This window comes from Chelon labrosus, assembly GCF_963514085.1.
Source record: "Chelon labrosus genome assembly, chromosome: 7".
Classification (NCBI taxonomy): domain Eukaryota; kingdom Metazoa; phylum Chordata; class Actinopteri; order Mugiliformes; family Mugilidae; genus Chelon; species Chelon labrosus.
In genome coordinates, this window is record NC_140343.1 from 21,120,372 (window position 1) to 21,182,205 (window position 61,834).

General features: G+C 40.9%; 3 protein-coding genes across 5 annotated transcripts; 2 read left to right on the forward strand and 1 right to left on the reverse strand.

Moving 5' to 3' along the window:
- Positions 1-1,895: 1,895 nt before the first annotated feature.
- On the forward strand, positions 1,896-35,470 carry atp10a (ATPase phospholipid transporting 10A). Its single transcript, XM_084547866.1, has 21 exons — positions 1,896-2,387; positions 5,749-5,953; positions 7,060-7,145; positions 9,861-9,967; positions 10,048-10,179; positions 10,323-10,453; positions 13,320-13,572; positions 13,670-13,887; positions 13,965-14,159; positions 16,075-16,636; positions 21,060-21,163; positions 21,584-21,710; positions 21,826-22,010; positions 23,289-23,652; positions 28,526-28,602; positions 29,752-29,877; positions 29,997-30,197; positions 31,579-31,659; positions 31,785-31,889; positions 34,346-34,533; positions 34,782-35,470. Exons 1-21 carry the CDS (start codon positions 1,963-1,965, stop codon positions 35,422-35,424), a joined length of 4,515 nt encoding a protein of 1,504 aa, XP_084403992.1. The 5' UTR covers positions 1,896-1,962; the 3' UTR covers positions 35,425-35,470.
- Positions 35,471-46,819: 11,349 nt separating this feature from the next.
- ube3a (ubiquitin protein ligase E3A) lies at positions 46,820-55,692 on the forward strand. 3 transcript variants are annotated; one of them, XM_084548937.1, is made up of 11 exons: positions 46,820-47,173; positions 48,373-48,419; positions 48,697-48,974; positions 49,062-50,260; positions 50,367-50,511; positions 50,991-51,196; positions 51,405-51,569; positions 52,663-52,818; positions 52,905-52,978; positions 53,067-53,210; positions 53,391-55,691. In XM_084548937.1, coding segments are annotated over exons 2-11 (2,490 nt in total). In that variant the 5' UTR covers positions 46,820-47,173; positions 48,373-48,417; the 3' UTR covers positions 53,512-55,691. The 3 variants fall into 3 exon arrangements, with proteins under 3 accessions (XP_084405063.1, XP_084405061.1, XP_084405062.1); XM_084548935.1 differs by having other exon boundaries at positions 48,373-48,974; positions 53,391-55,692; XM_084548936.1 differs by lacking the exon at positions 46,820-47,173 and having other exon boundaries at positions 48,356-48,974; positions 53,391-55,692.
- A 45-nt stretch (positions 55,693-55,737) lies between these two features.
- cnga3a (cyclic nucleotide gated channel subunit alpha 3a) lies at positions 55,738-60,549 on the reverse strand. The gene is made up of 6 exons (XM_084548938.1): positions 59,915-60,549; positions 59,684-59,761; positions 58,938-59,111; positions 57,425-57,526; positions 57,240-57,346; positions 55,738-57,140 (listed from the first exon to the last, which is right to left on the reverse strand). The coding sequence occupies exons 1-6, from the start codon at positions 60,013-60,015 to the stop codon at positions 55,744-55,746; spliced, it is 1,959 nt and encodes a 652-aa protein (XP_084405064.1). The 5' UTR covers positions 60,016-60,549; the 3' UTR covers positions 55,738-55,743.
- Positions 60,550-61,834: the final 1,285 nt, after the last annotated feature.

Here is a 61,834-nt window from a genome sequence, read left to right on the forward strand (position 1 = left end):
ATCCTGTGAAAACAGTGTGTGCACAAAACCTTATTCTCCAAAAAATAAACAAAAGTATGATATGATTGGAAGACAAATCAGATTTTTTCCCTTCTTGTTTTTTTTTTTTTTTTTTTTTTAATAGTTTCTTCTGAGCAATAGCTTTGTTTTTGAGGCCGCAGTCGGCCTGGTGTCTCCGATCCACCTCACTGCGGCCATTCATCATGTGGAAATTGAATTGTTCCTCATGCCAAGATGCCACAAAGTACATTCAGGCATTAGTTTGTAGCCCAACAGTTGAATGCTCCTGCAGCAAATTGCTGTAGACTGCCATGAAATTAGACTTTTGATTTATAACCTCTTGGGAAGGTTTTGACTAAGAGGGTCAGCCTCTGGGGGTTGTAATGTTTCAGAGTCTTCAGTCTTATGTCCACTCAGTGTATTACTGGGGTCATGAGTCTAGTAGTGTACATTGAGTTTTACTGGACCTTTTAACTCCCAGCATTAGTCTTAAGGCTCTTGTGTGTTGATTTTTTGCATGAGAACTTTTGAGACTCCCAGTGGTTCACTGTAAAAACGCATGGCATGCTAGTGGTCAAAAGTGTATGAAAACCTGGAAATGATTGGAAATTAAGCAAGAAAATTGATCATTTTTCGGAACGTAGCAATGTTACCTCCACTGAGTCAAAGACATTGTGACTTAAAGCTTATTTACAGTCACATGTCATTTCTACAGCATAGTCACGGTGTAGCTCCGGCCCCTTCGCCACAAGCTGACGTGCAAGTGACTGTTGATTCACATTTATTACCTTCAACTCCAAGTACAGCGTGCTGCAGTCGCTGCCTAGTGTTTTAGTGGCGTAAATACAGAACAATGCAGAGAAACCAGCGCACAGGTTTCACATAGAGCAGTTACGGGGGCATAAACCAAGCTTTAAAGCTGCATTAGTCCTTGTTTGGCCACCAGAGGGCAAAAAACAGACTAAACAAACTAACAGTGTCCACATGTCACAGAGTTACATTGTTTTTAGTGACACTGATTTATTTCAGTTTTATCTCTGAAACATAAGGATGAAAAATGATGAGTGATTTTTAAAAACTGGATAGCAAATAACAAATAGATTTGCTCTAAATAATAAGAATAAGATTTACATTAAGCTGTAAAATATGGGGCAAGGCCTCCAGAATATTGGAAATGTTTTTTTTAGTATTATTGTCATGCATCGACACTATACATAAATTCATAAATCAATAAATATATAGTTTAATTCAATTTAAAATTCTATTGACAATTTAATTATTTGTAATTAATGTTATATTTTGTTGTTGGCATGGAATTGTGTAAGTACATTCACTATAAAAGTACTAATACTCCAATTGGCTTTTTAAAGCGGAACAACTCATTTATTCTCTCTGGAACAACTTTCTTGCATAAAAATCTACTTATACTTTGCATATTTGTCTGTTTCCTGTGGGCCTGAGTAAACTCAATAATACCGCGTGGCACTTAGAGACAAAAAAAACCCAGGTTGGATCGAGGAGGGGCCTCCGGGTCAGATTTCCAGAGGAGTGCGACCCCTCAGCTGCTGACGAACGTCCTGTTTGTGCGCAGCAGGCGCGCATCCGCAGATCTGGACGCAGCTCAGCAGCAGCTTACCAGCGCTAGAGGCCCATCCTCATGATTTACAGATCGACCGCCGAGCTGCGGTAAGTCCCAAGTTGTGCCTCCCTACTATCTCAGCATCCTTCCCAGCAGCAGGGGGAAAAAAGGAGAAGCTAAACAAGCAAAAGTTTTCCTCCGACTCGCGAAAAGAGCAGTCGACATGGATGAAAATGAGCTGTTTGTGTGACTGGACGAAAAAGACTGACGAAAACATTCTCCACACGGTGAAAGTATGATAACATAGCCAGCACTTTGAGTGGCGTTTTGTCTGAGAAGACGCGAAAACCTGAACTGTGGGAAAGTTTGAAGCGGGGCTGGCTATGGCGCGGGGGAGCGAAGACGCCGGGATGGACAAAGCTCCAAAAGTCAAAAGACAACGAAAGAAGAAAACCAAGGAGAACAAAACCAGGACTGTCCACGCAAACATACTCTATGACTACGCCAAAGGGGAGGAAAACCCAAACCGACACTATGCAAACAACAAGATTAAGACGACCAAATACACTGTGCTGTCATTCCTGCCAAAGAACCTCTTTGAACAGTTCCATAGGTTTGCTAATGTTTACTTTGTTTTCATCGCTCTGCTCAATTTTGTTCCGGTTGTCAACGCGTTTCAGCCAGAACTTGCTCTGGCTCCGGTGGTTTTCATCCTGTCCGTCACTGCCATCAAAGACTTGTGGGAGGACTACAGGAGGCACAGGTCGGATAAAGAAATCAATCACATGGATTGTCTGGTCTACAGCAGGTAAGCCGGGCCTAAACTCCAGCAAGCAGCCAGCTGTGTCCAGCTGTTGCTTGAAAGTTGCGTCCTGCCTGATTTTCCCCACAGTGGTTTTAGTACAATGTGTCCTCCTCCAGTGCATCTCACACACACTGGGATCAGCTGACGAAGATAGACTAGGAAAAAAGAAAAAGCAACTACCAGGCCACATTGGCTCTAGTTTGTCCTCTGACCATGCAAACTGGCCTTCATGCATGAGTCCAGCTGTCACCCTCCTCTCAGTGGATCAGAGGAAAGCATTTCATTTAGGCCCCAGAGTTGAACTTGGCTGAGGAAAATGTGGAGTCCAGAAAGCTGGAAAACACCAACATTCCCGTCCACCTGTGTGTCAGAAAGACAGTTGTTGTTTTTTTTTCCTGATGGGACCGGTCCTGCTTTAGTGCTTTCACTTTTAATCACAAGTGAAAACACACGCCGATGACCTGTTTCTGACTATTTTTCAGAAGCCCGTGAGCCCAGGCTGTGTTTTGCTAATGAAAAGCAGCACTGTTGTCCACGTACAGAGCATAATTCACGGTCATCAAAAGGCTCAGTGTTTAGTGGCTCCGCAGTTTTGGCGAAGTCTTGACCCAGGTTGTTCTGTCAAGGTTGGGCGTAATTAAGTTTTCTTCTGCTGTGGCAGTATTGTGTAAAGCATCGCCTTTCTCAGCCTGGCAAGCGGCTGACTCGACTGAACCCACATTTCATTTCCCTCAAGGTTTAACAGTGTCGCTCAAACTATCAGTCGCTTCCATTTCTGGGGAGCTTGTAGCTGCTGTTGAAGCACTATCTAGATGCAGATGGAGCTATAGGAAACTCTTTTTTTTTCTTCTTTTTTCAAATACTTGGACTATTAACAAACCTGACACAGCTGCCATTAACCCATAATGATTCCACATTTGTGGTAATTAATTCAGGTTCTTGGAATGTAAATAGTTTGCACTTAATCCGATTAGAGGTTGCTAACAACATCTCAAAACAAGCTGCACTCCAGGTCACTGAACGTCCAGCCTGACCACTTGTGTTATCTGTGCAAGCGGCTATAGTCTTTCGTAACTGGATAATTAATTTGTGATCTCTGTGTGTGCAGAGCCAGTGATTTCATCAGAAAAATAGGATTTAAATTTAACATTCAAGCAAAGGACAGATATGTGATTTCCCGTAGGCTACTACTTCTTTTACTTAGATGAAGTTTAAGTGTATATATACTTCAAGCAAAGTTACAATAATCCGATGTATAGAAATTCCCAATTGAGAGGAAGAGCTCTGCAGTTCAACAGTGTTACGAGTGTTAGCGGTGTGGAGACCTTTAAAGCAAACATTCCCAGTTAAAAGGCTGCTCACGGGTACGTCCAACAGACATAGCATTCATAGATACACTGTCTTTTTATGCTATGGTTACAGAAGGCTTTAAGATGCCAACTGTGTTCATCAGATTAACACACATGTGTAATATAAGTTCACATTTCCTCTAACACATCTAACACATCTTAAATTGTGTTTTTGTTCTTTAAGATCACTACATTTAAAAATAAGAAAATGTCCCATAATAAGATTATTAGAGACAGTTATAGACATGTTTATTAGGGCTGAGTGTCACTAGTGGCTTTCTGAATTGATTCAATTCGATATCAGTTTATTTATGGGTTATTTTTTAGAGAGTTTGTGGTATTTCCACACTATTTTACTTCTGGTTTCACATCTTGCACATGGCTTTGCTTTGGTCCAGCTCTTCTCTGTCGTCATACTTTTTCAGGTCTGATAGTGGTCTTCCTTCACGTTTTGACAGATCAAGCATGGAGTCATCTCGTTGCATGGTCTCACGAGATTTGTTTGCAGAATCAGTCTCATGAGACCATAGGGAGATTTCTAACTGGCATATACTTAAAAATGTGTCCATGGATTTTATGTTTCCATATTATCAATATCTTTCAAATGAAGGTCGTTTCAAATTGGATATATACGTGGATCTAAACGTCGTCCGAATGACTCCAAATGACGCCAAAGTTATATGGGTGATTAAACAATCGTATTTTATGCCAGAAATAAGGTCCAGGTTTTAAAAAACGGTAGTTCCCCTTTAAGTGTAGTTTGTAAAATGTCACATTAAAAGTCTTCACTTGTGAGCCGATGTAAACATTTTCAAGAAACAGAAAGGACCTGATTCCCAGAACCTTTCTCTGATGTGCTGCTCCTCTGCGTACTGATCTCCCTCTCTCCAAACTAAAAGCACATGTAGTAAATAGAGCTGCCGATTGGTTTCTCAATCAATTGATTTATCACTTTACCCAAAAAAATACTGAAACATTACCATCACAGTGTCCCACAGCCAAAAGTGAATTGCTCAATTGTCTTTTCTGAGCCTGCCAGCGGACTGAAATGCAGTAAATGCAGTATATTTAGTTTGCTGTAGTTTACAGAAGCTCAAGAATGATCTCTGATTTTTAATTCAATTGACTCATGTCTTCAGCTCTAAGAATTGGACTATCACTGAAAGTCTTTGAGCTCAATTTGAGCTGCTACCTTGATGCTTTGGGCTGCAGCTAACAGTTACTATAATTTTTGGTTAATATACATATTATTTTCTTGAATTATCCTTAAGATGCCCGTTGAAGTTAAGTATTCTCATTGCTTGGACCTAAATTTCTCACACCTTAGAGTTACCAGATCTGGATCACCTACTTAGAAAATCTGGGCTATAACCTTTCTAAAGTTTATTTATTGTTCACATTAATCCATTTTATGCAATTTAAAGGTTCACTGCCATCATATTGTATTTCTGTTTACCATTTGTCACTTCTTAAATACAAAGTGCATGGTTAAATACACTTCAGTGTCCACTTTCAAGGAAAGGGACATTTTTATGCTTCACTTTGATGTGAGTCATTAATGATTTGGGGTTTGTTATGAGTAAATAATTTAGTGTTTTTTTACTTTCTTGTTTATAGCTATAAGATATGCATTATTTATTGTATTTGCGACCAGACTCGAGCACCATTAGGACCGTTTCAGAGAGTTAATATCAACCCCTGTTTGTTTCTGAACATCAACGATTAGAAGCTGCCAGCTCTGCTCATCACGTGCCGCATGTTGTGTAGTTTGATGGATATGCTGAGGAAGAAGTTGCGTTGAATATGTTCCGCTTGGAGGAATGTGGGAGTTGGTTGTACTAGATTTAGCGTCAACAAACAGGCTGACCTCTTTTGTGCGTAACATATTTGCTGTCCCATGCAGATTTATGGAAGCGGGGCTGATGTTTCTGCTTTTAGAAGCACCAATTGTTGAAAACAGTAGCTCCGCATCTTTCATCCCACTCCAGCCGTTTGCCCTGTCATTGTTCTTGCAGAGCGGAGAGACGCTATGTGGAGAATTACTGGAAAGAGGTGAGGGTGGGAGACTTCATCAGGCTGCGGTGTAACGAGATCCTCCCTGCTGATGTCCTGCTGCTGAGCTCCAGCGACCCCGACCGCCTGTGCCACATCGAGACCGCCACACTGGACGGAGAGACCAACCTCAAGCAGAGGCAGGTCGTCCGCAGCTTCTTTGACCTGGTGAGACTGATGCTCCCTGCTGCCAAACACACATTTCTAAGGAGCTAAAGGTTCATTTTTCATCATGCACAGAACAATGACAGCTTTACTTTAAGGTAGCCCTGTTACTTAGACATGTACCACCCACCTAGACCAGACCAGGCATTCCCACCCCATAGCAATGACACTCCTTGAGGGCAGTAGCAACCGCCTCAGCAGGATGCCGCCTGACAAAGACGTACACAGTTCAGGAACAACTCAAAAAAACATGAAAAACGGCACAAGGTGTTGACCTGGCCTCCAAACTCATTAGATCCCAAACTGATCAAGTATCTGTGGGATGATCCACAGAGGCCCCTCCCCTCAACACATAGGACCCAAAAGCCCCCCACTAACAACATTGTGTTGCCAGACACCACAGGACACCCTCAGAAGGCCCATGTCCATTCTCTGATGACTCAGAAACACTTTGGAGGCACAAGGGAGACCTACACAATATTAGGAAGGTGGTCATATTGTTAGGTCTGATAGGTGTACTACTCCCAGAGCAGGGACACATTGCTGAGTACAACCACCTCCCTGGCACTTCATCAAGACCGTGGTTCCCGTGAATCAAGGTTGATTTCCTCTTATGTAGATTATTCTCCGGGGAAAGTTCCTGCAGCATAAATGCAGCATTAAAAAAGTCATTAGCGGAGACGTTAAGTCGCTTCAGCGCACAATCTCCATACAACTGGAAAATAGCATTAATAGCCAAGATAAGTATCCTAAAAATAAAGATAATATCCAGTTGATTGTTTTAGTTTTTTAGTTATGTGTGGAATGTATTATATTATTATTATAGCCATTACTCTTTACCAAATCTAAGTATTATTTTTTCCTCCTCCAGTGAGAATACAGTCTTATGATTAGTGCTGAAGTGATTTGTTTGAACAGCAAAGTTTGAAAATGTGGGTTTATTGTGTAAAAATTATGAGCTAATTAGACATTGTCAGTAGTCATTTGTGATATTAAGTAGTGTTTTGTCCTCCGCAGCTTTTTCAGTGAGGTAGATGCATTAGGGTTAGTTAGGGTAAATCAGGGTGTCATCCATTTTTACTTTAAAGCTTTTTGTTTTCACTTTGCAGGACTGCGACTTTGACCCATTAAAGTACAACAGCGTAATTGAATGTGAAAGGCCCAACAACGACCTGAACAGATTCAGAGGCTACATGTGAGTACTGCACTCTGCATGGGCCCCCCCGTGTCGTCATTCATTTTAAAACAACCATTTCAAACCAAGAATGCTGAAGTTTCTTACTTATCAATTCGCATCAAGGATCTAAGGTTTCATTTTCATTACACTGTAAATTAATGCCGTGGTGTGTTCAGTAATGCTGGGCTTCAGACTGGAAATAATGTGAAACTGTGGTTTGTTGACAAGCCAAGAGTTCCCAACTCATAATTACGACTTAAACAGTTTTTCCAAGTCAAGATTGCGATTTCCCTTCTTGGGATGTGGTTGAAGATGTATGACCTGAATAAACCAAACAGTTGCTCTTTGCTGTGCGTGACCTGTACGTGAGCTGGTTATCTTGTGTGCTCACTATTACTCTTACTTCCGTTTTGTGTGCAGTAGAAATATTTTCCCAATATGTAGTTGTTGGGTCCAGTAGCTGTATTGACAGACATGATAAAGACAGGGAGGAGGTTTCAAACCATGACTCATCTCCTCCGTTTATACTTACTAACCCTCTGTGATTCTAGTGACAACTAGTACCAGCCGCTTTGATTTAGCTTGTTTAAACCCTTATATTCTACAGAAATCTGGGCTATCACATTGAGGGTGTGTGGCATCTACTTGGCAGGGAGCATCTAATAAAAGGTGCCGTTGAGTTGCATTTTTTGGAACGGTAGCATTCACGGTCTTTTGTGCTTTACCTGCACTATACAGTATTAAACCAAGTCACCAAGTGTGTCACCCTTTGTACCGCACGTCTCTCCAGGTACTCTATCTAATGATGTGTCTATCTTTATTTCAGCTTACTTGTAAAATGTTGTTTGGGTTACATGGGCAAGAATATTAGATAGGAAATTGTTCCATTGGGGATGGAGGAATTTTTAACATTTTCCAGATGTTGCGTATGGCATGAAAGTTGCAGGTATGTGAAAAATTCAGTCCTTGGAAGTTCAAACGTATCTCTCCTCTGTTTGAATACTTACAGTTTGTCATTGTTGAATATTTGAAAACCACTTTTTGAAGACTTTACCTGTACCCTTGGTCCACTCTCTCATTTTAATGGTGTCTTTTAGGAAGGGTGCTACCTTAAGGCATAAAATCAGAGGCTTTTTTTTTTATTATTCAGTATATGCATGTTTCCATCATTCATGACACCAGGAATTTAAATGATATAAAATACATTCATTCATGCATTGTCAGCATAGCCAGATAGAGATTGTGGTGCGTGTGTGGGAGTCTTAAACAGATTTTCACATCTATATTCATCTATCAATTATTTAGTTATTTCTGTAAATACGTTTATTTGTGCCCCTTGCTGCAGCCTGCCAAACAAATAGAAGATGTAATTTGTTAATTAGTGAACTTCAGATGTGCTGGTAGGTGGATTTTTTGGCTGGGACAGAGCCAGAGTCACTGTCTTTTCATTTCCAGTATGCTAAGCTAACTAGATGCTGGCTTCGTATTTATTTGCTGACATAATGTAATCGATCTTCCAAAGAAAAGTGTGTATTTGTACCAAAATCTCTCCAAAGCAGATTCATTCATTCAGTGTTATTTAGGCTCTTTGCTGCCATGTATTGTCAGGGTACTTGGAGACCTGGCTTTGTGCCAGGCTGTTTCTATCGCGTCCAAATGCTAGGACATGTTGGGTGAACGTATTTGAGACCCGAGGATGAGAAGCGTCCTCCAAGCTCACAGTAAAGCAGCCCGACCGACCAGCACTCACATGATTATGACATGTATTCTTTGCTGAGAAGGAGACCAGATGCTGCAGGTATTCAGTTGCCAGGCTACAGCTCAGCACGAGGCGCAGCACCTTGTCTCAGTATTGTTTTATTACATTACAGCCAGTGACAAAGAGTCTAATTTTGCTCCCTTTCTGGGAGAGAAAGCACTCTGCGTCTCAGAGGATGTTATCAATTTCTCCTAAGAGTGTGAGCTGTGAACTAGGATAAGTTGTGTAACCTGCTCAGAGCTCAGGGACACGGTAATCTATAATGGTGGTGACGTGTCAGTCGGTCTGCTGTCAGAGGCCAAAAGATGAACATGCCTGTTGGTAAACATGATGACAGTCGCATGACTCTGATAGGAACTACAACAGAGCTGATAAAGTGCTGCTCCCACTTAAAGGTTGCAGGGCTGTTTAACTAATACACTCGTTATCCTTGATTTAGGAACAGGATTAAGTCTGACATTAAAAGCTCGCAGCCGGACCACCACATTCACACTGGCCCCTCGTTTATTACAGTTCGCCATACATCACTTTTAGTTAAAAAGCTCTCCCTAGGAGGGGTTTAAACTTGCTTGGTGGGCCAGCTAAGTGCTGAATCCATTCTTTATATGACATTGACGCTCTTGATGAGCGTACAAGCTTTAAACTGACAATTCTCAAATGCGAGCTGAGGGTCAGCGAAGAGGCAGTGAAATGCCTGATTGACTCTAAGCTCGAGGGGGTTTCTGTGGAGCAGTAGCATGGTCACTGCTTCTGTATCGGAGGGAATTTGTGCTGAGATAAGGGCTTCTGGTGACAGAGGACCACGATGCTTTAGAGCATGATTGATCGAGGTGTCGAGCAGAATAAACCGATGTTGTCTTTAGGGCTCCGGTATAGAGGGATACTTTATATCTCCTCGAACATCAAACTGAGTGTAACTGTGATAATTTTGCCAGCACTCTGAGTAATTTTCTATTTGTCTGCTATCCTGACAGAATCCACCGTACAGGCAGAAGAGATGCACTTTACAAAGAAAACCTGCTGCTGCGAGGTTGCACCATCCGCAACACAGAGGAGGCTGTGGGAATAGTCATTTACGCAGGTCGGGCCCCAAAATAACAGTGTTGACAGCTGTCACACTCCATATTTGACCTCTAACTAACATGCCATGTATCTTTGCAGGTCATGAGACCAAAGCCATGCTGAACAACAACGGCCCGCGTTACAAGCGCAGTAAACTGGAGAGACAGATGAATGTAGATGTGTTCTGGTGTGTCATCATCCTGCTGGTCATGTGTCTGTTTGCTGCTGTTGGTACGTGTGAGTTATGTAAACTGCTGCCTCGTGGTCCGGCTGAGGATTCTCGGGTTATTTCGTTTTCTTCGTTTGTACGGAGTTTTGCTGTGTTTTCATTTCCACTGCTTATATGAGTTGACCTTGTGGTGTTCCTGTTTCAGGTCATGGGCTGTGGATGTTTCAGTATGGAGATAAGAGGCCAGTGTTTGACGTCCTTAGTCCAGAGGGGACAGACTTATCGCCCATCATGTCAGCCATTTATCTCTTCCTCACCCTGATCATCGTGTTTCAGGTACACAACGGAGAGAAACTTAAAGGAAAAAGAAAAAAAATACAGATAAAGACTTAAAGACCACCCACAGTATTACACATTTCCAAATGTTTTATCGGAGTGTAGACAAGAGTTGTTGTAAATCAAAGCAGTTATTTTTTTCTCATCCCCAGGGTATGTGACCTCTAGATCTTTATCATTTCATCTTGAAAAGCAGTGATTAAATACAGGCTTCATGCTCCAAAGTTGTGCGTGTAATGGAGGATAAAAATAGAAAAAAAAAAGCCACATCTGAAATCTGTTGGCCTTTTCCATCAAAACGTCATCCTGTCCTGTGTCAGACACCTCAGCTAACTTGCCCTGAATCCGGTAGCTTCTGAGTTAAATGAGAAGTCCGTGAGACCTACAGTTATTGCCAGACACGTCCCAAAACAGTCTGAAGCAAACACATGACTGTTGGCATTACTGAGGCACAAGGAGAGTGTGCAGACTTCACTTCCCTTCCTGCGAACATCCATTCCGTAAACTATGACTCATTTATCCAGGACTGCTCTCCAAAAAAATGTTCCCTGGAAATGTACCACTCTGGACAACACTGTTAAACAATCATACATTCTGCAAACCCAGTACACATATCAATTACTTGTTTAGCTTTTAAGGTTTTGAAGGGTTACTAAGAAGTTGGACCCCATCATTTTTTGTCAGTCACAGCCCCACAGCCACGTCAAATGAACTCAAACGCCACTTCTGAACCACTACTTTTGATTTCATCCATTTATCCATTTCTTTGAGGTTACTATTGCAACTGTATCTATTTATCTATCATTCATTTCGATTTTATCCATTTATAAACCATGTCCCACTATTAATTGGTTACTTTCATTTCAATTATCTATTTATCAATTTCTTTGATTTAACTTTCTATTTTAAACATTTAAATATGACTTTCTGTTGTAATCCTTTATCTGTTTATCTCAAGCAAATTCACCATTTATCCGTATTTGATCTATTCTAGCTGTTTATTCCTAACTTTATTAAAAATGCAATTCTTTTATGCTTTCATCCTCCGCCTGGATCTTTTAGACAACCACAGCACACTGCTTAGGCTGATATTAATTGTGATGAACAAGCTAAAACGGAGGTTGTCGGTATGTAGACCAACTGCTAGCTTAGCTTGCTAAGTATCTTCAGACTTGGCAAATTGTAAACTTATCTTCAGGCTGAGACAGCAGCCTCCCCTTCTCTCTAGCTGTGATACCTGCAGGCAGTGAATCCATGTCAGCGGCAGGGAGAGGAGGATGAAGGACGAGATGACTGATAGAGTCTGATAGTGACTGATGTCTGTGTTCATTCTCTTTGAACGTCACTCAGTTATTTTTTACAAATCTGTTCTTTTTTTAAAACAATAATAAAATGAAAATAATTCCTTAGAAATAAAAAAAACCTGAAAAATATCGATAAAGATGCAGAAATGGAGTATCAAGAAGATGAAACTCTTTATAAAACCTTCAAATTTCATAACTTTCATGTTTTCCCCTAAAGTACATTTAATAACAAATACGTTCAGTATAATTTCAGATCAAAATTTCTTTTAGCTAGTCTTGAACATTTTAATGATGGACCCAAGAAAAGGCAAAAAACAAAAAAAAGGTCACACACTCTAATATTTCATTGCACCACCTTTAGCTTTGATTACATCATGCATTCACTGTGGCATTGTTTCAGTAAGCTTCTGCAATGTCACCAGATTTATTTCCATCCAGTGTTACATTCATTTTTCACCAAGATCTTGTATTGATGATAGGAGAGTCTGACCACTGCGTAAAGACTTCTCCAGCACATCCCAAAGATTCTCAATGTGGTTAAAGTCTGGACTCTGTGGTGGCCAATCCATGTGTGAAAATGATGTCTCATGCTCCCTGAACCACTCTTTCACAATTTGAGCCCCATGAATCCTGTCATTATCATCTTGGAATATGCCCGTGCCATCAGGGAAGAAAAAAATCCATTGATGGAATAACCTGGTCATTCAGTATATTCAGGTAGTCAGCTGACCTCATTCTTTGGACACATAATGTTGCTGAACCTAGACCTGAGCAACTGCAGCAACCCCAGATCATAGCACTGCCCCCACAGGCTTGTACAGTAGGCACTAGGCATGATGGGTACATCACTTCATCTGCCTCTCTTCTTACCCTGATGCCCCCATCACTCTGGAACAGGGTAAATCTGGACTCATCAGACCACATGACCTTCTTCCATTGCTCCAGAGTCCAATCTTTATGCTCCCTAGCAAATTGAAGCCTTTTTTCTGGTTAGCCTCACTGATTAGTGGTTTTCTAAAGGCTGCACAGCTGTTCAGTCCCAATCCCTTGAGTTCCCTTCACATTGTACGTGTGGAAATGCTCTTACTTTCACTATTAAACATAGCCCTGAGTTCTACTGTTGTTTTTCTTTGATTTGATTTCAGGTTTAAGTGATCGCCAATCACGATCAATCAGGATTTTTTTCGGACCACATTTCATCCTCAAAGAAGATGGTTCCCCACTATCCTTCCAGTTTTTAAGCCAGTTTTAGTAGTTTCTTCAATCTCATTAGATGTTTTCTCTGCTTGATGCATGCCAATGATTTGACTCTTCTCAAACAGACTAACATCTTTTCCACGACCACAGGATGTGTCTTTTGACATGGTCGTTGTTGTTAAATAACTTGTTGCCAGCTGAAAGACAATTGCCCATGCAGTAATTATCCAATAGGAGGCTTGTACCTATTTGCTTAGTTAAATCCAGGTGGCAACTTTTTTTTTTTTCTTTTTTGGCCCGGCAGTATATTTATCCAACTGATAACTAGCTCTGTTTCTTTTCTACAACACTTTCTCCTCTCCTAGGTGCTGATACCCATCTCCCTTTTTGTGTCAATTGAGATTGTGAAGATCTGCCAAGTGTACTTCATCCATCAGGACATGGATCTGTACGACGAGGAGACAGACTCTCACCTGCAGTGCAGAGCACTTAATATCACTGAGGATCTGGGCCAGATGCAATACATCTTCTCTGACAAGACAGGCACTCTGACAGAGAACAAGATGGTGTTCCGACGCTGCACTGTGGCAGGGGTCGAGTACTCCCATGATGCAAATGGTTAGGCAAGCCAGTCTGCATGCATACTTACAGAAACTGTTAGCAGTCATTGCCTTTTTAAGCAGTTATTAACGGTGTGTGTATGTGTGTTTTCCAGCAAAAAGACTTGCCATGTACCAGGAAATGGATTCTGAGGAAGAAGAGTGTACGTCTCATGGTGGCACCCTGCCCAGGCGTGAAAGTGTGACCAGCCACCAGAGCGCCCGTGTGGTGCTGCGCTCCCAGAGCACCAAGTCCCACCGCAGGACGGGCAGCAGGGCGGAGGCCAAGCGAGCCAGCATCCTGTCTAAGCACACTGCTTTCAGCAGCCCCATGGTCAGTTTTCCTCACTGTCCCACTGTCCTCTTACTCGTCCTCTGCCCTCCACTAATAAACCCCTCTCTGTCCCACAGGAGAAAGATATCACCCCCGACCCTCAGCTCCTAGACAAAGTCAATGAATGCAGCAGTCAGATGGACTTCATGCGCTTCCACAGCCAGCCCATGTCCCAGCTGCCCTCCGACCTCTCTGACATCATTGATTTCTTTATCGCTCTTACCATCTGCAACACGGTGGTGGTGTCCTCCCCCAACCAGCCCAGGCACAAGGTAAAACTCACCTCAACTAAATCAATTCTGTCAAACCTTCTCCAGGTCAGTGAGGGATTAACTTTTGATTTGACCACACGTGCTGCCGGATACGTGATCTTTATTACATTGATTTTGCTGTAACTATATTTCACACTTCTGGTTTGATCCTGCGTGTCTTATACTCGTGAGTGCGTGCGTTTTTGTGTGTCTGCTGCAAAGTAAACGGCCGTGTATAGCCAACACCTAAAGCAGGCCTTGCATTTAATTACTGTAACAGCATGTCTGACAGGAGAAGATGCTAAGCTTGTAATGCAGCGTTGACAGCATATCGGTGACTGGGTGCTATCATCAGAATGCAACTCACACTGTTTTTTCTAAATCAGTGCATCCTTTAGCAGAGGGTACATGCATGCTGGTATAAATAGGTCTGCTCTGTCTGTTTGGGAAAAAAAAAAAAAAAAAAAATCCACATTTTCCTAACAAGGAGAACATTTCAATTAGTATTGGAGAAAAAGTTGTTTTAGTTGATGAAATGAGACATTAAAGAGACAGAGGAGAGGACTTGCAACCAGGAGCCTTGCAAATATATTGTATGTTCATCATCTTTGACCCCTGACTTTATGAGTTTTGGGTCTTTGAAAAAGACACTGATGACAGATCCAAATAGATCCACCTGAATGCACAGGACATCCAGTTGTTCTCATCTTGTGAGAAAATAATGTATTACACAGATTCCTAAAAATGCACCGTCTCAGTGCACCATTACCCAAAAAGCCAAAGTACAATTCACTATTATATTCTGCTTCCCAGTATTCTGCTCTAAAACAAGATTGATATCTAAAAAGCTGGGACGTTTCATAAGGATCAGTAGAGGATCCAACATTTCAATTGATCCACTTCCTAGACACTAAACAGGATGGCCTGTCTAATGTTGCCCGATATTTTGTTGATCTTTTTTTGAACTTCATGGGAGTAGTTTCCATCTTTTGAGTAAAAAGAAAATCCAAGTTCAGGTTGCATGCTGCACAGTTTCAAAAAGTGTCATTTTGCACGTAGCTTTCACTGTTTTGCTGCCTGTATCTTTGATGTGCTTGGTCCAGTCACAGCTGTGTATCCGTGTTTTGTTTTGCTCTTGTGTGGGTCCTGGGTGTGGTTGTCCGGTTCAGAGGTGATATCCTCTCCTTGCCACACACACACACACACACACACACACAGCGTGCACCGGCTTACTGTCCGTCCTGCCACTCACAGTCACAAATCTGTTAAGATTGAACTGTACACAGTGACACATTATTTATGTGAGTCTTTCTCTCTGGACGTTATCTGATAAGGTGGAGGGAATGTAAATCTGCACACTGCCTGTGACACAGTCTCCTTCCAGTTTTCATTTGTCTTTATTTTATTGTTTTGCTTCGTAGTCCTTTGTGCCCGTGTAATTGTTCACGTTTTATTATGATGCCCTTGTGCCTCACCCGGCACCTGAATGATTTATACTTGCACATGCAGTATGTGAGAACTGTCGCTCCGCTGCAATGAGACCACACACTGAGTCACACTGCTATTGTACTGCTGTGCCTTGGGATGCAAGATTGACTGAGATTATACAGCTGTGCTAGTAGTGCAGCTTTAGGGACGGCCGGTTGGTCTACCACTTTGGTCTCAATTAAATTATATGAACAGCTTGAAAATGGATTTCCTTGTTGCACAGAGAATTTTTTTTTCTGGATCGTATTGACATGAACATCGTCTTGGTTAAGAACTCATTGACCAATCTACATCTTTACATCAGTATTTTAGCATTGTCATCTTAGGAATGTTGGCATTGCCGCAGCTAGCATGGAAGTAGACTCTCATGTATTCAAAGTATTCAGTATTAGTTGCTCTAAACAGAGACAGCATCATGACAGACGTGCAACTTTTCCTTGGCTTTCAGGTCCGGATGAGGTTTGAGCTGAAGTCTCCGGTTAAGACGATTGAGGACTTCATCAAACGCTTCACCCCCAGCCGACTGACCTCAGGCTCCAACAGTAGCAGCTCCTCCAGTCTCATTACCAACCGCTCTTCCAACAAGGGATGCTCCAGTATTCTTTCGTCCCCCTCGGCAGAGAGCACGCTTACCAAACTGCACGAGGAGCAGGCCTCCGGAAATTTGGAGCACGCTTTCAGCCCTGTCCCACCAAGCTACGATGGGAAGCCCTCCTGGAATCTTGAGGAAGGAGAGCTTCGCTATGAGGCCGAGTCGCCCGACGAGGCTGCTCTGGTCTATGCTGCCAGGGCCTACAAGTGCTCCCTCGTGGGACGCCTCCCTGACCAGGTGACTGTGGAACTACCTCACCTAGGGAAGCTGAGCTTTGAGCTGCTGCACACTCTGGGTTTTGACTCCACCAGGAAACGTATGTCTGTGGTGGTTAAACACCCTCTGACAGATCAGATCACCGTTTACACTAAAGGAGCAGACTCTGTCATAATGGACCTCATCAAACCCCCCGACACAGGTAGGAAAATGCTCAGTTATACATAATCACTTCAACCCTTTTTATATTATTACTTCCAGATAGGAATCTGAGGGTTCGTTTAGTGGTGGCATACACACGGCTGTTGACATGTGGTTATGATGTGGTTGCACTGGTGTGTAGATGCCACCGTGCCACCGAAATTGAGGAAATGCGAGTGTGATGTGGAGATGAGCTGCAATTCTAGTCAGTTCCAAATGATTTGTTTACAGCTGTAACTGCCTCAGGTTTGTGGAAATATTCTACAGCAGCCTTTCTGGGGATGCCTGCCCAGGAAGGAGGTCCTTGTCTTTAAAGAGCACTCAAGATTTCACCCACTTGTGAACATGCAGTCTAAGGTCTTATGTAATAACTGGTATTTTTAGAAATGCTAAACTCAACACCTCCTTTGACTGGTTTCTTTAAAAAAAACTTCCTTGTGTATTTTTCCCTACTTTCTTCCGACAAGTTCTTTTATGTCCTAATGGCGAAGGTGGAGCAGGTTGTTAGTATTCCAGGCACACAAAGAGCTACTCAGCCACTTTTCACTAATGCTTTGTACACAGTGACCAGGCGTCTGTCTAGTGGTGTTTAGCCCCCATGAAGCCTGACGCAACATGCCGTTTGAAAGACTGCAGCTTAGAATTATTTTCCTTGTTTTGTTGTTTTATTTTTCTTTTGTTGATTAATGATTTAGTTTTCTTTATTTTAAATGTGCCCATTACAATTTCTCCGAGGCCATGGTTAGGTGTAGGTTGCTTGTCTTCGCCTGACTAACAATCCACAGTTCAGAGATGAATTTCTTATCATTCAAAATGATGCAAACAAGCGTGAAAGCAGGAAATCCTCAAATTTGAGAAGCTTGAACACACAGATTGTCATTTTGATCGTTAAATGTCCTAAACAATTCACTCTGAAATCCCTTGCAATTTCTATGGATCACATTCACAAGACAGAAAGGACACAACGAAATGTGATATAGTGTTGCGTGAGTGTGTGGGAGTACACAGATCGACAGATACGAGGAGACGGAGACACAAAATATTGATTGCCAATAAACTGCTCTGTGCTCAGCAATGTTAAATATAGCACTGCATTAGTAATCTTTAAAATCCATCATAATAAATAAAACACCTTGCTACACCCACAGGGGTCTACCACAGTAGTTAATAGTACCTTCACGACATTCCCACCCAGAGGTCAGTCATGCAGGTAACTGGCAGGGCAGGCAGGCAGCCAAGCTGGCAAAGATGGGGACCTCTGGCGGTAATGTAGATGCTTGGTGTGGTTATAGTCGTATTTTGTGTTCAGATTCCAACAAAGTTGAATCAGCCAGAATGGACAGAACTAGGTGCACTGATTTCTCCAGAATCAGTGGTTCACAAATTATGTGTTTTTCCAAGATTAGCATCTAAATGAATGTTGAGCACAGGAACCCTGCAATGCCCCAAGCTCCCACATAACTACTAGTAGCTGAACTGTAACTTTGCCATATCTGTCAGAATAACCTCCAGGTTCAGTCTGGTCATTTTCTACTGTTAATGTTATTCAGTTCCACGACACAGTGCAGGTCAAATGCACTACAACATACTGAATGATGCAGTGTAATGTTTTATATCATAGCCAGGACTGTGTATCTACATAGATACACATTCATTTGATGAAGTCCTTGCAGCTCATTCTTTTAAAAGTTCAATACTTCAAGTTCAAGTTCAAGTTCAAGTTTATTATAGCCATTTCAACAATATAACAATACAGTTGATAGGAATGTGTTTTGGTATTCTCACATGTAACACACATAATGACAACACAGCATCACAGTACTAAAGCCAAAAAAGAATAGGCACATAAATAGCAGAGGTAACAACACTTAACACGCATAGAAAAAGTGCATGGTGTATAGAAGCAGCAGTAAGGTTGGAGGTAAACCAGGTTATGGAGTTAACTCATAAAGTGCTTAGTGCTTAGTGCATGTTCAGGTGGCGAATAACATACAGACTGGAGAGCTTTCTCATACTTACAGGGTATGTTAAAGTAAGATGTGGTTTCTTTCTGATGTAAAAGCCCTGTAAACTCGTCACATAGTATATTCTACATGTTTAAGTTTTCATGGACTGAATCAACTTGACTTCCTCTCAGTGAGAGCATGCCCTCATGTCGTGTGGGTAATTCATTTATTACTCATGCCTGGTTAGTGGCTCCCTCCTGTTCATTAAGAGGCCAGCCGTTCATTTCAACAAAGCAGCTCAGCTTCATGGAAAAGTCTCCAGCTAAATTATCCCGCTACACTGATCGAAGGCTTAACTACAGCTACATCAGTGGAGGATAGCACTTAATTTGGCATGGTTTCTAGCTGACATAAAATCCTGTTCTTTGGAGAAACTTGAAAGTACAATATATTTGATTGTCCTGATTTTGCATTATGAGGACCATGAAGCTCTTTTAAGCTTCATCATTTTAATGCCCTGCGTAGAGCAGAGCTCCAGTTGGCACGGTGTGCCATTTATAGAAGTTTTTCACTTATTTAAGCTTGAGTGTGAAGCTGTTCACTGGGAAGATCCATCAGATCAGCTCTCACATGCATCTCCACTTCCTCCTCCGCCCTCTGTCCCCATCAGCCTACTGGGAGTGTCTCGGTGCGAATAACTCATGGTTTGTTTTACCATTGGGTAAAATCGGCCTGTTAACACGCAGTATGAGTTGGGCCTCCTCATAACACAGACCTCCATAATGGCTCCATTGAGGCGATGTGGGAGCGTCACTCTAATAACAGTGCTCATGTAGGTGCTGGTAGTAGGCTGCAAACCCTCAGGGCTTAGAAGTTATGGAGTGTGTGTACATGATGTAACTATGCTGCTCATGCAGCAGGATCCTGTGTAATAGGACTTTCCACCTTAAGACAGAATTTAAATTTTGAAGTTATTCTTAGTTATTGTGTATTCACAGCTTATTTAGTGTATGTACCATAATCACACTATTAAAGCTGCTATAATCAATATTATAACCCAATAGAGTAGTGTTGCCTTTCTTTACCTGTCTAAAACCAAACTGCAGATACAGGTAGGAGCTAGCTGACAAATATATGGTAGCAGTTAGAAACCTAGCTGCCAATGAAAGCTGGATGCAAGACTTAAATGACAGAGACCAAAACTGAGCTTCAAGGAGAGTGAATATGTGACTATACTGGACAGGAATCTGCTATAAGCCATGTGAATAGGCAACCATTTGATAACACTTTATCAAGGTGATAAATTCAGCTATAGCTATATGTAATGATGAAGTCATCTCTCATACTGACAAACCCACAAACTATTGATGACCCAGTGAGTAGTTTAAAGTTAAAGTGATTGATTTTAGTGTCTTCCATCTCATTGTTTTGTTTCATAGTCCATAACTTAACTTTTTTTCTTTCTTGTGTTCCTTGTGCCTTAGTTTCAATAGCTGCAGATGAAAATTTTAAAAATACACTTTAACATTGAGCAGCAACTCTGTTCAGAACCATATCCATCGACTTAATGAATGTCAGTGTTATTGTAAATAAACAAAACATTGTTTACTTCCATCTTTACCAGCTTTCATTGGCTGAAAAAAATACTATATGCGCCATAAACACGGTGCTCTTTGGTGGTGAAAAGTCTGCTGGGAACCCTCATCACACAGAAATTCAGCTTGAGGTAGATTTTCCTACTTTCAGGGCTAGGAAATATAAACACTCTGCAAACTTCCACCTGTGTCTGTGAGGCTGTCTGGTCCTAGTCGCGGAAACAAAACCCTGTCAGAGAAGAGTAGTGCAATTATTGCTTCTGTATGAGACAAGCCTTCTTGTTTTGGTCTTGACTTTGTGTGTATTTCATCACTCGAATCATTTGGGTCTCTGATGGTTTTGTGTTGATTTGTTCTTTTCAGTAAAAATACTTTTGCATAGCAGCGCATGTGTAGCTGTGCCTGCCAAGCTGTTGTGTTATTAGTGAGATTACATGGTGATTACATGGTGAGATTACATGGCTGGCAATCAGAGTGTTGGTTGGGGCATCTGTGTCAGGAGGACTCCCTGCCAGAAAGATGTCCAAGATGCTGCACCCGAGAGATGTGATACTTCAAAACATCTTTAACAACATGTAATATTCAGGCATATTACAAATCATTTAGACAGATTATTGAAATAGACTAATTATATTTGTAAGATGATATGGAAAATCTTTTTATCGCACCCAGAAGCAGCTCGATGAGTAATGTGAAGACATGGTGTAATATATTAAGGCGCAGCATACATTGCTAATTTAGGTGTGAGGACAGATGGCTTTCATGTGCCTGCTGGAAGAAGGCTTTGGCAGTTTGGAACTGAAATTGTGAACCACTCGTGCAAATTCCCTAAAAAAAAACTAAAAAATCTCAGTATTAATTTTGCCCTTTTCTGTTTTTCAAGGTAACTCCAAAGGAAAACGTCAGAAAAAGATTGTGTGCAGGACCCAGAACTACCTGAACCTGTATGCTGCTGATGGCCTCCGCACGCTGTGCATTGCAAAAAAGGTAAGCAATCCGGGATCCATGAAAATTTTAAGAAGTGCTGAATAATGCTTTCCCCTCATGAAGCTGCTTTAGGAGCGGGAGAGGCTTTTCATTAGTTGTTGTTGTAGCCCAGCACAGATGATCCCATGAACCGGCCACGCGAAAACTGTCATTCTTCGTGACTCAGCTGCAATCTGTGCCACTTTCCCAGGCTGTTAATTTATGCTCTCACAAGCCAGGCTCATTATTTTGCTGCTTGTGCAAAAGCCCGTCACCAGTTCAAAGTGATAAAACACCTTGTCAAGGTCTCACATTCTCCTATGGATCTTCCTCTGCCATGTATGCAAAGAAGAAGCTGCTTTGTTTTTAAAGTCCTCGCTTACACATATGTGTCGGTGATGTGTGTGTGTGTGAGTGTAAACTTTTGTGTTTATGTGTCAGATCCTGAGCAAAGAAGAGTATGCATGCTGGCTGCAGCGTCACTTGGAGGCTGAGACGGCCATTCAGGGAAGGGAGGAGCTTCTGTTTGAGTCAGCGCTGCGACTGGAGACAAACCTCCATCTTCTGGGTAATTGTTAGATTTCCGTATTGCACTTATAGGTGGGATTATACCTATTCTACAGTATCTGGTATATAACACTGATGTTGGGGAGTTTGTCACACATATTTGTCTTCACCTACAGGTGCGACTGGCATTGAGGATCGGCTGCAAGACGGCGTGCCTGAAACTATAGCCTCTCTGCGGAAGGCCGGCCTCCAGATATGGGTGCTGACGGGTGACAAACAGGAAACGGCGGTCAACATCGCGTATGCATGCAAGCTGCTGGACCCGGAGGAAGAGATCCTGACGCTAAATGCTGACTCTCAGGTGAGACCAGAGGTTGCGTTAGACTTTTTCGTTGTCTGTCATTTTGACTGACAGGGTCATAAAAATCCCGTCATAATATATTTTTACCCGTCACTTTATTATTATTATTATTATTATTATTTTTAATATATATATATATATATATATATTTTTTTTTTTTTTTTAAATGATAATAAAGACATATTCAATAGCATTTAATTTTCATTCATTTTTAAAAAAGATTCGGCTCATATAACCGGCCATCAAAGACGACTCAAGAATCATGAATCTAGAGTCTATTTAACCGTCTCAGTTGAGTCCTACCATGTTTGATTTATATATAATCAATAAACTGAACCATTCAAACACCTTACATCTCACTTGGCAGAGAAGCAAAACGTACTACCCGACTTGACCACTAGGAAACTAAGGCACTCAGACACTCACTCACTTACGCACAATACGCAGAGAAACGAAACTTCACCGACTCATAACTGCTGCTCGTGGATCCCTGTTTAACCGAGAGTAAGCAGCCATTCACTCGGCCGGCAGAGAAACGAGAAACCGACTAATGAAGAGAGACAAGAGCCAATTAATATGCTCACTCGCCACCAAGTGGTATGGGGTGTGAATTGCAATCTGTCAAAATGACAGTTGGCCTTCAGATTTTTCCGTCAGAGCTTTAAAAAAACGGTCAATGACGGAAAATATCCGGTTAACGCGACCCCTGGGTGAGACAGATTTTCATACACTCTGACTGAGCTTCAACCTGCGCTGAGCTTCATATTATCCGAAATAAATTCTGAACATAAATGTTTGCTGCTCTTTGTCTATAGCGTGTTCTGTCTACACTCAGCTGGCAGTTTATTGGGACACTTTATTAGGTAAACACAGGGCCCACAGTATTAAACATAAACATTCACATTCAGTTTATGGTATCTGAGTTTTTTCTTGCATTTTGTGCACAAATTACATTTTAGAATAAATTTGTTGCTGGGCTGCCGGCACAATTTCAGTTTTATATTAAGAGGTATTGAGAGGTATCGATCTTCCCATCAAACTGTCAGCAATAAACAAATCATTTCCTTTCATTGTCCGTTTTTGTGTGTCTGATTTTATTCTAAGTGAATACACTACCTTTGTTAAACTAGAATAAGGTCAGCTGGTTGTTTGAGGACCCACAGTGTTTTATTCTGTGGAAGCATCTGGTTTCCAGATGTGAAGCAGGTCAGGCAGTTTTAAACATCTTAGATTCCTGATGGTGAACCTAAACCTACTCTTCCCCTGTCTCTGAACCAGGAGGCGTGTGCTCTGCTGCTGGAGGAGAGTTTGCACTACATCCAGGCCAAATTCCTCTGCAGCTCTGCAGACCAAGCCGCCAAAGCCTTCCACGCTAACTTTGCACCCTTTGAGATCTATTCCTCTTCATCCCTGTCCTCCCCCTCATCGTCTTCCCACACCGCTCCCTTCTTGGTGCACCGGCTGGGCCTGGTAATTGACGGGCGGACCTTGGCCTATGCCCTGGACAAGAGCTTGGAGGATAAGTTTCTGGCTGTTGCGCGGAGCTGCCGTTCCGTGCTCTGCTGCCGCTCAACGCCGCTGCAGAAGAGCATGGTGGTCAAACTGGTGCGGAACAAGCTGAAGGTCATGACTCTGGCCATAGGTAAGTACCAGTTTAATGAGGTGCTAGTACACACATTTAGATTAACACAACGCCCCTTTTTATTTGAGCTATTGACCCAGATGTTCCCAGATGTTCATGATCCATCCTGAGATTACTGTTAGACTTACAATTACAGCAGCAGACTTTGCCAGAAGAGAAACTGCATAGTTCTTCTTATCTCAAGCTTTCATTTGTTTATAGAGGCAGACTCATAATAAGTTGGACCTATTTAGATCTAAATGTGTGATTAAACATTCCTTTGCATTAAATCACTGAACTCTACATTGTTGAACCTTCAGACTGTCACAAGCATGTAAGAGATGCCCATCTACCAGAACCCAGACAGATCAACACATACTTGACCTGAAAATGATAAACATGGGAAAAGGCTCAAGCAGTTCTTGCTTATCTTAGGTGTTTCCTTTTTTAAAATGTTAAAACATATTTCTTTTTAAACACTGTTTAATCTTCACTAATCTTAAAAGGTTGAGACCTCTTGGAAGATTGTGCTGATCCAGTGAAATAGAACAACTACCATTCACGATCACTAAGCACGTTAGGTTTATCAGGATTTATGAATGAAGAAGGCAGAAATGGAACAATCTAGTATATAAATATATAACCATAAAATATAATATTCAAAAATATTTACATTTACGTATAATCACCTGAACATATAAAATGATATTTTCAGTAGCTTAGAATAAACCCGTTTTATCAGCATAAGGAGCACGTCTCATTTAACTTAGTCCACCATATTGCACAGCCATGTTTGTACAGTAGCCCAGGATGGACAAACCAAATGCTGACTCTACAGATAGCCTTTTGTATTTATAGTAGCCACATTCTTAGAAGGGAAAGGCACAGATCTTACAAGTCATCATAAGTGCCATGTTTCAGATTTATATGCCGAGTATTAGGATCAGAATCTTATTTTAATCAGGACCAGTGAGGTGTAAGGAGACTGTAAGAAGAGACTGTAAACTTCCCCTGGCATTTATCCGATATAAATAAACATATTCATGCCACGTTTTCAGTGCCCTGTCCACATAATCTGAACCTTCCTGTCCTTTAATAAAAAACACCTTTGTTTACTTTCTGTTTAGGCGACAAAAACTAAAATCTGAGGAGCTGGACATTTTAGTCTCCAGAGCTTGCATATTTTGCCCAGCTTAGCAAACAGAAATATTTATAGTTCAGAGAGTTCACGCAGAATGTCACCATCAAGTTATTACTTATGCAACTTGGACAGAATTCCCAAAGGCTCAGGTTAAAGACTTGTGAACATATTGCATCATTACCTGATCAGTCATTTATTTCCACACCGTGTGCCAAACTAACTGTTACACAGATGTAGTGGAGATTGCAAGTGTTCGTCCTGTCGTGGTGTCAGTATGAGCTGAACACTGTGACCACTCAACTGCAACTGTGGTATTCTTATTAATTATACACTTAAGCTTAATGAAGCTGTAGCAAAGCAGATGTGACGTGAGGACGTCACTGTGACTTATAGCAGTCTTTCCCTTGTTTTTCATTTATTTGTTCCTGCAGTGCTCAGGAGGATCAGGTTTTTTTTGCCAGCCAAGCATTTTTCTGTCATTACTATGTTAGTGGTAGTGTGGAGAAAACACAGCAGCTCCTCACATCTCTGTCGTTTTACATCTCTGTGGGGACAGCAGATGATGGTGACAATACTAGTGATGCACCGATGTAAAAATTCTGGCCGATACCGATAACCGATGTTAATATTGCTGTTATGGCCGATACCGATATTTACCGATGTCGATATATATATATGAAACACATTTTTATGATAATCAAAATCATTAATCATCAATAAATCATTTTTTTCTTTTACTTTTGCATTTTATTTTCAGAAATGACTGATACTGTATTCTGATAACATTGAAAAATATTTAAGGTACAGTAGTAGGCCTAAAAAATGGCCAAAGCCACTTAGCAAAATAAAATGACTGATACTGTTTTCTGTAAACATTGAAAAATCTTTAGTTGAGCAGAGATGTCGTCTGTTTGGTCATTTTTCAAAGTCTTTGAAGAGGATCCTATGCTGTATGTAATGACTCCTCGCTATGCTGTATGTAATGACTCCTCGCTATGCTGTATGTAATGACTGTGAAGGCCGGGTGATGCGAGGGGGAGCTCGTGTCAAATCGTTCAACACAACCAATTTGATCACCCACTTAAAAAACAAGCATCCCGAAGCCTACAAAGAATATGAAAAACTAGCTAATGCTAAGCAGCGGAAGAAAGCTACTGCTATCAGAGCTAGTGAGCGGAGCGCGAGCGAGCGAGGGGCGGAGCGGATGGAACTTTGGTGGAGCGCGGAGCGCTTGTTAATTTAGAGGCCGGAGCGGGCGCTCTGTTCCGCTCCGATACCGCTCACACCACCAGCCTGACGCGTGCCCAAATCCACCCAGAATTCATTTCTTCCTAATAAAACCAAAACCGTTCATTTTCAAAAAAATTGCCATGGCAAGATGGAGTTCGTGAAATATTTTAGAAAGGAAACTGATAGGGTTATTTCTCCCTCTTTTAAATTGGAGCGAGCGTGGAGCGATTTCGCTGCAGCGGGGGAGGACTTTTAGGTGGAGCGGGGAGCGAAATTGAGCGGAGCGGCCTGACGTGAATTTGAGCGGAGGAGCGGCCGACTGAACAGCCACCTGAGCCAGGAGCAGGACATTCGCACCGCTCAGCTCCGCTCACTAGCTCTGCACACACATCAAATACACAGGAATAATTATCGGCCTGTTCACATCGGCTCTATTTTTACACCTGACCGATACCGATGTGTAAAAAAATGACCATATCGGCCGATATTATATCGGCGGCCGATATATCGTGCATCACTAGACAATACTCTACTATTATTATTATACCAGCAACAACCTTTCACCTATTATTTGCCTCAGCAATAGTTGCAATAGAAATAGTAATTATTTCCCTTAGAAATAATAAGAAAATGAAGCGAATAAGCCGAATAAAAGGCCCCCTCCAATCCTCCAATCTGAAATATTTTTTTTTCTTTTTTTTTACAAATTTGACTTTCACTGTGAAAATAATACCTGTGACGAGAAAACGTCACTTTTATCTGCTTAGGAAGGGAAGTTTCACTGTCATTTTAGTAGTTTTGATCAATATTTACACATATATTCTGTATAAACAAGTCGTTTATTAAACCTTTTCTATGGAAAAACCTTAGAAGACAATTTCTACCATATTAGTTAGCCTAGTTAGTCAGTTAGCCTCTGAATTAACCAACAAATGTCTAATTGTTGCAGACCATGAAAGCAAAGAGCCGGCACTGTCATCAGCTGCTAGGTGATTAGCTCAAAATGGGTTTCAATGTTAAATCTGTGCAAAAGACAAACTCTGAATATCAAAAATTCTGTCTGAGGTCCCTTTACCCCCTTTACGTTTGCTATTAATATTCTTTCTACTTTAACTCTCAATAATAGATTTGCAAATCCAGTTTGCAAAATTCAAGTAGTCAGGTAGCTTTAGTAACACTACTGAATTAAATAAAGTTAATAACAGCCTCTAGTTGATAAAATCAGAGTAACATGGATGATATTGTCACTCTAGCTAAAAGAGCCCAACTGGCTATGGCATGGTGGAAATTTCTGACTACAAAAATAAGAACAGTGAGTAACAACTCTGGCCAAACTGATCGGCCACAGGCTTATAAGAAAATTGTCGGAAATCTTTATTTTGAGTAAAATAGTATAAATAACAACCTTAAGAGCAGAAGGTGGCCTTAGATGAGCCCCACTCTGCAGTGCAATTTAATAACATGTCCTGATAAGGGACCTCCCGGGTGGAGATGGTTTGAGGTGAGAGTGTCAGTGGACAGCTACGACCAGCGGGACAGGACCGTGTGATGGATGGAGGCCGCTGAAGGCAATAAATCTTCTTCACAGCTGATATTTTAATATGGTATAGCAGGAAAAGCACGGATGTATTGAAGATGGTAACAGTTCGGGAGAGGACTACAATAGGAGAAACACAGTTGGCTTAAAATTATCGAAATGAATAGGCATAGAAAGTGACCTAATCAAATAAAATTGTGACATTAAATTAAAATATCATTAGAAACGATATCTACTAGAAAATTAAAACTGTTCTGAAACAAGAATTTTGAAGAAATATCGTATGTGTAAAGAGGCCACTCTTTCATACTCTGTCACAGTTTAACCTTTTGAACTTTTGCATTTTTTTTTTTTTTTTTTTTTTTTTTAAAGCTACATTTGAAGACACAGTTAAGATTGAATAACTGCTGCAGTCTTGGTGTGTTTGAGTAAATTTAGTCAGACTGGGACACCATTTGCCAGCCTACAAACCTCTATTTGATTACTGTCTACATCTCATATTAATCTAATGCCATAACTGCGGGGGCAACAAAACCATCTTTGCCCACAAACACTCCTTCTCACTCCACCACCTGCAGTGACAAAATAAAAACTAGCTGCACTCTTCAAAGTGAAGTAAAAACGTTCTCATCAGGCACGACAGTAGGCTTTTTGGTCTCCCTCAAACATAGGGACCGCAGAGCTGGAGAAGGGCATTTAGTAAACAGCGCTGGATGATAAACGCACAGACGTGTTGCTACAGCTCAAGAATCTGATGGCCCTGTGAGCGCTTGACATTTTCTCCCCAAAAAGCAAAACGGCTCGGGGAAGCTGACACCATCACACGCAGAAAAGGCTGTCCACCTAATATCCTGTTATCAGCTTCCTTCCAGGCTGATCCCCTGCTGCTCCTGACTAGTTACATTTTATTTATATATATATATATATATATTTATTTATTTATTTTTTTCTTATTGTGAGACTTTTCTCCTTTTCATTATTCGCAGGTGATGGAGCCAATGACGTCAGCATGATCCAGGTAGCGGACGTGGGCGTGGGAATCTCGGGACAGGAGGGCATGCAGGTAAAGGAGAAATGTGGGCAGGATGTGGGACACTGATACAGAGACTGACACAGAGGGGAGCAGGGGGTGTTTTACAGTGGTTTGTAAAATCACAACCCAGTGTGAGAAATCCTGGGAGCTAGAGAATAGAAGACAAGGGAATGAGGGGAGTCACTGGCAGTCCTGAGCATAGTTAATGGCTTTTCATTACTCTTAAGTGGTAGTTTTAGCCCACACTTCCTCTAAATAGGATTGCCTGTGTTCTGCTGAGTCAGAAAGCCTGTCCTGTGTCCTGCAGAGAAGCAGAACACTTTATGGATGCTTCTGTTTGGACTCCATCCCCATCAGCTTCTCTCGCTGCTCTAAGGTCACAGCCAAGGTGGCATCCTTGGCAAAGACAGCAAAAAAAAACCTGTCGTCCCTCCCCCCTGGTGCTCATTCTCCTGTAGCACCCTGTTCCAGAGCGGTGATCTTGCATAGCGATGATAGAGATACCCAATTAATGTCCAGGGGAGGCTTTACCGGCGCGCTGCTGTGTAGCACATCTGTTAAAGCCTCGGTATCCTGTCTTTAACTGAGCCACTAGATTAATCACTGTTAATCAAATTTGCTCTTAATGAGACAGCGGTCACTCCTCAGGATCCCCCAGTGTGCTGGGACGCACATTTCTGCACTCGGGACGGCGCGTGCTGCATTATGATTAACACACCTCTCCTCTGTGAGGGAGCAGTCCCCACGTAGCCATTAGGAGGACGTTATTAGAGCGCGGCAGAAACTAAACGAGGCACCTGCTGTTATTTCTCATGTCCACAGATTATGTTGACAGTTTAGAGGTGTCGTAAAGGGTTAGCAGCGCCATTTAAGACTTAAGTAACAAAGCAGAAGCCAGGCTACAAGGAGGGTTTTAGATGTTGATAGATGGGCCTGACTGGATTCAGCCGCTTGTAGCCGTGAATCCCAAAAGGTGGTCGACTCATTTAAGGTTTATTGCTTTGGAAAGATTATACCCACTATAGATTCATTAAAAGGAGGGAGGGGAGTGTACCAGACACTTCAACTACTCTCATTCCATATTATCTTCTTGTGTCACGTGTATGTGTCGATAGTAGGAAGGAGAGACAATGTGGAGCAGGAAGGACCGTGAATGTTGGGTGCTGTGGTGTTTTGCAGGCGGTGATGGCGAGCGACTTTGCTCTCCCTCGTTTCCAGTATCTCCAGAAGCTCCTGCTGGTTCACGGGCACTGGTGCTACTCCCGACTGGCAAACATGATTCTGTACTTCTTCTACAAGAATGCTGTAAGCCACTTCTTCCTACTGTACAAATGGATCTAATGTAATCTACATACACTGGAATCATGTGTTTCCTTGTTCTTCTGCTGTTGGTCTAAACACGAATTCATCCCCTGTTCACATAGATGTTTGTGGCGCTCATCTTCTGGTATCAGTTCTACTGTGGATTCTCAGGTTCAGCCATGATTGACCAGTGGTATCTCATCTTCTTCAACCTGATGTTCTCTGCCTTCTCACAACTCATCACTGGCACTCTTGACAAAGACGTGTCGGCAGAGACTCTCCAACAACTACCTCAACTCTATGTGAACGGCCAGAACTCGGAGGTGCCTCCTCTTGTTGCAGTGTTAAGAACTCATCATAGCTTTCTACATAGTCTTGTATTTAATTATCAACATTATCCATAAATAGCTAACATAGTCACACCTTTATGATATGCAATATTTCAGTTGTACAGCTACACTGGATAAACAGTCCTGTCATACACTTAATATACAAAGGCAAACAAAACAAAACCAAAAGTATTTAGACTGAACTTTCTTTCTTGGCAAAAAAAAAACAACAACAAAAAAAAAACTAAACGTGAACTCAAGGTCCACTTAGTAGATTACTTATGAAGCTTCCTGGTACTTTTTATTTGTAATCATCAGCCTATTACTGATTCTAAGAGTTAGTTGGGGAATTAGCATTTGGAGTAATTACACTTGCTTTATATTTTGTCCATTTTTAAAGTATCCCAATCACTCTTTGATGGATTGCAGTTAAATTGGGTATGATACTCAGACAGCCAACAGACAGGTCTATCCAAGACTTCATTTAGAGCAACTACCCAGTCAAAGCTTTCACTTTCTCCATTTTTAAGTCAGTTCGATTCAGTCTTATTTATGCAACGTCAAATACAATCCAAATTGTCTCAAGACGATACCCCAGGACAAGCACTAAGGCAACAGAAAAAGTTCCTTTTAACAGGGAAAAACCTTGCAAGCACCTGATAAAGGCCAGCCTCTTCCAAAAAGAGGAAGATGTGACAGAGGAAAGGGGAGGGGAGGGCAAGAAGCGAGCAGCAGAAGCAAGCAGATAAATGGCATCCAGATAATGCAAACATGCAGCATGTAAACATGAAACAAACAAGAGCACGTGATAATAGATGATGCATGATGCATGGTAGGTAGGTTGTGGATTTGTTAGATGAAATAATGACTTCTGTGAAAGCCCTCACTGTTCATTTGGTTCCATAATCAGGTCTAACTTCCACTTTGTTCAATACTTTGTATGTTTTAAGTATTTAGTCATCGATCAAATGACTTTTCCCTCAGCCTCAGCTTTACTTTCTGTTTAGCTCCAATTAGCAAAAGCTAACTTAATAACATGCCACGATGGTAAAACACAAGCTGTGCACTGATAATGTTAACATCAACATATTTGTATTGTCATTGTAAACATGTTTGCCTGCTGATGTTGCCATCTATGTACTAGCATAGCTGTAGGTGATGGGATGTTGCAGAAAATGTTACGCCTGGTTCATCCTCTCTGTCTGGCAAAGTTCTGTTATAATGGCAGAGCTCCCTGCATAAAGGACTAAGATATTACTGTGTAGGATAATATGGGAGATTGCTTAATTGTGGCAATTGTCTTTATTTTGTGTTGCCATGTGCAATCTATATATCTCAACCTCTGCTAATGTTAATGTCTGGATTTGTCCTGCAGGAATATAAGCCATATATGTTCTGGATGAACATGATTGATGCCTTCTATCAAAGTCTGGTCTGCTTCTTCATCCCTTACTTTGTGAGTCAGCTTTTTTAATCATCAGCTCGTCCTCACTCATTACTTCTTTACTGCTGTTATTTACTCATCATTTCCACTGTTTGAACCTCCTCCTCTTCCCATTCTCCCCGTCCTTCTTCCCCCAGGCCTACGCTGACTCTGACGTTGATCTGTTTACATGGGGAACTCCCATCACCACCCTCACTTTATTCACCATTCTGCTGCACTTGGGCATTGAGACCAAAACCTGGGTAAGAACCCTGATTTCAGATTCACTGATGAAAGCTTAAAAGATTCAGCTCCGGGCTGCTTTGTTCACTGGTGTAAAGGCTGACAGGCGCATGGATATTTAACTCCACCTGATTAGATTGAATCAGAAAGCTCTGCAGCATCAGGGTGTGTAAATCAACTTGACAGCTTTTCTGCTTCTGTCCAGGCAGTCCACAGTCTACGCTACATTACAGCTTCCGTACACAATTTCACACTGAGAGCTCAAAATACCTGCTTATTTTATCTCCCACACATACACACACTTCACTGCTTTTATTCTCAAGGTATCCATGCGTGCCTCTCGTAAACGCCACAGCACTCTTGGTCTGGAGCCATTTTAAATGTATGACCTTGAATTGAATTAGAGTGTTTTTCCATTATGTTCGAGTCGTAAATTTAGCCTGACAAGTTTTTTTTTCCTTTCACGTGAAGAATATCCTTTTCACTAACTGCCCCCCCAGACACGAATGCCCCTCAGGAAGGGAAGCATTCATAGTGAGCAGCATTGACCATAGGTAAACACTTCCAAACCCTCCACTGACAGGTACTTCATTTTCTTGCTGCTCAGGAACATAATGCATGCATGATAGGCTGTGAAAGTCAATTAAAGGTATTTGAGGTGACAGCAGGCAACGCTCCTGTCTCTTCTCCCATACAGCAGCCATGAGGCTGTAATTAATTATGTGTGTCAGGACAATACTCCAGTAAGTTACTGTATAGCGTTCAGTCTGTCACATGTCAGATCGGCCAATCAGCTTTCAGCTGTATTTCTTTTTTTTCCTCCATATGTTGTATTTTGCTGGTATCTTTTATTGCATTCATTGCTTTTATTTATCTGCTTAGAAGAAAACTCTGGTTTCATAGAACCTACAATGGCATCTTAAGCCCTAATCACACGGGACTACAGTAGTTTTACCTTGGGACATCTAGTAATTTGTAATAACTGCAGAGGTAGTCTGTGATCTTAATCCTGTGCGAATAGGCCACGTCCTCAATTTGTAAAAAACATTATCACACTGCAAATTACCCACCCTATTTCTCCACAGAGGTCCTGTGTTAATACAAATTTTGCCTCTTGCCACTTAAGATTTTTGAAGATTTGGACAGCTGTTAGGGTGCAAAGATGAAGCGTCGCTGACCCATTCACAGAAAAGAGCTTGATACAATCAAACAAACAAAATCACGGAGGATGACATGCCTAGCAGCGTATTTAAATGTGGTGGATTTTTTTTACTGATGCATTTATGTGTTCATCAAATGGGTAAAGGTGGGGCTGATTTAAATACTAACAGGTATAAATACTAACCCGGATTAATCGTCTCATCGCATCATGTTTTTCTTTTTAAAAATACACTTTTTTTTATATTAATGCCGATTTGCAAAGTAACAAAAGCTGTCAAAAAGTGTAGAGGTTAATTTTATTAAAACAGACACCACACGAAATCCAGACCTAGGGGGGTAATTTCTACATCGCATGACATCCCCAGGTGAGACTAATCCTGTGCGAATAGGGCTTTAGAAACCTAACCTGAGCCGGACAGTCACACAGATTGGAAACAGTTTTATTTTTTTTGAAGAGAACACAACCAATAAAGCTGCATTAATCTATATTTTTCTATTGATTAGTCCATCAAATTAATCTATCTGTTGTCAAAGATATAATTCACATTAATGAGTTCAGAGAGAGAATCACCATCTCATCTTGTAGTCTCCTCAGCTCCACGCAGCTGTCTGCTGTTTAGTTGCAAGCTTAACTTACACATTTTTTTATGAACGATGCATGTTTGTGAATTTAGTGACTCTTTGTTTTATGATATACTTCTCTTGATTGGTGGTACAACATAGTGTGTCCACTAGGGGGCTGTGTCACGTTTAGTAAACCACCTGTTGGCAGTGTTCCTAGTGTCACTTTTCTTATGTGAACACACCTGCTGTCCACACAAGAAGGTGGACCAGCCACTTGGCAGCACACATACAGTTACCCGTAACACCCTACAATTGTGTTCTCACCAGCTTTAGTTTCAGCCTCAGAAGGCATTGTTTTTAGTCAAAAAGATGTTTGATCTGTCAGTATTGCTCCCATGAGTAGGATTTTTCAGTAACCAATAGAGACAACCAGATTATTTAGAAAAGAAAGCATTTAACTCTGCTAATGTTTATTATTGCTGATGTTCATTCCTTTGGGGTATCCGTATCAATATTATTTTACAGGATACACTTTGTTAGGTTGAAGTTGCCTTACAAAGTTTGTTCAGGTCAGTTGTATGTAGTTTCAGACTAGCTGACAAACAGCTAAGACCTCTTTCATTGTGACCTTGAATTGTCGGCGGTGATGTTGATGCTTTTCATGCACTGAATTACTACATTTCTAAGATTAATTATATAACCAAGTCAACATTTCTGTCCTATGACCTGTCTTTGTTTCCATCCCTTGTAGACCTGGATGAACTGGCTGTCAGTCTCCTTCAGTATAGCCTTGTTCTTCACTGTGGCTCTGTGCTACAACGCCTCCTGTCCCACATGCTACTCCCCCTCCAACCCCTACTGGACCATGCAGAGGCTGCTGCAGGAGCCCCTCTTCTACCTGCTCTGTGTCATCACGCCTGTAGCTGCACTTCTGCCTCGGTACACTGTTTTTGATTTGTGGATGAGGGAACACATAAGCCAGTTTCACAAATATTTACGATCCATGTCGGGAATTATGTCTGTTATTATTACCAGATCCCCGCGACTCTCCAGAGAACAAGCAGTTACAGAAAATTAATGAATGATTTATTACCAGATGCTTTTCATGTTTATCCCAAGAGCCTGGCATCAATCACTGGAGAAGTGCTGATATGTGTCCTGACGTCTGGCTCTATTTTGCTTTGCAGATATTTCTACAGGGCGTGTCAAGGCACGCTGTGTCCAAGCCCAGTCCAAGTTGGAAGGCAGTTGGATAAACTCCCCGCTGACATTCGCACTAACATCCTCAGCCTGAGCAGGGTCAAGGTGGGGTCTCCGCTCAGCCCTAAGCCTCCCTTCCTGACAGTCAACAAACCCTCACCCAAAGGTTGTGATAAAAAAGACCAGAGGAGCATCTCGGGCTTCAAGGCGTCTCAAGCCAAACAGGGGCCTGTCTTACAAACAGATGAAGAGAAGGGCCAGAAAAGCCCCACGAGGCCCACAGACAGTGAGAAGCAGCCCTCAGATCTGTACACTTTAGTGCCTTCAGAAATAGACACTCTTCCCTACACCAAAGACGCTCCTCCACTGTCAGGGGAGCCACAGCTTCCTTCCACCAAAGACTCAGAGTATCTCAATAAGACTTTAGAGCTATCAGATTTGAGTCTGTCCAGCCGGATCACATCCACACCTCTGCTCACACAGGCAGACAGTGTCCAGCTGAACCTGCCCCCTGACGGAGGTGTTAGATATATGAGGAACTCAGAGGAGAGACTAAAATCTGGGCACACCGTTGATCCAGTACACAGGACAGAGCGGGAGACAGAAGAGTCACTGCACACTACCTTGTAATGTCTAACCGTCTTAAGTATGTTACTTCAATTTGCACGATATATATATATATTTTTTTTTTTTTTTTTTTCTTCTTTTTTCTTTTTTAAATCTAATTTTATTGTATTTTTCAAGGAGATTATTTTATAAAAGATGCAAATAGGTACTTTATATTTTGGATGTAAAGCTATAGTACCTTAAGATGCTTTAACTGTTTGGGAGATGGAAGAACTGGACTATCTCCCTCTTTTTTTTTAATCCTGGAAAACTTAGATTTCACAAAGAAGCATCTCAGAACTTAATCGGGTTTCAACGGAAGGAGGAGCAGAAACATTCCACTGCTGAGTTATTTGGGACGTTATTGTCTCTCTGATATGGTACCCTGTTCGTTCTTTCAGCTTGGCCTGTGAAAACATTCAGACCTGGATCAGACACCACTGTGGCCTTCAATCACTGCTGGTATTACTCCTGAGGAGAGAAGTTTTATACGTCCCACACAGATATTGGGCTGTGAGGATCATCCCAAAGTTTTATAGTTAGAAACAAGCAAATAGTGGCATTGGTTCAGTATAGCTGGATTTATTTTTAAATGTCAAAGAATGAAAAGCGTGTTCATAGTGGTTGCACGGTGCATTCTGCTGAGTAATTACAAGAGCTGGTGACTTTAAACATAATTCTGCACCAAGAAATTTTTATTTCAGTCTTGACACTAACAAGTCTACCAGGAATTATGCTGTGTCTTTGTGTATGCACGCAAGTGTGTAGATGTATGTCTACGTTTATGTAGACAAGTTTAGGTTAGGGTCATAGGCATAGTTGTGCTGGTTGAGATTAGATTAGAGGCAAGGGAATGCAATAAGTCAATGAATGTCTTCACAGGTGTAGAAAGACACTTGTGTATGTTTATCCATTGACACCTTAGATCTCTTTAAACAGTGCTAGCCAGTTTCACACGTTATGTATCTGCATTCTCGGCTCTAACTGCTTTTTTGCCTAAAGTTTTGATGTCAGGATCAATATACACTTACTTGCCAGTTCATTAGGTACACTAGTGAACGTGAATGTGTTAGAATATAACAGCCCTGCATTAAAGCTTAGTTTCATGAAGGTTATGGCATTCAGCATTAGTTTAATTTATTTCATTGTGGAGGCTGTGGTTTGTAGTACGATTGACTGGATTGTATTGTACCAGATGTTTGTATTTTTTGACATTGAATAACATAAACACTTAAGTGTTTAATTTAGTCCAGTTTAACAGCATCACAAACTACATCCTCCAGAATGATCATACTGTTGAATCCCCACCTTTTTGACTCTGTTTCAGCATAAACTGAGGATTAGAACAGTCAAGAAGGAAGATTTAGTGCAGGACTGTTCGTTTTCACTGGTGTACCTAATGTTTTGGCAAGTGAGTAGACTTCCCATGTCTGTGTTAAATATGAAGCTACGTCTGGTGTCTGGAAACAGGGGAGACAGGATGTCTGGCTTTATGGAAACTAAAATCCACCTTCCAGTGTCTCTACTGCTAGATAAGGTATATCTGTACAGAAACTGGAGTCTTGTACAAGAGTCTTTAAAATAAAAAGCAGAATTTCCAATTGTCACTGCACACGACATAGAAGTAGTCCAGCTTGTAAAATGTTCTTGCACTTCAGTGTTCCCGTAGCTTAAAAAGTGACATATGATCAGGATTGGTTGGTTGTTACATTTAAACAGAACCAGACAAGATGTTTCCTCCTGCTGCTAAGCTAAGGTGACCACCGTTTGGCCTTAGCTTTATATTTAACAAAACAATGTGGGAGTGATAATCAAGTAAGCTGGAAATGGCAGACAGTTAGCTTAGACTGGAAACAGAAAAACAGCGGGCCGGCTACCAGCTAGCTTTTCAATAATGTTTTTCAAAACTGAAGTCTTACAAACACAGAGGATGTTAACTAACCAGTAAATCTGGACTCAAAGGTTCTGCCATCAGAGAAACACTGAGAAATAGTTCAGCATCTAATCCCTAAATTTTACCTCAGTTTTTCTTCACATTACATGCTCTAGCATGTTAATTAGTGAGCGATAGAGAAGCTTGTTGGCAGATTTTGTTATCTTTTGGGAAGAACACAGGATAGTCTTTATGCTAAGCTAAGCTAACTGTGGTCTGGGGAGCTTCATATTCAGCATACAAAGATGGGAGTGATATTGTTCAATGAAGCTAGAGCCAGCTGACAGTTAACTTAGCCTAAAGATGAGGGAAACGGTTAGCTTGGCTAGTAGCCAGTTCTGTCCAAATGTCAATAAATCTGCCTTGCAACACATGTCTAATCTCACAAATAATATTTCATATCATGTTTGTTTAAACCTTACAATACATCTGTTTTCTGTGCATTAAACAAACCCATTCTAACATGTTAATAAGTGGGATTTAGAGGTGCTAGCAGCAGATTTTGTTCCTCCAGTCTTTATGCTAAGCTACGCTAACCGTCAGACATTAGTGATATCAATCTTCTAATCATTCCTTTAAGCACTGCAGCATAGGTTGACAACAAGCTACCGTCACGTTCCATAAACATGTTTACTTGAAGCTCCTTTCTCGACAGTTCTTTTCATATGCTGAGTTTATTTCAAGCCAGTCTTTTATTTTTATCTTTTTTTTTTTGCTGGTGTTTAGCTGTAAACCAAATCCTCAGTACTGAGAGGTGCTGAAGGTCTTTCCCTAATGCAAACGATTCAGCCTGAAAATTAAAATTTGCACTTTGAAAGCGTTATGTCCGAACTGCCGTTGAGAGCTGTTGGTGCTGGTGCCGTGTTCAGTGCTCACATACAGTGTATTAATAATGGGAGCTTGTTCTATTCTTACCTTTGCAAACAATACAATGTATTCGTCTTCATGCTCAAACTAAGGTTGGGAAATTGGAAAGATGCTAAGATTTGTTAAGGATTTAAAGCAGCAGCACCTTTAATATTTTATGATTGTTGTATCTCTTGTCTCGTTGCAGTATGTTTTTGTATAAAGTAAAACATTTACCAAAGGTCATTTATATTTCTGTATTTTCTAAGCAGTAGTATGTGCCTTAACACTGGATAAGAAATCACAAATCTGCTCACGATGCTGAATCTGTATTTGTTCATGACTGAGGACCTTCGTGTTTGGCTAGAAACTACATGTTATGTGGTTTCTTCTCTCCTGCCTGTACTGTTTTTTTTTTTTTGTTTTTTTTCTTGCACATGCTGCCTTTCTCTGGCATTTTGTTCAGAGTCCAACTCCACGGTCTGTTTGCTTCATTTTGTAGGTCCTGTCCGTTCTGTGCTTTTGGCGGCGTCGCACTTAGTGTGCCAGAATGAGTGTTTTCACTGCTGCATTCCAACGTACCCGCGTTCGCATATTCCCCACAGGAACATTTGTTCATCTCACCGCACACAACCTTGGACCCGTCTGAGCTGATATTGTTGGCTCTTCAGTTTTATTTTGGTTACAAGTTACATTCTTTACAATGGCTGTATCACTCGTTGGGGGAATTTATCTTCTCTCAATCCATCAGTGTATTTCAAGGTATTAATCTAGACAGGATATTGTCTAGGCTCTGTAAGGAAATGGATTGTAGTGAGCAGGAAATCCCATAGAGCTCCAGGACCTCAACAACTTTTTGTTTTTATCAGTTTTTGGTCATTTTGGGTAATTGGAGAATTTCTTGTACATGGCAACTTGTGAACAAAATAAAAATTCAAATAATAAAATGGTTATCCTTTGCTACATGTTTGTCTTTACAAAGAAATAACCTTTGACCTTTGGAAATGGGTTTTTTTATTTTTATTATTTAACCTTTATTTAACCAGATAAAAGCCCATTGAGATCAAGATCTCTTTCACAAGGGTGACCTGGCCAAAAAGGTCAGCAGCACGAGGCACAACAGCAGCACATGTCAACACAGACCACAAAGAGCAACAGACAGAACAAAACATGCAATCCTAGAGATGCAACAGCAGTCCCAGTCAGAGACGTGGGAGCAGTAGCACAACAAACAAATCAAGATTTGAAACACAGGCACTGTTCAATGAATTTCTGCTGCCTGTCTTTCAGGATAGAGCGGAAGGCTCCAAGTGAAATCAGTTTAGAGAGTTTTAGCTCAGTCTGTAGAGTATTCCATGCCAAAGGGGCGGCAAAGCTGAATGCTCTTTTCCCAAATTCGGTCCTTACCCGGGTTGAAAATAAACCTTGGGCTTTATTTTAAGATTAGTTTTAAATTTCAGCTAGATGTTTGCTTTATAAAAAAATATATTCAAAGTACAGCCTCAAGGGATAGTCAACCTAAAATAAGAACATGTATCTTATTGGGAGGCTTTTTGAGATATTATTCTGATTGTTGTTTCTGTGCTATTATATTATATACATATTATACACATATTACGTATATATTATAACATATGCATAAAGATACATAAAACATTGCAAAACCGTCAGTTAACATGACATGGTTGTGTTATTATTAAATTGCCAGACACAGAGCAACATTAGCATTCAGTTGATGTGATCAGTCTTGTTTTGTCTACCTAACAAGACAAGTCCGATATTTACTCCTCTTTAGCTCTGTTGCTAACTAACAAGCTCTAGCTTTGTCAGTTGTTTGGGGCTGAGTAGGTTTCTGCTGGAACCACTGAGTCATCATTCTCGGTGGGTTGGGCCACTAAGGGCGAAACCCTCCATATTACATAGAGTGATCCATCCATTGATGGTATAAAAATATTGATTACAGCAGCTTTAAAGCACCTGCCTGATGAGAATCTTTAAAGATGAATAAAAATCCAGTGTCATCCCGTGCCATAGTGGGTGCTGTTGAGCAAATGTTCTAGTCTTACTAAATGAAGTTAAAGTGTATGGCCTTTGAACATAAATATAAATGAAAAAAATATAAAAGTCCAGTGTTGGCGCCACGATGGGACGTCACTCTTTATTTCTTGTCATCCAGGGCTTTAAGTTGGCCAGTATTCTGGCATAGCATCTGCTCTCACTAGTTTGTACACTCTTCTGTCCATTCACAATGGCTCTTAAACTACATTACCCAGGGGGCACTGCGTGTTGCTTGACTCCTTTTGTTCTCACTTCCACAACACTAGTTTTTCACGTGCAAATTCATGACAGCAATCTTGGATAAATCAGGAAAAACAGAAGAATAAGAACATGTCAGTAATGTTGGTCTGGCTTCAAAAAATAGAAACGGGGCCAAAACAGAGTTGGGTGATGACATACGCATAGGTTCATAATTTGTGCGGCACACTAAGTTTGTTCAATACATTTATGATAATAAAATCAACATTAGTACAGTTTATTCCCAGCAGCAATTTCAGAATGTGAAGCGTAGCCTGATACTGACCACCTGACATCATCATCATCATCATCATCATCAATGGACAACTGAGGTGTGTGAAAGTTCTGTGCAAATTCAGCACCTGCAGTCACAGACCACTGCTCTTCTGATGGTAATGCATCTAGTGCTGAGGAGAACTTTCATGCAAAACATAGATGCACATTTACTGCCACATGCCTGTGTAGCATGAGCTTTGTAACCGTGTGCATGCTGGCATCATTATTTGGCATGCTGTACTGGTATGTCTGTGCTCCTAGCTGCATGTTTTCTCCTCATGCGTTTAAACAGATTATCATCAGAAAGAATTATAATAATCTGACTAATCTGACAGCAAGATATTTATTCTCTTGATATTGGTTCAGCGCAGACACTGGATAAGTCAATTTTGAAAGGCCATCCCACTAAGGGTTAGGGGTTTAATTCCAAGACACTTAAACTTGCCTTGACCATTCAAGCCTCTCAGTGTGTTTGCTTTTTAAATAAACTGGCTTCAGAGTGAGGCAGTGACCCCACGTATCAGTGCTATATAGTACAGTGTCTGCACACGTTCAGTTCTATTTTAGCCTCAAATTGCTTAGCAAGAGTGGGTTTCTCATCCGGAGATAATGATGACTCCTCTACCCTGGCGGTGCTGCTCTGTTCATCTCTTTCAAAGCCCGTGTGTAATCCAGCCACACTGATCAGCTGTTTTTTCTGCATACTGTGTGTACACACAGACGTGTTTGACTTTGCGCATACCTATAGTCCCTGCACAATGTTCTCCACGGTGCATCGGCTCTTAATGACATTACTGTCCATACAACAGGCAGCCTGCGCAGTAAAATGGATTTTTGTCATATATGTTATTAGAATTCATGTAAAAGATTGATAATATAATTAGACAGGCTCTACCATGGAAATGAAGGATTCCTCACAGCGTTCTCTGTAAATTACTTTCTGGATGACCTGCAGTCAGCAGACAGGCAGGGGAATAATTCTGCACATGCTAATGGAGTTTGATCTGAATTTCATCATAGGGGAGCTTCATTGATTCGGGTCATTAAAGTCGCCGTGACCTGCTTCATGACCCGACATTTTAACAAGCCTAAATCGGGATATTTTCAATTTCCTAAGGCGTCTTGTAAATAACCAGGGTCCAATGAAGCCGTCAGATAGCTGGATTATGTGAGCGCCACTTTAAAAGCCTTGCAGCCTCTCCTCCCCACTCTCCTTTGGAGTTTTGCTGATAAGATAGAAACGTTTTGTTCATTCACACCAGTGGAGATATGCACTGCCTTTATTCTAATTAATAAATGAAGGCGGTGTTTTGCGAGCCAGGGCCATCTGCCTTCCAGTTGGTGGAGGAATTGTATGGGTGCATTCTGCTCTATCACGTAGGAGCGACTCAGACACAAAGCATTATTGCTCTTTTTCAGTCCCACTGACACAGGAAGCCAGCCAACAGAAACAGCGGGGGTACGCACTGAAAGATAGACAAATACAGACGAGTAATTTAGGGTATTTGGTTCACTTGACACTTGACAGTAAACTGCATGAAGAAATAGAAATGCTAAAAGTAAAAACAGAACTGAGATACTAAACAACTAGACAACTAAAATAATAAAGTGACACAGCCAACACTGATGATGAGGAATTGGCTGTGGACAGAAATATATATTATTTTAAATTTACCAGCTTCACCATCCAAGTTTAGTGTGTTATCATGATGCATGTCTTAAGGCAACTGGATACGACACTCTATCTCAACAAACCCTATTCACGTGAGTTTCAGATGTTCCTATTTTAACCCCAACGCAAGTTTGAACTTGGACTAATTAGAGTTTGAGGGTCAAAAGTGTCACTTTTTTGGCCCTAACTCAAGAATTTAAGCTCAAATTATGACGAAAGTTCACACAAATGTCTAATAGATAAAACTCAAATGTTAATGTAATGATATTTTATATCGGAAACGTCAAAGGTCAACTCTAATAGGACACTGTAATGTTCACTTTCATTAAATTCCAACAAAATCATCCCTAGATATATGACCAGAGCATGGGCAGATATGGATGCAAAATGATCTGTAACTAGAACAGAGTGGTCAGTCCAATGTGTTCATTAGAAGGATGGGTCATTAGTAACTTTGTACAGAAGTCAACATGACAGCTTGAACTAGCAACAGACTGAACGTACTACTGAAGTGAGGACGGTCCACCTCATTGTGAAGGCCACGGCCATGAGCTCTACCTTGAGATCATGTGCTGAGCTATGATAGCTTAGGAAAAGCATGAAAATACACCTCTCCTCGTTAGTTTTGCATGTATTTTATTATAAACCAAACTACTAAAGAAGCCAAAAAGGTTTTGAACGGATTATGGTGGTAGTTTAAAAGTTCACTTAATCCAGCAGCAGGCTTCATAGTGAAAAGGAAGTGGATCACTACAGACAGCAGGATTCATCCTCTGACAACCATGAATGTCTGCTTGTGCCCAGTTAAGATGCTCGATAAGTGAAAACACTGATCTGTTGATGGGCCTAAACGAAAAATAACAAGTCATGGGATCAACCAAGAAACTTAAGGGTGCATCATTTGGGGATTACATTTCCCTGTACACTATATCATCACAATCCATCCAATAGTCATTGAGACTTTAAATTAAAAAGGTCATCGTCACAGTGGCCCTACCAGAAAACTCATGCAAAGATTCATCCTCTGAGAACCATGAATGTCTTGACTGGAGCTCATTATTTCCATAGAGCCTTTGAGATGGCTAAAAAACAACAAACTCAGGGCAGAGAAAAAAAAAACAAGACACACATCATAAATAGAGAGTCTTTGTGAAGCATAAACCTTTATATAAGCAAATTCCTCCTTTTTGTCTCGTAAACATTTTAGTCCGCCGTTTGCCCACTCGTTGTGATGATGTCGACATTTGCGTTCTGCTGAGGTGCTGAAAAGCCCCAGAGCTGATGAGCTTGGGTTATGAGCCAGAAGTGAGGGCGCCTCTAAGACACATGTATCCTGACAGCCAACAGAAGACATCAACTCAGTCCTGATTGCCTCAGTGACCCCTGTCTCTGCCCGTTGCGTGGCACATTTCCAGCAATCGCTTAGCAGCCATAATAAAATAATCCCACTCTCCACAGCACGGCTGTGTCCTACATGCAACCTTCAGCATCCTCTCCTGAACTTTGCACCACCCTGCAGTCGCACTCCCAATCTGCCAGCAGTACAGCTGAGGTTAATTGATGTGGCACGATGATGGCGATTTTAGGTACACTTAGCTCAGATGTGTTAGCCGAGAGGGAAAGGATATGACCACAGACTATCACACAGAAAGCAATGGTACCAGCTACAATAATGTGTCAGGTCTGCTCCTGAATCAGTGGCTGCGGCTCCTCCATTAGAATCATTAAACATAAACATTATTTGGAAATGATGAACCAGCTACTTACGTGTGCTTGAGTGTAAAATATATTGCAGATTGATGCACCTTTCTTCCACGCAGCAGGCAGCTTTGATGGAATAGGCGCATCAGCGTATGTTATTTACAGTGCATTGTTACATCCTGTCAAAAAAAAAAAAAAAAAAAAAAGCTGAAAACAACAACATCTGCTTTTCTTGGATATACTGTGACCTGGATGACTGAGAACCTTCTCAGACTTAAACACTTTTTTTTCCCCTTTTCAATGTTAAAATCATAAATTCAATTAAAATCACTATTTTAAAATGAAATATGAAATTTGAAATCTCTCAGAGCGAATCTACATCCACAGCCACTTCATCAGCAAGTAGTTGTTTAGCCTATTTATATATATATTGTGTTGATCAATGGCAAATTTACCAGCTGAGCAGTTTATTCTGTGTGTGACAGTTTAGTAGTTGATCATATGTTTTGTATGTAAAATATCGATATGCAAAGTCCCTAAATGTAGCTGCCAAATAAATTTAGTTAATTAAAAACCACCATGTCTCCCAGTGAAATGTACGGAAGCATATTGCTGCCACACTGTAGGAAAAAAAAGGCTCAATATTATGTAATTACATGAAAGTTTCTTGTTATAACATGATATTTTTCATGTTTTAACAAGATAAGTATCATGTTATTTCATGAAATTATCACGTTATTTCATGATAATGATATTTTCATGTTATAACGTGAAAATATCATGTTATTTCAAGATAAAATATTTTCACGTTTTTACATGAAAATATCACGTTATAACATGAAAATATCATTATCATGAAATAACGTGATAATTTCATGTAATAACGTGATAATTTCATGAAATAACGTGATACTTATCTTGTTAAAACGTGAAAAATATCATGTTATAACAAGAAACTTTCATGTAATTACATAATATTGAGCCTTTTTTTTTTTCTACAGTGTGGCAGCAATACTCTTCCGTAGAAATGTAATGAAGTACTGGTAATGGGAAAGTGTGCTGAGCTGCAAGCTTGATGTTTTGTGTGCTTACAGTGACTCCCAGTGTCCATGTGGATTACTGCAGACATATCTTAAATAGCTATGGTAGTTAATGCTGTGCATGATATTTATTACTGTAAATGAGATATTTGTGTGTTATGACTGATCATAGAGGAAATTTTAATGTCAGAAACGACTCAGAGGAAGCATTGATAAGAACATAGATTCATTTCCAAGTAGGCTCTCCTTCTGCACTGATTTCCCTCTTTATTATTTGCCATGTACGACCCCTGTATTCACTTTGACCTCAAGTTGCACCTCCTGGTTTAAAACGAAGGCCTCTCATTGCCAGAGGACTGATAGGCACAGAGTCCAAATGTCACACTAAGTGTAAAACTCTATATCTATGCCTTGAACAATGGCAGAATAACAAACATCTCCTGAGAACCGTGAGAGCAATGCATGTGGATTAGACGATGCATAATTTACAAGGCCCTATTTCAGAATGAGACACTCGCCGGTTTTGACTACCCTTTATGTGGGCCAGATTTGATTTATGGTTTATGAATATGATTTAGAAGTTATGAATGAGACTGCACTGTTCGCTGTCCTCCGTCTACACTGCGAGCGAGCATGAATCTTTAAACCCTTCACACTTCTGTCACATATTTTACTTATATTTTCAGTCCACTTTAGGTAATTCTGCCCTGGCCACACTGAATATACTCCTGATGCAGAAAGTGTTCAAACTCCTTCTCTTTTTAAAAACTGTACTATGTTACACATTTCATTTTTAAGGGACAGTTATAGCATTTTTCACCGCTCAGTAACACATGTGGCCACGTTTCTGCAGTTTTGTTAGGTAGACTCATGGTTACCTTCCTGACCAGTTATTCAATTTGGCCGTAGATTCTATAAAGAGTCCCTTTTGGTTTCAAACTTTATCTGCTTTTATTACTATTGAGGCCACTGTGACACTCAAAACTTTATAAATGGTTTAGCACTGATCTACTGTATGCCACCATGGTCTTACCCTGGTGGTCCACAAAGAGTTCAGAGAATTTCATTGTTTGGTTTTCATCTTGACATGCTCTTCATTTTTAGGATCTGAATATGTCTGTGATTTAAACATTAAAATTTTAGATTTGTAATTCATTTTCAAATTTGACAATACATTTTCTTAGTCATGACGGGTCATTGGATGCTGACTGCATCCATTTTAAATTAAAAGGGTACAAGAGAAGACATTAAAGGTTGCATAAGATGGAACGGTCTCAACTCGTGTATGAACAAATGTAAGTGTACAATCTTTAAATACAGAGGTTTGCAGTGGAGCAATATATGAACTTCAACTTTTATAGTAGTAGTAATAATTGCAAGAAGAAAAATAACAGTAGTAGCCAATAGTAGAGCACCGACAAGATAAAACACAAACTGAATATCAAATTCACTTTGTGTTTTATCAGTTAAGGCCGGTAACACAACTTAGAGTATGAAGCACAGATCAATAATCAGTTATTTCTGAAAATCTTTATGAAAGCCATTTAAAGCTCATTATTCATTAGAATAGGTGGAAAAAAAAAATAAAAAAATTATTGCCTGCTTAAATGTGTATTTTAACACCTTTCTAAAAATTAAAAATATATATATATATCATAGTAAACATTAAATTGTTGATTATTTCCGCTTATCTCTGAGTGTCGAGCGTGCAAGTAGGAGGAGATGATGATGATGATGATGACAGCTTCGCGCTGCATGCTGGGATATATCGCGCTCTTGTTTACAAGATGGTACAGGAAAGATTTTTGCTTCTACTTTCAAGCTAAAAGTGTTTTCTCTCCTCAACGCTGTCACCTCCGAGCCTTATCTACCCGTGTTAGAGTAATTTTATTTATTTATAAAGCGGAGCCTGGGGTGAAGTCAATGTCGCCGCTCTCAGAGTGACTGAAGAGATTTTATTTTTTATTTTTTTTGCAGTGTCACTGACAGACACTATCTATCATATCTCAGGTTGGTACATGAAACTGACCCAGACGACACGGGGCACTGAACCTAACACTACTTTATGCCCATTTATTTTCTTAGCCTGGTTAGTAGTTTCATATCTTGCTAGCTTCAGGCCGCTATGTCCGCCTATGCCGCTATGCCATAGTCAGCTGTCTGTTTTTGCAGTATCATGTTGGTGGTGTAATTATAATTTAACCAGAATGCACGCTGTAGTAATAATAATAATAATAAAAATAAAAAGTATTTTTTATTAGGACTATGAGTGTTCAGAATGTTTTGCATGGCAAATTGTTTATTTTATGTGTTTTTATATTAAACAAGGCCTATGGGTTAACCAGGTATCTTTGGACAAACACACCTATTTGTCTCTTGTATGACAAAAGCTGTAAGTCGAAATCTCACTTTTAACCAGTGTAGATCACTCTTTCTGATGTCCAGTCACTTTAACTACAGAGTCACCTTTACTGCAGGATGCTGACATGAGTTCACAATAAAAAGCCACAAACTAATTATAAAGAGCTCTAGATGTTCTTATTGTTCAGTCCAGTGGTTTAGCCCACCCTTGCTTTCCACGTGACTTCAATAGAGCAACCATACTGAATAACTACACAGTGACTATAATAGCTACAATTTAATTTGATTAAGTTTAAATCTTCTGTCCCACCAGAGTTTTCCTACGCTGCTGATTGATGCTTTTTCAGTCGTATTTCATCCCTGCAGCTCAGAATAATGTGAGGAATGTGAAATTAATGATTGACCGTGAATGTAAAGGTGAAATGTTGGTTAGATATTAGGAATTAGCTGACTGCATTTCTCCTCCTATTCTTTCATCTTTAGAACCAGAAGTGATCAGATGTTACTCATATTCCCTCTACATTATTAGGCAAATATGTTTGTCCCAGCTTGTCTTTGATTTATTTTACAAGTGAACAGAGCATACTATAGATACTATAAGATACTACTATAACAAAATTGAGCTGGTTGATATATTAGCCAACACTAGCTTGTTGCAGGTATATCGATAAAGGTTTTCCAGAAGCAAAAGATTGAGGTTGAGGCTGCTCTACTATTATGGCACATTTTTAATCCAGATGCATGCCCGTTTTAGGCTGATCAAGTCATAAACAACTAATCATGATAGAGAAGCCACCATACATTTACAGCAATTATGTTCTCACAATACTGCTAAATGTTTCTTTCAGAGTACTGTCCATCAGGCCTGCAGAAGGGTATCTGAATCCATCCGAATGTAAGTCTCTTTATCTGGACTTGCATTAGTAATAGCTAAACTAACACACAAGTTGTTAGTTAAACTAATACCTTTGTTCAGTGTTGCACCCTGTCTTTTTTTTCTTAGGATCGTAAAATTAGGTGTATTTGCATTTGACAAATATCCAGTCCACACTGTATACACTGATTTACCTAAATATATATGTAAGTTGCAAGTATTTGTTAATGTTTTTTTGTCCAATCATAGACGACTTTCAAACGATCATTCTGACTTCCTGTCTAAATATCTTGCACAGGAACAGAGCGACTGCAAAGCATCTAATTGAGCGCTACTTTCGGCAGTTAACTGAAGGCTGTGGAAATGGCAACTGCACGAACGAGTTTTGCGCATCGTGTTCTGATTTTCAACCTTTGGATAACAATACGGCAGCTGCCAAAGCGCTTGAGCTCTTTAAGATTAATGCCAAACTCTGTGATTATTACCCCTCCATCGCATCCAGCGCCGACAAAAACACTCAGCTGGACAGTAAGATGAGCGACAAAGACCATTGTTCCACCAAGGACAACTATTCAGGTACTGTAAAACTCTCAACCATTGATTATTGTGGATGCTGAATTTACCGGCTATTAAATAGTTTTTTATTTTCCTGTGCTTTTCCAGATGTTCATTACCTCACAGAGAAGACTGTGTGTATGATCCTCAGTGTCTGCGAGAAAGAAGGGGACTTTTCTGCTCTTGTCCGTGTCATAGGCAGGATTTTTTCTAATGCTGAGGCCCTGATGAAAAGTTTCAGGAAAGATGAACCAGATGATCCAGAAAACCAAGACTCTTTTAAAACAACAGACGTGGAGAAAGGTGAGGAACAAAATGAGGAGTTGGGTGCCTCCTCTGCAGCCGCTTTGCAAAATGAAGCTCCAAATGAAATGTTCGACTCCTGTGAGGTTACAGTAGACATCAACGCCGTGAGGCGAGTCTATGACAAACTTCTATCCATTGACCAGGTCCAGGCAGCTCTTGTGAACGCAATCGTTTACCTCACTCCTAATGTAGAACTTGACCTGGAATATCTTGATGTGTACGAAACAAACCCTGATTATCTGAATATATTTATCATCGTGATGGAGAACAGTAACCTTCACAGCCCAGAGTACCTCGAAGTGGCATTACCACAGTTCTGCAAGGCGATGAGCAAACTGCCAGTGACTGCGCTCGCCAAGCTGTCAAAGCTCTGGTCAAAGTACAGTCTCCCGCACATCCGCCGTATGATGGAGACCTTCCAGCAGCTAATCACATTCACAGTTGTCAGCAATGAGTACGACGGTGAAAACCTGGTAAACGATGATGAGACTGTGGTGGCTGCAACCCAGTGTCTGAAGGTTGTCTTCTATGCAAGTATCTTGGGAGGTGAGGTGGATATAGAGCACAACGAGAAGGAGGAGGACGACGCCGACTCGGATGAGCTAACCCTCCATGAGTTGCTAGGTGAGGAGCGGCTCTACAGGAAGGGCCCCCGGGTCGACCCACTTGAGAAAGAACTGGGCGTCAGACCTGTAGACTGCATAAGACCCCTCATTCCCTTTGAGGATTTTATTAATGAGTCGGTGAATGATGTGGTGGAGATGGACAAAGATTTCACTTTCTTCAAGGTCAATGCAGAAACTAAGTTTTCCTTCCAGAGCTGCCCCTTCATCCTCAATGTCATCACCAAGAACCAAGGCCTATACTATGACAACAGGATCAGGATGTACAGCGAGCGACGTCTCACCGCCCTCTACAGCATGGTCCAGGGCCAGCAGCCCAACCCCTATCTCAAGCTTAAAGTACGCAGAGACCACATCATTGACGATGCCCTCGTCAGAGTGAGTATCACCAGATTCTGTCACTACTGAATATGCAGGAGATTTTAAATTAAGAGACAAGTTTGAATGTCTGGGTGATGTAATTCATTACCCTCTAATGTTACAGCTGGAGATGATCTCCATGGAAAACCCGTCTGACCTGAAGAAGCAGCTGTTTGTTGAGTTTGAAGGGGAGCAGGGTGTAGATGAAGGAGGCGTTTCAAAGGAGTTCTTTCAGCTGGTTTTGGAAGAAATTTTCAATCCTGACATAGGTGAGATTGCAAATAACAAATATAGTATGTGATGTGTACTGTGTATTCCTTTTATATATCACACACCATATTTAAAGAATAGTTCAGCATATTATGAAACATGCTCATTTGCCTTTTGCCTAATTAGATGCCACTGTCACGTCTCTCCTGTTAGCATAGCTTTGGATAAAGATTAGAAACAGCTGGCCTGACCCTGAAAAATTCTGCCTACCAACATGGATCCCAGATGAACCCATTGTAAATGAACTGAAAAAGATTTTAACTTGTCCAACAATCTCACTTAATTCCAGTTGTATGAAGACTACAGGATTACAAGCTAGCAATGTCCAAGAATTTGTGCTAAGCAAATAGCTGTATCATATTGTACAAAAGTGAGAGTAGTTCCAGTGTTGTCATCTAATTCTTTGGAAAATGTTCATCACAAATTAATTTCCTCCTTTCTGTTTTCTCTCTCTCTCTCTGAATGAATCTCTGAACAGGTATGTTCACGTATGACGACGACACCAAACTGTTCTGGTTTAATTCATCCTCGCTGGAGAATGAAGCGCAGTACTCGCTTATTGGAATTGTCCTGGGCCTTGCAATTTACAACAACTGCATCCTGGATGTCCATTTCCCAATGGTTGTCTACAGAAAACTCTTGGGAAAGAAAGGGACCTTCTTGGACCTGTCAGACTCGCATCCAGTATAGTAACTTTCTCCACAGTTAAAGCACAGACAAACACTATAAATCAGAGTGGTTTTTCCAAAATGCTTACACAAAGCTGTAATGTGCATGAGTTTACTGGTAAAATAAGATCCAATATGGCAGCAGCTTTTGAATATGTTGGATAGAAAACCAAATCTTTTATTTCTGCTGATGCACTTGACACCAGATCATTCTTTTTTTGCAGGCTCTCTACCAAAGTCTGAAGCGATTGCGTGAATATACTGGCAATGTGGAAGAAGACATGATGCTCACCTTCCAGATATCACAGACAGACCTTTTTGGAAACCCAGTATTATATGACTTGAAGGAGCAAGGAGACCAGATCCCTGTTACTAAGGAGAACAGACAGGTAAAATCTGAGCCTATGCAAGTTTAGCTGACCATGGTAAAGGGAGAATGTGGCCTTTAAAACATCAAATACTTAGCTTAGCACATAGCAGTTAGAGTAATACAGTAAAACAGTAATACAGTAAGTAGACATGCTGCGAGTTTCTTCTCATAATAGACCAAAATAGCCAGGAAAAAGTAAGATTCATTCATTCATAGTTTAATTTTAAGATGGTGCTTTTTGTGACTATGGCTGTTTTCTTTTCAGCTGAGATTCAGAAACACAGTTATTGAAGTGAAAGAACTGAGAACTGAAATAGTGCAGAAGACAGCAGCTCAATATTAGTTTCATCGTAATTTTCCTCACACGTTTTGAAGCCTTACAAAGACAAGGAGCAGAAGCTACAGAAATAGGAAAGCTAAAAGCTCTGAAGGTCATGAGCCAAACAGATAACTGTCACTGACTCTATTTGAAGCATGTAGAGGGGCACAGGGAAAAGACCACATCTTCAAATTAAATGATTTTCTTCTTGAGCTCTCGTCTCTTGCAATGACACTCCTTGATGACAGCAGCCATCCCCAGCAGGATGCAGCCTGACACAGGCACGCACACAAAAACACTTTAGGAACAACTAAAAAAACATGAAAAAACAGCACAAGGTGTTGACCTGGCCTGGTTGACTAGATCCCAAACTGATCAAGTATCTGTGGGATGATCCACAGAGGCCCCACTAACAAGGGGCACTAACAACATTCTGTTGCCAGACACCACAGGACACCCTCAGAAGGTCCATGTCCATTCTCTGATGAGTCACAACTGTTTTGAAGGAAACAAGGAGACCTACACAATGTTAGGAAGGTGGTCATAATGTTATGCCTGACCAGTGTAGGAGCACTGACCGACACACTTTCCTTGTGCCACTTTTGACTGAATGTCAGGTCTACATTTCACAAGTACAGCTCCAGGATTATTTACACACATGAAATAACTGCAAATTATTTAACAATACTAAGCAGTACCTTAAAATGAGTGATTGTTCAAAAAAGTAATAAATCAACGATGAGCCTGCTTTATTTGTTTATTCGTTATTTCTTTTTACATCTCTAACTAACAGGAGTTTGTAGATCTGTACGCTGAGTACATTCTGAACCAGAGCGTGGAGAGACAATTCAACGCCTTCAAAAAAGGCTTCCTAATGGTCACTAACGAGTCCCCGCTGAAATATTTGTTTCGACCAGAGGAAGTGGAGATGCTTATCTGTGGAAGCAGGGTGAGGAAACACGTCTTAATTTAGATTTTTATTGCTTTCACCCGGAGTCTCCATTAGTAACGGTGGAGTCTCTTTTCCCTTCTTAGAAACTGGACTTTGAAGCACTTGAAAAGACGACAGAATATGACGGAGGCTACAGCAAAGACAGTCAAATAATCAAGTAAGTGTAAGGGGGAAAAAAGTTGATGTTTAAGTTGCAGATTTTATCAGTGGCTTAGTGTTTTTTTTTTTTTTTTTCTTGCTTGCAGAGATTTTTGGGAAACTATTCACTCATTCAGCGAGGAGCAGAAGAGGCTGTTTCTTCAGTTCACGACCGGCACAGACAGAGCACCAGTTGGCGGGCTGGGCAAATTAAAAATGATCATCGCCAAGAATGGTTCTGACACAGACAGGTAGGAGACAGATTTAAACAGGTTGTTGTGTATTTAATCAGTCAACACACCTGAAAATACACCCATAGCTGACAGTTTATCCCTTTGTTCACGTCTCAGATTCAGACTCGTTCTAGTGATTCTCAGATACACCCTTTAACATCTCTGTTAAGATTTTCCCATGTTTGACTTTTCTTGCAGGCTACCGACCTCCCACACCTGCTTTAATGCTCTGCTGCTCCCTGAATACTCCTCCAAGGAGAAACTGAAAGAAAGACTCCTCAAGGCCATCACTTACGCCAAAGGGTTTGGGATGCTGTGAAAGATCCATAAAGAAAAGTCTTTGGACTTCATTTGAACAAAAAAAAAAAGGGAGTATCACAGAAAAAAACGAAAAAAACATAGGGAAATGCCATGAAACAAAATGCTGCAGTAACCCTGTGCCTAAACAAACACTTGCAGTCAAACTTCACGGTAGGCCTTTCACACGGACGCCTCACCTTCGTTTGTGAGTCACTTTCATATACATTAGATTTCCCAAAGACAATATCTGAATCATTTATTTTTTCACGTGTGTTTTATTTCCGAGCAAACATAAAACAATATTCGATTGGTGACAACTGTGAAAGTGCACTTATACACAGCACATACAGTGTGTATTTAGTCAGTTTGACGTTTTCTTTTTGTGTTTTTGCAGTCTTCAAAGTGTAGCAGTATTCAGTCCTCAGGCTCTCTTTTCCCACAAGAGTTCACTGGGCATTATGGTGCTCCTTGGGTACGATTGTCATTGTAGTAAACAGGGATTGAAGTGAAGCCTTTTATATCACTGCTACTTCAAAGAGCCTCACTGGACAAACTTATATTTAAAGTATCTCCTCTCAGTGTGACAACAAGCTCGCTACTAACCCTGAGGTTCTTTTATGGTCAGAAACTAACTATTTTAATTGTGTGCAGTGCTTCTTGTATAACCCACGAAATGTTGTGAACCTGACCCGACTGTTTGGTTTCAGAGTGTACTCACTGGCTGGCCACTTCAGACTTTCACATCCTACTCTTGGTTTTCCTCGGAGTTTCTGATTGCACACCTCTGAGTGCAGTTGCCAAACGTGCAATGATAAATATGGAAAACACATCAATGTTTTATTTGGACAAATAATCTCAGGTACATGAAGAATGTGCAGACAATGTGAAACTCTTATGTAAAAGCTGCTGTTATGCAAAGTAAAGGTGGAAAAACATTAACTTTGTCGCAAATATTCATTCGAGGAATTGTACGGTGTAGAACAACCTGAATATATGAAGGATTGATTTAACCGACAGGGAATCATCCCGTGACCTCAGTCCCTCTGAGCTGTAGGACGCTCGGTATCTTTTCCGTTCATAGATTTGTTTGTACGTTCTGCAGCTTTGACATTTTGGTTTCATAGCCAACTCTCCTCGCTCGACACCAAACAGCAGACAAAGTGAACATTTAGTTCCCTTTTAACAGCAAAAAATTTGACTTGTCACAGTGGTGAAAGCACACTTATTATATTATATTAATCATGTGTGCGTTATACCTAGGGGAGGTTTTGCTTTTTGTGCGTGCTGGTTTAGTGACATGTCTTACTGGGTGACTTAATGGAACTGAGCCATCATTACTGCGCCTGTGCTTTCCTACGACGACATGTGAAAATGTCTGCCAGGAAATAAGCTGATGCAGCTACAATTAAACTGAATAATATTAGAATTATCATTTGTTAGGGAGAAAATGGTAAAGCTGCCTTGGGGATAAAATGTCCTTGTTGTGTTCAGTCTGTTGGTTTAAATATAGCCTCTAGACGCAAACAAGGGGATCTTGCGTGAACACGAAAGTCTTGGTTGCGTATTTATGTATATTCCCCGTTGTTTTAACTGGATGTTAGCTTAAAAGTGGCATTTCACATCCGTGCAATAATCTCCTCTTGAGTTTTCAGTGGCCTTCAAGCCAGTAATAATGATTAAAAACAACCAAAAGAATATGTCGGTGTCAAGCCAAACAATATACTAGACACATACAGTGCATGTTATATGAACATTTTAATGTTTATTCACATTCAAGATTTACAACTGGTAGCGTATGCTGACAGTAAATTATAAACAGGACTGACATTTTAGATTATTTTGTTCATATAGTATCAAATGGAAGTAGCGGTTGCGGTAAGAATTGTCCTTAACACTTGGTTTTATTTATTTACAGATAGATCAATATATATTGGAAAATGCCAATACTGATCAGAAAACAAATCTCCTTATTCTAAGGCTAATCAAAGCCATTATTTTATTTTATTTTATTTTATTGTTTTTTTGCATACATGAGTGCTTCTGCTCAACGTACTGTACTCAAGTAGTTCCATGATAACATGAAATTGGCTGTGAGTCACAGCATACACACAAAAATATATCTTTGCTGCATACACTGTACACAATTTGACACATAAGATGATAATAAACATGATGTATAAATAGATATAAACACGGGCCTTTAAAAAGTGTCACTCCTTTATTTCCTGTGAGAGTTCGCGGGTGCCTCATACTACTGAACTTTTTTGTCTTTGTCGGCCACCACCTCGGAGAGGTCCTCTGGTCGCATGGATTTCACTTTGGCCTCCATGTCGGTGACCCTCTGCTTCATCCTCGTCTGGCTGGAGGTGAACTCCGCCATCAGCTGGGCGAACTTGGTCTGCATGACGTCCAGGTTGCTCTGCAGCTTGACCAGCTTCTCATCCAGGTCTTTGGGGTCGGCGCCGGCGTTCGCGACGGCCTCGTCGATCAGGTTGTCTTTCATCAGGATGGCTTTACCCTTCTCCTCCAGAGCTTTCTTGGCGTCCGGATACTCAGTGAGCGCTTCCATTAAGTCGTCTTTGGACAGGGCAAAGAGATCAGAGTATCCCACGCTTCTGATGTTGGCCGTTCTTCTGTTGCCGGCTTTACTGCCCTTGATGCCTAAGATACTGATTTCCCCAAAGTATGCACCATCACTGAGCACTACAAACTGAGTGACTCCATCATCTGCCACCACCGCTAGCTTCCCTTCTTTGATGATGTACATCTCTCTGCCAATATCCCCCTTCTTACAGATATAATCTCCGGGGCTGAACACTTGTGGCTGCAGCTTAAGCACCAATTCAATCAACAGACCGGCCTCGCAATCCTGGAAAATTCGCACTTTCTTCAGCGTATCCAAGTGGACATTGATGGCAATTTCAGCCTTAAGCTTGTCTGGGAGGTTTTTTAACACTTCCTTCTCGTCACAGGTCTTCTTCTCCGTCCACAGGTAGTCAAACCACTTGATGACCCTGGCTTCCAGGTCTTTGGTGACCTTTCGAAACTGCATGTACTGCTTTATGGAGTCGATCTTCGCCTGGAATTCGGCGCGAGATGCGTTCATGTTGGAGATCATGGCACCGACGTTACCGACAATACTAGCGAAAATCAACACACCGGTGAGAAAGTCTGCAATGACAAAGAGGTATTCAATATCCCTGACTGGTGGAGGCGTCTCTCCGATGGTGGTGAGGGTCAGCGTAGACCAGTACAAGGAGTAGATGTACTTTCTTGCCAGTCGGCCGTGCTCTGGGTGGCTGATATTGGGGTACACCCAAGTGTCCGACCCAAAACCAATTGTTTTTGAAATTGCAAAGAACATACAAGCATTCCAGTGGATAATAATGAGGATATACAGTACGAGGTTGCTGATACGGAACATATTTGGAAAGCTGGTTCTGGTTTCAGTCCGCTCAAAGAACTCAAAAAGCCTTGATATTTTGCAAAGACGGTTTAACCTGAACTCCGGGTTGTTGAATCCATAATGCAGAAACAGCAGATCAGTGGGTATCATTGAAATCATGTCATATTTGAACTGAGGCGTCGTTCTGTATTTGTCTCTCAGTTTTTTGGAATCTTTCACCAGCAGGCCTTGTTCCAGGTAACCTGAGGGACAGACACAAAATCAGAAGCTTGTTCCCATACTTACAAAAGACACCAAATGGTGTTCAAGTAAATTCTTGAATCATTTGTCAAGAGTCCGACCTGTTCTTGATCTGACAAATGTGTCTGCGTAGTAGATGAAGTCTGAGGTGTAGTCCAAGACTAGCCAGAGTTTTGTGTATGTGTCCTGGAGTTCATTAAAGCAGGCCCTAGAAGACAAGAAGAAATAATCGGTGAGCACCCTGCTCAGTGAAAAGTAAGTAGTCAGTAAGTGAAGTAAACATTACCTCGTTACAATCATCATCAGGTTGTAAAATACTGGGCCTGCGATGACGGTCAGCCATCTGTAGTACTGGTCCGCTGCTGGATCCATGATCCAGATTTCTTTCCTGGAAACAACTTAACATTAACTTGTTTTGTCTCGTGAGTTTCATTTTTACTCATATATATGAAAGAGACAGTTTTTTATTTTTTTTTTTAAAATGATTTTTCCAAGTCTTGTTCGACCTAGTGCGCCTAACGGGGTACTTACGGGGGCTCCTCTTTCTTTTTATCATCTTTCTTATCATCTTTCTTATCGTCCTTCTTCTCATCTTTTTTCTCATCCTTCTTCTCGTCCTTCTTTTCCTCTTCCTTCTTGTCCCCATCCTTCTTCTCATCCTTTTTCTCCTCCTCCTTCTTCTCATCTTTTTTCTCCTCCTCTTTTTTCTCCTCTTTTTTAATCTCGTCTTTTTTGTCCTCTTTTTTGCTACGGATCACAAGTTTGGTTTTTACGTCGATTAGAGCGAAGACGGAGGTGGGCTACGAGGGACTGTTAGAGGTCTACTGGTCTATGTGAAGGTGCTGGGTGGTGGGGGTACTTTCAGGTTTCACTATGTTTAATTACAAGGCTTTGTTGGAAGGTCTGGTGCGGGTCATACATTTGTCCAGCAGAGGGCGTCGTACTACAAGTTACTCTCATAGACTCTTGTTGGGTACAGAACACAAAATGTCTGAACAGTTCATAAAAACAACTATAACCCACCTCAAAACTTGCAACAAAACACTGTCAAGAAAGCAAAGGGACAGAGGAATTGTTTTTGTCTAAGGCAGGAAGAGATGGGAGAATTAGAGGACATGGGTTTTGGAAGACAGCTGGCGTTGTTTACTGTTTTAGCTACAAAAACAGATGTTTCTAATGTCCAGCATGACTGACTTATCTATTAAAATCTACACAGCTACGAACACACTTACTCGTCTGTGTTGTTGCAGTTGTTCATGTTGTAAGCAGCTAGTGGCCACTTACTGGCAAGACTTCGGAAAGAAACAAATGAAATGTTTTTTTGTTTTGTTTTTTGCACCGCAAACCTTCAGAGATTTTCTCATTCATTTTTTTGTAAGGCCAAATTCCTATGTAAATTTTCAATCGCACGTCTTGAACTCCCAGGAGTTTGCATAAAATTATACAATTATATGTGATTTGGGCTGATGGCTAGACCACACTCTTGGTGGTTAGCCAGGAGAGCGATATCATGGGATGGCTGGATTTCAACAGGCAAAACTGGTGTATTCAAAGAATGTGGTTGTAGTCTAATTTTAGTCTAATCTTCTTTCTGTTTAACAATGTAGGTGAGGCAGGTGTGTGTGCAGGCCCGAACAGGAAACCTCACATTACTGAAACTAAACACTAACTCCTATTTTACTGTAACTTAATTCATTTTCTAGATCCTTTAGGCCAAGTCTAACGAATTAAAGAGAAATTGTTTGCTGTTATAATGCAGCTTAGTCGGCCTGTTTGGTGGGAGTGTTTAACTTGCTTACTTTCTCTTGCGGAGCATGTCGCTATGGCCCACGGACTGAGCATTGCTCTCTCGACTGGACGTGTCTTTGAGCTCAGGGCCTCTGAAGCGGTCAAGGAACGAGTCGTGCCTCTCTTCTTTGGGTTTCATTCTGTGGGACGCCCAGTTCCGCAGCATGAAGAAGAAGTAGGACAGCCTAGGGGGTCATTGGGAGGTAGAACAGCACAAAGTGACACCCGTCTAGGCTAGGAACAAACTATTAGCTATTATTAACTATAGTCCTAACCACTCACAGTATATGTAAATACCCGAGGTGGAGGAAGTGGACAGATCCCACACTTTAGTAAAAGTACAGGAATATTATCGCTAAACTATACTTGAAGTCAGGATAGGCAAAGCAAGTAATTGTTTGGGGCTCTGTGAAATTTTAAATTTCTAAAACATAAACCCCCTTAAATCTACAGTGATGCCTGCAGTGCATCACCACTAATTTACATAGATTAGTGTGTAACCAACTACTCTGTAGCTTGTCAGGGGAACAGTCTACCTATCAGTGGTTCTCAACTTAGGGTCATAGGATACATCTGAGAGGAAATAAGACAAAACAAATCTGCAATTGTACTTTTACAAAGGTGTTCTCATCGTTATTTGAAATGGTAACTAATAAGAGAGGAGGCCCTCACAGCGTAATTGGGAATTGTGCCATTCATTTCCACCACTGGTAAATGCCTACTACAGTAATAACTATAGTGTTGTATAGACGTTTACCTGGCCATTGCTCCAGCACCTGTGAATGACTCAGAGGACAGAGCTCTCTCGCAGTTGTCTTCACAGAGAGAGTGGGCCCTGGCAGACAGCAGACAGGGAGAACATATGCAGACATGGTCACGTAAAATATCTTCCAAATTACTAATTTAGTCTGTCGGGGGTACAAAAACTGCCCCCAGATGTCAGAATGGCTATTGGTTATTCCCACAACCAGTGATGGTGATGTCAGACCTGCTGTCCCCGTTTTCTATGACGGCGAGCTCGTCGTCAGACATGTTGCTGGACGGCCGCTTTATGGCTGGAAAGGAGTTTTCACAGCACACTTTGGCCATCTTGTGGTGACTGGCTCTGCGGGCCTGGAGCACACAGGTACAGAGACAAAACACTTCATGGTGACGGCAGTCCTATCAGTCTGAAGTCAAACATTAAAAACTGAGTTATGAGAGTTTGTTGTGTGTGTTTACTGAACATCCCCTTTCACTGGCTGTCTGAGGGTAGAGCCTAAAAATACACGCTGATTATATCCTTAAACACTAAACAGGATCAGTGACCTCGCTCTGTGAACTATCAGCTGGCTTTTTAAATAACTAAGCTATGGCTTACAGGTGGACTGTAGTTTCTATGTTCAGTGGTGTGTACAGCAGGTTAAGTCTATTAGGGCACCACTTAAAGAACAGGTACAGCTGTATGTGGCTGATCGTACCGATGGTCTGGAGAAACAGACATGTCTGCTCCAGGAGCTGAATTTAAAAACATGTATAAATTGTGACTGTTTGGAGTGTTTCTGAATGATTCATACTGACTGTATGTTTTTGAGAACAGTCCTATCCTTATACGATTCATAAAGTGTCATCTATTAGGTGAGGTTTGATTGATTGATTATAAAGATTTAAAATCGATTTTCTGTTTTCTGTTTTCTTTAGTTTTGTTTAGGCTCTTGTTTAGTGCTAAACAATGACTCACTGATCTCTGGGGAACACCACTGTTTGTAACACGTGCACTCATGTAGATTAGTGCTAATTCCAGGGAGTTAAGCAACCCCCACTAAATTAAATCACACTGACAGAAACGCCAAGAAGCTGAGTGCTTGAAGGGTGACGAAAGGTAAACTCAACTGTGCGTCTGTCTCTCTGGATTGAAGTTACATCACCATCTCCCAATCATGCAGCACTTTCCTTGGTTTGATCAAAACAATGAATCATGAAGTGCTACACGGACAGTGAAGGTTATTAGAAATCACTGTGGTTGTAAAGGTACCAAATGACCCTAAGGTCAGAGATCTAAATTTTCTCTCTTTCGAGCCTGATAGCCACAATTCTGTCCTGTCTTGTGGTGCAAATATCTGCCATTTGTCAGCTTGAGGAATATTTCCTGACAATCTGCATAAGGCACAGTGTGGATGAGATGAGGTTAATTCAGGAAACACACACAAAACATAACACTGTGTCCATCTCCCTATATGAGCTCGTATCTATTATTTGAATATCTTGGTCACATTTCCTGCTGTTGATGAAGACTATTTTTGATTTTTAATCAAAGGTTTCATTTATTGGAGGTTAGATTTTCTGCAGCACCCAAGGGTGTAGATTTGTGGTAAAGTAAGATCCCCCCCTACCATAACATACACACCTCTCTTTATTAGGAGCAAATGATCTGATGATTTGAAAATTATATGTATAGCAGTTTAATGCTAGTTGTGCACACAGGCCTCTTTATTGGAGTTTTTAGGACTTAAAATAATCCACTTTAAAGCTTTTTATCATGTATTTTTAATATGTGTCCATTTGTAAACGATTTGACGAGCGTCGTTCCCGTGGTCTATACCTGCTGTATGCATTTTTACGTTTAATTAAATTAATAAATAAATTCATTTTCTTCACTTCTTGCTGTGTTGAACATGTGAAAAAAAGAACAGCTTTTCTCAATAAACTAGATCTGAAATTCAGACTATTTCCCAAGTCTCTAACGCAGTCAGCTGATCAACTCACCTGTTTGAAGCCTTTTTTTTTTTACTTAGAGTTTTTCGAGCCGATCAGAGCAGTAGTTTCCATTTGATAGCCCCCGGTATGATCCCATCTTCCCAAACAAAAATGTGATGTTTTCGAATTGTTTTGATCCGGTGAAATATATTCCTCGATGGCTTTGTCCCAG

What these genes read in the sequence shown, in the direction of transcription:
- ube3a (XM_084548935.1), top strand. Translation starts at nt 48,626, where the DNA reads ATGTTTTTTTGTCCAATCATAGACGACTTTCAAACGATCATTCTGACT. An exon ending in TTGACGATGCCCTCGTCAGA is followed by an intron (nt 50,261 to 50,366) that starts GTGAGTATCACC and finishes CTAATGTTACAG; the next exon opens with CTGGAGATGATCTCCATGGA. An exon ending in AAAGACAGTCAAATAATCAA is followed by an intron (nt 52,979 to 53,066) that starts GTAAGTGTAAGG and finishes TCTTGCTTGCAG; the next exon opens with AGATTTTTGGGAAACTATTC.
- atp10a (XM_084547866.1), top strand. Translation starts at nt 1,963, where the DNA reads ATGGCGCGGGGGAGCGAAGACGCCGGGATGGACAAAGCTCCAAAAGTC. An exon ending in GTACTCCCATGATGCAAATG is followed by an intron (nt 13,573 to 13,669) that starts GTTAGGCAAGCC and finishes TGTGTTTTCCAG; the next exon opens with CAAAAAGACTTGCCATGTAC. An exon ending in GTAGCTGCACTTCTGCCTCG is followed by an intron (nt 34,534 to 34,781) that starts GTACACTGTTTT and finishes TTTGCTTTGCAG; the next exon opens with ATATTTCTACAGGGCGTGTC.
- cnga3a (XM_084548938.1), bottom strand. Translation starts at nt 60,015, where the DNA reads ATGGCCAAAGTGTGCTGTGAAAACTCCTTTCCAGCCATAAAGCGGCCG. An exon ending in ATAGAAAACGGGGACAGCAG is followed by an intron (nt 59,762 to 59,914) that starts GTCTGACATCAC and finishes GCTGTCTGCCAG; the next exon opens with GGCCCACTCTCTCTGTGAAG. An exon ending in ATTTGTCAGATCAAGAACAG is followed by an intron (nt 57,141 to 57,239) that starts GTCGGACTCTTG and finishes TCTGTCCCTCAG; the next exon opens with GTTACCTGGAACAAGGCCTG.